The 72,089-nt window shown below is 45.8% G+C and overlaps 1 protein-coding gene across 8 annotated transcripts; it reads left to right on the forward strand.

Moving 5' to 3' along the window:
* The first annotated feature begins 6,258 nt into the window (after positions 1-6,258).
* triqk (triple QxxK/R motif containing) lies at positions 6,259-46,679 on the forward strand. 8 transcript variants are annotated; one of them, XM_055893217.1, is made up of 5 exons: positions 6,271-6,299; positions 6,717-6,779; positions 17,312-17,378; positions 35,686-35,771; positions 45,803-46,679. In XM_055893217.1, the coding sequence occupies exons 3-5, from the start codon at positions 17,318-17,320 to the stop codon at positions 45,902-45,904; spliced, it is 249 nt and encodes an 82-aa protein (XP_055749192.1). In that variant the 5' UTR covers positions 6,271-6,299; positions 6,717-6,779; positions 17,312-17,317; the 3' UTR covers positions 45,905-46,679. The 8 variants fall into 8 exon arrangements, with proteins under 8 accessions (XP_055749195.1, XP_055749192.1, XP_055749196.1 ...); XM_055893221.1 differs by having other exon boundaries at positions 6,272-6,299; positions 6,717-6,775; XM_055893223.1 differs by lacking the exon at positions 6,271-6,299 and having other exon boundaries at positions 6,601-6,779; positions 45,803-45,942; positions 45,976-46,679.
* The last annotated feature ends 25,410 nt before the right edge of the window (positions 46,680-72,089 follow it).

Here is a 72,089-nt window from a genome sequence, read left to right on the forward strand (position 1 = left end):
GCACTGGTACATTACTGCACTGGTACATTACTGCACTGGTACATTACTGCACTGGTACATTACTGCACTGGTACATTACTGCACTGGTACATTACTGCACTGGTACATTACTGCACTGGTACATGACTGCACTGGTACATGACTGCACTGGTACATTACTGCACTGGTACATTACTGCACTGGTACATTACTGCACTGGTACATTACTGCATTGGTACATGACTGCACTGGTACATTACTGCATTGGTACATGACTGCACTGGTACATTACTGCATTGGTACATGACTGCACTGGTACATTACTGTATTGGTACATTACTGCACTGGTACATTACTGCATTGGTACATTACTGCATTGGTACATGACTGTATTGGTACATTACTGCATTGGTACATGACTGTATTGGTACATTACTGCATTGGTACATGACTGCACTGGTACATTACTGCATTGGTACATTACTGTATTGGTACATGACTGTATTGGTACATTACTGCATTGGTACATTACTGCATTGGTACATGACTGTATTGGTACATGACTGTATTGGTACATTACTGCATTGGTACATTACTGCACTGGTACATTACTGTATTGGTACATTACTGCATTGGTACATGACTGCATTGGTACATTACTGCATTGGTACATGACTGCATTGGTACATGACTGTATTGGTACATGACTGTATTGGTACATTACTGCATTGGTATATGACTGTATTGGTACATGACTGTATTGGTACATTACTGCACTGGTACATGACTGTATTGGTACATGACTGCATTGGTACATGACTGTATTGGTACATGACTGTATTGGTACATTACTGCATTGGTACATGACTGCATTGGTACATTACTGCACTGGTACATGACTGTATTGGTACATGACTGTATTGGTACATGACTGTATTGGTACATTACTGTATTGGTATATGACTGTATTGGTACATGACTGCATTGGTACATGACTGTATTGGTACATGACTGCATTGGTACATGACTACATTGGTACATGACTGTATTGGTACATGACTATATTGGTATATGACTAAAAATAGCCCTAAGATCCAAATTAGAGCATGACAGACGTAGGTTTTTCATGTTGAGAAATAAGGTGTTGAAAGAAATCAGACAGGCCAAGGCAAACTTTTTTATTAACATAATTGGTGAAGCAAAGGGAAATTCTAAATTGATCTGGGAGAATCTAAAAAAGTTAACAGGGAAAGACCATAGTAACACTGCAAAAAGACTAGAAATCATGGTGAATAACAATCTAACACAGGATGCAGTCGAAATAGCAATAGCCTTCAATTCCTACTTTATTGACTCTGTCAGGGTACTGACACAGAACCCCTCCACTGGTTTATTGGGCTAAGTGCTAGTAAATGATGCTCAACCTGTCTTCATCATAAGGGAGGTTTCTGAGTCAAAGGTGGACAAGGTGATTAGCTCACTAAAGAACTCTAAAGCCAAAGATGTGTTTTTGGGCTGGACTCTACCTTTCTTAAAAACTACAAAGAGTCACTCATTGGCCCCATTACTAAGGTCACCAACACATCTATTGGTCTGGTTGTGTTTCCAAGGGTATGGAAGTCGGCCATAATAACGGCCATCTTTAAATCGGGCGGCCCTGCTGACGTGAGTAACTACAGGACCATTAGTATACTACCTGTGGTGTCAAAGGTTGTTGAAAAGTGTGTAGCAGAATAACAGATTGCCCACCTCAAAAACAGCCCCTTCACATTACACTCCGTGCAGTTTGGCTTCAGAGCGAAACACTCCACAGAAACAGCCAACTGCTTTCTTCTGGAAAATGTGAAGTCCAAGATGGACAAAAGGGGCGTTGTTGGGGCTGTGTTTCTGGACCTAAGGAAGGCTTTTGATACTGTTAACCATGAGATTCTCATCACAAAATTGTCCAAGTTCAACTTTACCCCCGATGCCTTGAGATGGATGAAATCATACCTTGAAGGCAGAACTCAGTGAGCAATGAGCTGTCGCCCACTCTTAGCTATGATGTGGGCGTGCCCCAAGGGTCAATACTGGGGCCCCTCCTGTTCAGCCTGTACATTAACGATCTGCCTTCTGTCTGTACTGGGTCTGAAGTTCAATGTATGCAGATGATACAGTGATATATGTGCAAAGAGCAAACAACAAGCTGCACAAGAACTCACTACTGAAAAGGTCCAGGTTACAAAGTGGCTCAGTGACTCACTACTGTAATGGTCCAGGTTACAAAGTGGCTCAGTGACTCACTACTGTAATGGTCCAGGTTACAAAGTGACTCACTACTGTAATGGTCCAGGTCACACAGTGGCTCAGTGACTCACTACTGTAATGGTCCAGGTTACAAAGTGACTCACTACTGTAATGGTCCAGGTCACACAGTGGCTCAGTGACTCACTACTGTAATGGTCCAGGTTACAAAGTGGCTCAGTGACTCACTACTGTAATGGTCCAGGTTACAAAGTGGCTCAGTGACTCACTACTGTAATGGTCCAGGTTACAAAGTGGCTCAGTGACTCGTGTTTGCATCTCAATGTGAAAAAAAACTCTTTGCATGTTCTTCACAAAGAGGGCAACAGATGCTACTGAGCCAGATGTCTGTGTGTCAGGGGAGAAGCTCCAGCTGGTATCTGATGTTACTGAGCCAGATGTCTGTGTGTCAGGGGAGAAGCTCCAGATGTCTGTGTATCAGGGGAGAAGCTCCAGGTGGTATCTGATTTTAAGTACCTTGGCATCATACTTGATTCCAACCTCTCTTTTAAAAAGCATGTGAAAAAGGTAATTCAGATAACCAAATTCAACCTAGCTAATTTCCGATTTATACAAAATTGTTTGACTACAGAGGTAGCAAAACTGTACTTCAAATCTATGATAGTCCCCCACTTAACATACTGCTTGACTAGTTGGGCCCAAGCTTGCTGTACAACAGTAAGACCTATTCAGTCTGTCTACAAACAGGCTCTCAAAGTGCTTGATAGGAAGCCCAATAGCCATCATCACTGTCACATCCTCAGAAAGCATGAGTTCCTGAGTTGGGAAAATCTGGTGCAATACACCGACGCATGTCTTGTATTCAAGATCCTAAATGGCCTGGCTCCCCCTCCACTCAGTATTTTTGTTAAACAGAAAACCCAAACATATGGCAGCAGATCCACAAGGTCTGCCATGAGAGGTGACTGTATAGTTCCCTTAAAGGAAAAGCACCTTTAGTAAATCTGTTTTCTCTGTGAGAGCTTCCCATGTCTGGAATACACTGCCATCAGACACACATAACTGCACCACATATCACACTTTCACAAAATGCACGAAGACATGGCTAAAGGTCAATCAGATTTGTGAACATGGTCCCTAGCTGTGTATCACCTCTTTCCATGTTGTCTGTTGTCTGTAGCTTGTGAGGTGTGGAAACACTTTGTTGCTTTTATGAATTTTGTCTTGCTGCTTTTTGTTCTGTTACTCTGTCTGTATGCTACGTGATGCTTGTTCTATGTTGCTCTGTCTGTATGCTATGTCTAGCTTGTTCTATGTTGCTCTGTCTGTATGCTATGTCTAGCTTGTTCTATGTTGCTCTGTCTGTATGCTACGTCTTGTTCTATGTTGCTCTGTCTGTATGCTACGTCTTGCTTGTTATATGTTGCTCTGTCTGTATGCTACGTCTTGCTTGTCCTATGTTTCTCTGCGTGTGCTCACTGCTCAATGATTGTCTATAGCGTAATTGTTTTTAATAACCTGCCCAGGGATTGCGGTTGAAAATTAGCCGGCTGGCTAAAACCGGCACTTTTACTGAAACGTTGATTAATGTGCAACTGTCCCTGTAAAAATAAAATAAACTGAAACTCAATGACTGTATTAAATGCTAATTAACTACTTAAAAATCATACAATGTGATTTTCTTGATTTTTGTTTTAGATTCCATCTCTCGCAGTTGAAGTGTACCTATGATAAAAAGTACAGACCTCTACATGCTTTGTAAGTAGGAAAACCTGCAAAATCGGCAGTGTGTCAAATACTTGTTCTCCCCACTGTATGTCTTCATTAAGTGTGTGTCCCAAATGGCATTCCCTATATAGTGCACTGAGCTCTGGTCAAAACTAGTGCACTATATAGGGAATAGGGTTCCATAGGGCTCTGGTCTAAAGTAGTGCACTATATAGGGAATAATGTTCCATAGGGCTCTGGTCTAAAGTAGTGCACTATATAGGGAATAGGGTGCCATAGGGCTCTGGTCTAAAGTAGTGCACTATATAGGGAATAGGGTGCCATAGGGCTCTGGTCTAAAGTAGTGCACTATATAGGGAATAGGGTTCCATAGGGCTCTGGTCTAAAGTAGTGCACTATATAGGGAATAGGGTGCCATAGGGCTCTGGTCTAAAGTAGTGCACTATATAGGGAATAGGGTGCCATAGGGCTCTGGTCTAAAGTAGTGCACTATATAGGGAATAGGGTTCCATAGGGCTCTGGTCTAAAGTAGTGCACTATATAGGGAATAGGGTTCCATAGTGCTCTTGTCTAAAGTAGTGCACTATGTTGGGAATAGGGTGCCATTTGGAAAGTCATGTATTTTCACATTTACAAATACAGACTCGTGGGAAATATATAACTACTTTAAATGACTATCTGTGTATTTCAGTAAACGGTGGGGCCCATATCGTATAACTGCTCATCAAGCAAATCCACTCAGTCCACTTCCAACTCCAAAAAGGGTTGGGTTCAACTCAATATCAGGAAGGTGTCTTTAATGTTACACAACATTAGGAACAACTTTCTAATATTGAGGAAGCCTTTTTGCCCTCAGAACAGCCTCAGTTTGTCGGGGCATGGGACTCTACAAGGTGTCGAAAGCGTTCCACAGGGATGCTGGGCCCATGTTGACTCCAACGCTTCCCACAGTTGTATCAAGATGGCTGGATGTCCTTTGGGCGGTGGACCATTCTAAGCGTGAAAACCCCTGCAGCGTTGCAGTCCTAGATACAAACCAATGCGCCTGGCACCTACTACCGTACCCCGTTCAAAGGCAATTCAATATTTTACATTTGTCCATTCACACTCTGAATGGCACACATACACAATCCATGTTTCAATTGTCTCAAGGCTTAAAAATCCTTATTTTACCCGTCTCCTCCCCTCCCTTCATCTACACTGATTGAAGAGGATTTAACAAGTGTCATGGAAAGAGCACGTGTTCCTAATGTTTTGTACACTCAGTGTACATAAAAAAATATATACAGCATGCCACTATTTAATAGCAGGTCCATTTATGTAATTTTGATGTCACAGACACATCACTTGAAAAAACAATTTTAAACCCTTTTAAAACCCATTCAAATTACAGACTATATATATATATTTTTAAATCTAGCCTCCAGACCTTCTTTCACATACAGGACAAGAACAAATAGGCCTTGTAGCATTGACACATGTCACTTGGTACAAGTAACCTACAGTAGTCCCATCTGCAGCGATGTCAAAGCGCTCGCTATTGATGTCAGCCACCACAGTAAGTAAAGCATTAGCCAAGACACATTATAAAGAGATCTATTAGTTACCGCTGTGCAGCGTGCGTAATGGCCCACCCACGGGAGAGCAGGAAATCATTTGAATCTCCACCCCAAATGGAACCCTATTCCCCATATAGTGCACTACTTATGACCAGGGCCCATATTGTATTAATATAGAATAGGGTGCCATTGGGACACAAGTTTAGACTTCAATAAGTTCCGAGCAGTGGCAAGCTTAGTCTCTGTAATCTGCACGCAGCGCCAGGCTGCAATAAGGGCCAGATGCAATTAGAAGGTTACAACAGTCAACACCGTAAACAAAGAGACATGTAAATTGCTGTTAAATCATGAAACAAAGAAGGACAGAAATATAGAGAAGGGATTTCTATTATCTGATGAGCATGTAGGTCCTACTGATATAGCTCAGTAGCTCTATACGAATTACAAATCATATCGGAATATTTCTTATTTCATTCAGTAGTTAGTTATTGAGAAGGTAGTTGTAATATTGTAATGACTAAATTGGCTAATCCAAACAAAACGTGTAATATTCAAATATCTGAACCCTATTTTAATACACTATTACCATATTTTAATGTATTTAAAAGTTCATTTTATCTTTGCAAACCTAGTTAAATTGCACAGAATCAGATGTGATGTTCTCCTAAATAAGCCACAGATACAGTCCCTTCTCCTTTAAATCGGTCTCTTCCTTCACGGTAAGGATAAGGGATTGTTGGTTGGTCAAGTGTCAGAAGACTGATCGTGCGCCTGCAGCAGACGAGTCTGGTAAGTGTGGAGAGGCTCATGTTAATATATTTATACAGAAACAGGCACTACAGATAGCCTAAAACGAGTGCCACTGTGGTTAGTAATGTCCTGCTCACTATTTATGAGTCAGTAATGTCCTGCTCACTATTTATGAGTCTATAGCTTCTTACCTAGCCGTTCCTACACAATTATGTGATGAGTGGAAGCGCATGTCGATAGTTTTTTGTTGTTGCCTGTGAGTCCCGCCTTCCACTCTACTATTGGTCAATTCTGAAAATTCTCGTCTCTGATTAGAGGGCTAAATTGTCTATCATTAGTGGTGACGTGGAATACCAGGAAATGATAATTGGGGAAGTGATGTGTTGGCATTTTAGGGAGAATTTGGTGCAAAATACAGCAACTCTGTCAATTATCTCTTACATGTGTGGACTGCAGACAGGCAACCTGAGAATGCAGAGATATCTTGAATAAGCAACATTATTTCGACTTACTGAGTAGGTAAGTGCGCAAATGTAGCATATGTATTTGGGTGTAGTCATTCGATATTGTGCACAGAACGTGCGGCTAAATTATTGAGTTCAGCCTGTCTGTTGCAGTGGAGATGCATTTTGAAGAGTTGTACAATATGTAGTTGACACTGCATAGGGACAACATAAAACTATTATTATCAACATTCTGTCATAAATGGCTGCTGTGGATTTGACGTCCTCCTTGTCCAGGTTTACATTTATAAATAGTGGTTTAAAGCATAAGGGCATAGTGCTGTTTCCTCATCTACCAATCCCACTGTACTGGACATGTGGTTTGTTTTAAAATGAATTTCCTCCTATTTCTTAGTATAGCTGGAGGTGCTAGTTGTTTTCTCTGTGACGCTCAAACATTTTTGTTTACTCAGTCTTCAAAGCAATGGGTTAGCACCTACAGGCTTCTTCAGACTAGGACCATATATATATATATATATATATATCTTTATTTTATTTCACCATTATTTAACCAGGTAGGCTAGTTGAGAACAATTTCTCATTTACAACTGCAACCTGGCCAAGACAAAGCAAAGCAGTTCGACACAAACAACAACACAGAGTTACACATGGAATAAACAAACGTACAGTCAATAACACAATAGATCTCTATAAACAAGCGTACAGTAGAAAAAGTCTATATACAGTGTGAGCAAATGAGGTAAGATAATGGAGGTAAGGCAATAAATAGGCCATGGTGGCGAAGTAATTACAATATAGCAATTAAACACTGGAATGGTAGACGTGCAAAAGATTAATGTGCAAGTAGAGATACTGGGGTGCAAAGAAGCAAGATAAATAAATACAGTATGGGGATGAGGTAGTTGGATGGGCTATTTACAGATGGGCTATGTACAGATGGGCTATGTACAGGTGCAGTGATCTGTGAGCTGCTCTGACAGCTGGTGATTTAAAGTTAATGAGCGAGATATGAGTCTCCAGCTGCAGTGATTTTTGCAGTTCGTTCCAGTCATTGGCAGCAGAGAACTGGAAGGAAAGGTGACCAAAGGAGGAATTGGCTTTGGGGGTGACCAGTGAAATATACCTGCTGGAGCGCATGCTTTGAGATGGGTTTTTAACAGTAGTCCCTATATAGTAGGTACTGAGTTTTAGGCTGCGTCCCAAATGGCACTCTACTCCCTCTATAGTGCACTAGTTTTGACAAGTAGTGCACTAAGTAGGGAGCAGGGTGCCATTTGGGATGCTACTTTAGTCTCCTTTTTCCCAGTGAGCGCTTCTTGAACATGTTGGGGGGGCAGGGTAGCCTAGTGGTTAGAGCGTTGGGCCAGTAACCGAAAGGTTGCAAGTTCAAATCCCCGAGCTGACAAGGTACAAATCTGTCGTTCTGCCCCTGAACAAGGCAGTTAACCCACTGTTCCTAGGCCGTCATTGAAAATAAGAGTTTGTTCTTAACTGACTTACATTTAACCTTTATTTAACTAGGCAAGTCGCTCTGGATAAGAGCGTCTGCTAAATGACTTAAATATAATATAAATATGTTAATTCAGTCTGAGGCCCATATGGCACCCTATTCCCTAGTGCATCATGGGGATCTGGATAGAAGTAGTGTACTATCTAGCGGGACATAGAGGGAGCCGCTCTTATTCCCTGAACACGTCTATAATCTACCTCCACTCCTCCCAAAACAGAATAATTAAATAAAACTGTTTTAAGTTATTTTTGCCAGCGTGTCACCTGTGCAGATAGAGACAACTCAAAGATCCCCTTTACTCAACACAGAAACTCAGAAAAAGGTTTTCCCTCGCCCTCCTTTAGATTTATGTTCAGATTAGCCAATCTTCCTGCTTTCAAGCAAAAACTCAAACAGGAAGTACCAGTGACACGTACGGAAGTGGTCAGATGAAGCAGATGCTAATCTACAGGACTGTTTCACTAGCACAGACTGGGACATGTTCCGGGATTCATCCAATGGCATTGAGGAGTTCACCACTTCAGTCAGCAATGTACCTCTAAGCTGAGTGCGCCTGCAGTGTCCCCGAGACTGCAGAGAGGAGGAGGAGGAGGAGGATGAACTTCACTCAGCAGTGGTCACCAACCGGTCGATCACGACTGGTCCATCTCCAAGGCATTCCTTGTCGATCGCCAAACATTTCTGTAAAAAAACAACGATAAAGCGTAGTGTTGCTCATTTTTGTTGTTGTATTATTTTCGGGCTGTTGGCGGTAAGTGTACCCGATTCCCTGTGCGCTAGTAGGCGAACTGTTGCCATTTTGAACACTCATGTGTTTTGAAGGTACAAACTCTGCTTTCCCGGCGGGCACAGAGAGCAAATCAAGTACACTATAGACCTACCGCTGACCAATCGGATGGCTCAGATGACCTCGTCTGCAGTAACGTAGCAGTCATAAAAGATTTTTAAATGTTTAAAAACATGACTAGCGAGAGACTGTCAACGAATACAGCAAAGAGCTGCTGTTTTTATGTATGTGTTCATGTTTAAGTTCCTTGTCAACACTTTGTATTCAACACTTTTTTATAAGCCATAAAATGCACGTTCTTCCTATTTGCACTCAGTGCTACAACAAGCACTGCAGCAGTAATGAGAGTGTCTATAGGCTTGTGCTGTTATTATTAGAGGCTTGGGTCTTTTTTAATATCCAGGAATATTTCACTTTCCCTGTTCATAGGAATAACAACATGAATTTGTGCATGAGGCAGATATAATGTGGTGTGACTTGAGTTTCGCCATTACCTGGAAGACTGTGTCTATGGTCAGTGGAGGAAAGGGAGAGTGGAGGGATGTAGAGAGACGGACCCTCAGTCTGCTGCTCTCTCCCTCTGCTGAGACTGACCCTCAGTCTGCTGCTCTCTCCCTCTGCTGAGACGGACCCTCAGTCTACTGCTCTCTCCCTCCGCTGAGACTGACCCTCAGTCTGCTGCTCTCTCCCTCTGCTGAGACTGACCCTCAGTCTGCTGCTCTCTCCCTCTGCTGAGACTGACCCTCAGTCTGCTGCTCTCTCCCTCCGCTGAGACTGAACATCAGTCTGCTACTCTCTCCCTCCACTGAGACTGACCATCAGTCTGCTGCTCTCTCCCTCCGCTGAGACTGACCCTCAGTCTGCTGCTCTCTCCCTCCGCTGAGACGGACCCTCAGTCTGCTGCTCTCTCCCTCCGCTGAGACAGACCCTCAGTCTGCTGCTCTCTCCCTCCGCTGAGACTGACCCTCAGTCTGCTGCTCTCTCCCTCCGCTGAGACGGACCCTCAGTCTGCTGCTCTCTCCCTCTGCTGAGACGGACCCTCAGTTTGCTGCTCTCTCCCTCCGCTGAGACAGACCCTCAGTCTGCTGCTCTCTCCCTCCGCTGAGACAGACCCTCAGTCTGCTGCTCTCTCCCTCTGCTGAGACGGACCCTCAGTCTGCTGCTCTCTCCCTCCGCTGAGACGGACCCTCGGTCTGCTGCTCTCTCCCTCCGCTGAGACGGACCCTCGGTCTGCTGCTCTCTCCCTCCGCTGAGACGGATCCTCGGTCTGCTGCTCTCTCCCTCTGCTGAGACGGATCCTCGGTCTGCTGCTCTCTCCCTCTGCTGAGACGGATCCTCAGTCTGCTGCTCTCTCCCTCTGCTGAGACCCTCAGTTTGCTGCTCTCTCCCTCCGCTGAGACGGACCATCAGTCTGCTGCTCTCTCCCTCCGCTGAGACGGACCATCAGTCTGCTGCTCTCTCCCTCCGCTGAGACTGACCCTCAGTCTGCTGCTCTCATACCTCTGCTGAGACGGACCCTCGGTCTGCTGCTCTCTCCCTCCTCTGAGACTGACCATCAGTCTGCTGCTCTCTCCCTCCGCTGAGACGGACCATCAGTCTGCTGCTCTCTCCCTCCGCTGAGACGGACCCTCTGCTGAGACTGACCCTCAGTCTGCTGCTCTCATACCTCTGCTGAGACGGACCCTCGGTCTGCTGCTCTCTCCCTCCGCTGAGACTGACCCTCAGTCTGCTGCTCTCATACCTCTGCTGAGACGGACCCTCAGTCTGCTGCTCTCTCCCTCCGCTGAGACTGACCCTCAGTCTGCTGCTCTCATACCTCTGCTGAGACGGACCCTCGGTCTGCTGCTCTCTCCCTCTGCTGAGACTGACCCTCAGTCTGCTGCTCTCTCCCTCTGCTGAGACGGACCCTCGGTCTGCTGCTCTCTCCCTCCGCTGAGACGGACCCTCGGTCTGCTGCTCTCTCCCTCTGCTGAGACGGACCCTCAGTCTGCTGCTCTCTCCCTCTGCTGAGACGGACCCTCAGTCTGCTGCTCTCTCCCTCTGCTGAGACGGACCCTCGGTCTGCTGCTCTCTCCCTCTGCTGAGACAGACCCTCAGTCTGCTGCTCTCTCCCTCCTCTGAGACTGACCCTCAGTCTGCTGCTCTCTCCCTCCTCTGAGACTGACCCTCAGTCTGCTGCTCTCTCCCTCCTCTGAGACTGACCCTCAGTCTGCTGCTCTCATACCTCTGCTGAGACAGACCCTCAGTCTGCTGCTCTCTCCCTCTGCTGAGACGGACCCTCAGTCTGCTGCTCTCTCCCTCTGCTGAGACGGACCCTCAGTCTGCTGCTCTCTCCCTCCGCTGAGACTGACCCTCAGTCTGCTGCTCTCTCCCTCCGCTGAGACGGACCCTCGGTCTGCTGCTCTCTCCCTCTGCTGAGACAGACCCTCAGTCTGCTCCTCTCTCCCTCCTCTGAGACTGACCCTCAGTCTGCTGCTCTCTCCCTCCTCTGAGACTGACCCTCAGTCTGCTGCTCTCTCCCTCCTCTGAGACTGACCCTCAGTCTGCTGCTCTCTCCCTCCTCTGAGACTGACCCTCAGTCTGCTGCTCTCATACCTCTGCTGAGACGGACCCTCAGTCTGCTGCTCTCTCCCTCTGCTGAGACGGACCCTCAGTCTGCTGCTCTCTCCCTCCGCTGAGACGGACCCTCGGTCTGCTGCTCTCTCCCTCTGCTGAGACTGACCCTCAGTCTGCAGCTCTCTCCATCCGCTGAGACTGACCCTCAGTCTGCTGCTCTCTCCCTCCGCTGAGACTGACCCTCAGTCTGCTGCTCTCATACCTCTGCTGAGACGGACCCTCGGTCTGCTGCTCTCTCCCTCCGCTGAGACGGACCCTCAGTCTGCTGCTCTCTCCCTCTGCTGAGACGGACCCTCAGTCTGCTGCTCTCTCCCTCTGCTGAGACGGACCCTCAGTCTGCTGCTCTCTCCCTCCGCTGAGACTGACCCTCAGTCTGCTGTTCTCACCCTCTGCTGAGACCCTCAGTCTGCTGCTCTCTCCCTCCGCTGAGACGGACCCTCGGTCTGCTGCTCTCTCCCTCCGCTGAGACTGACCCTCAGTCTGCTGTTCTCACCCTCTGCTGAGACCCTCAGTCTGCTGCTCTCTCCCTCCTCTGAGACTGACCCTCAGTCTGCTGCTCTCTCCCTCCTCTGAGACTGACCCTCAGTCTGCTGCTCTCTCCCTCCTCTGAGACTGACCCTCAGTCTGCTGCTCTCATACCTCTGCTGAGACAGACCCTCAGTCTGCTGCTCTCTCCCTCTGCTGAGACGGACCCTCAGTCTGCTGCTCTCTCCCTCTGCTGAGACGGACCCTCAGTCTGCTGCTCTCTCCCTCCGCTGAGACTGACCCTCAGTCTGCTGCTCTCTCCCTCCGCTGAGACGGACCCTCGGTCTGCTGCTCTCTCCCTCTGCTGAGACAGACCCTCAGTCTGCTCCTCTCTCCCTCCTCTGAGACTGACCCTCAGTCTGCTGCTCTCTCCCTCCTCTGAGACTGACCCTCAGTCTGCTGCTCTCTCCCTCCTCTGAGACTGACCCTCAGTCTGCTGCTCTCTCCCTCCTCTGAGACTGACCCTCAGTCTGCTGCTCTCATACCTCTGCTGAGACGGACCCTCAGTCTGCTGCTCTCTCCCTCTGCTGAGACGGACCCTCAGTCTGCTGCTCTCTCCCTCCGCTGAGACGGACCCTCGGTCTGCTGCTCTCTCCCTCTGCTGAGACTGACCCTCAGTCTGCAGCTCTCTCCATCCGCTGAGACTGACCCTCAGTCTGCTGCTCTCTCCCTCCGCTGAGACTGACCCTCAGTCTGCTGCTCTCATACCTCTGCTGAGACGGACCCTCGGTCTGCTGCTCTCTCCCTCCGCTGAGACGGACCCTCAGTCTGCTGCTCTCTCCCTCTGCTGAGACGGACCCTCAGTCTGCTGCTCTCTCCCTCTGCTGAGACGGACCCTCAGTCTGCTGCTCTCTCCCTCCGCTGAGACTGACCCTCAGTCTGCTGTTCTCACCCTCTGCTGAGACCCTCAGTCTGCTGCTCTCTCCCTCCGCTGAGACGGACCCTCGGTCTGCTGCTCTCTCCCTCCGCTGAGACTGACCCTCAGTCTGCTGTTCTCACCCTCTGCTGAGACCCTCAGTCTGCTGCTCTCTCCCTCCTCTGAGACTGACCCTCAGTCTGCTGCTCTCTCCCTCCTCTGAGACTGACCCTCAGTCTGCTGCTCTCTCCCTCCTCTGAGACTGACCCTCAGTCTGCTGCTCTCATACCTCTGCTGAGACAGACCCTCAGTCTGCTGCTCTCTCCCTCTGCTGAGACGGACCCTCAGTCTGCTGCTCTCTCCCTCTGCTGAGACGGACCCTCAGTCTGCTGCTCTCTCCCTCCGCTGAGACTGACCCTCAGTCTGCTGCTCTCTCCCTCCGCTGAGACGGACCCTCGGTCTGCTGCTCTCTCCCTCTGCTGAGACAGACCCTCAGTCTGCTCCTCTCTCCCTCCTCTGAGACTGACCCTCAGTCTGCTGCTCTCTCCCTCCTCTGAGACTGACCCTCAGTCTGCTGCTCTCTCCCTCCTCTGAGACTGACCCTCAGTCTGCTGCTCTCTCCCTCCTCTGAGACTGACCCTCAGTCTGCTGCTCTCATACCTCTGCTGAGACGGACCCTCAGTCTGCTGCTCTCTCCCTCTGCTGAGACGGACCCTCAGTCTGCTGCTCTCTCCCTCCGCTGAGACGGACCCTCGGTCTGCTGCTCTCTCCCTCTGCTGAGACTGACCCTCAGTCTGCAGCTCTCTCCATCCGCTGAGACGGACCCTCAGTCTGCTGCTCTCTCCCTCTGCTGAGACGGACCCTCAGTCTGCTGCTCTCTCCCTCTGCTGAGACGGACCCTCAGTCTGCTGCTCTCTCCCTCTGCTGAGACGGACCCTCAGTCTGCTGCTCTCTCCCTCCGCTGAGACTGACCCTCAGTCTGCTGTTCTCACCCTCTGCTGAGACCCTCAGTCTGCTGCTCTCTCCCTCCGCTGAGACGGACCCTCGGTCTGCTGCTCTCTCCCTCCGCTGAGACTGACCCTCAGTCTGCTGTTCTCACCCTCTGCTGAGACCCTCAGTCTGCTGCTCTCTCCCTCCGCTGAGACGGACCCTCGGTCTGCTGCTCTCTCCCTCTGCTGAGACTGATCCTCAGTCTGCTGCTCTCTCCCAAGCAACATCAGCCCTGTAAAATTTAAAAAAGTATTTAAATGTACAGATCCTTCAAAGTATTCAGACCCCTTGACTTTATCCACATTTTGTCACGTTACAGATAATCTCGATATTATTATCGATAATGGATTAAATCACATTTTCCTCAGCAATCTACACACAATACCCTATAATGACAAAGCGAAAACAGGTTTTTAGAATATTTTTGCAAATGTATTGAAAATAAAAACACCTTATACATAAGTATACATAAGTATTCATTCATTCCCTCAGGTATTAGAATAGAAATTGAGCTCAGGTACATCCTGTTTCCATTGATCATCCTTGAGATGTTTCTACAACTTGATTGGAGTCCATCTGTGGTAAATTCAATTGATTGGACATGATTTGGAAAGGCACACCTGTCTACACAGTGGCTTGCGAAAGTATTCACCCTCCCTTCCTATTTTGTTGCCTTACAACCTGGAATTAAAATAGATTTTTTTTTTGGGGGGGGGGGGTTTGTATCATTTGATTTACACAACATGCCCACCACTTTGAAGATACCATTTTTTTTTTATTATTGTTGTGAAACAAACAAGAAATAAGACAAAAAAAACTGAACTTGAGCGTGCATAACTATTCACCCTCCGAAGTCTACTTTGTAGAGCCACCTTTTGCAGCAATTACAGCTGCAAGTCTCTTGGTTTATCTCTATAAGCTTGGCACATCCAGCCACTGGGATTTTTGCCCATTCTTCAAGGAAAAACTGCTCCAGCTCCTTCAAGTTGGATGGGTTCTGCTGGTGTACAGCAATCTTTAAGTCATACCACAGATTCTCAATCGGATTGAGGTCTGTGCTTTGACTAGGCCGTTCCAAGACATTTAAATGTTTCCCCTTAAACCACTCGAGTGTTGCTTTAGCAGTATGCTTAGGGTCATTGTCCTGCTGGAAGGTGAATCTCCGTCCCAGTCTCAAATCTCTGGAAGACTGAAACAGGTTTCCCTCAAGAACTTCCCTGTATTTAGCGCCATCCTTCAATTCTGACCAGAAAATCTAAAGAAATCAGCCAAGACCTCAGAAGAAAAATGGTTGACCTCCACAAGTCTGGTTCATCCTTGGGAGCAATTTCCAAATGCCTGAAGGTACCACGTTCATCTGTACAAACAATAATACGCAAGTATAAACAACATGGGACCACACAGCCGTCATACCGCTCAGGAACGAGACGCGTTCTGTCTCCTAGAGATGAACGTACTTTGGTGTGAAAAGTTCAAATCAATCCCAGAACAACAGCAAAGGACCTTGTGAAGATCCTGGAGGAAACAGGTACAAAAGTATCTATATCCACAGTAAAACGAGTCCTATATCGACATAACCTGAAAGGCCGCTCAGCAAGGAAGAAGCCACTGCTCCAAAACCACCATAAAAAAGCCAGACTACGGTTTGCAACTGCACATGGGGACAAAGATCGTACTTTTTGGAGAAATGTCTTCTGGTCTGATGAAACAAAAATAGAACTGTTTGGCCATAATGACCATCTCTATGTTTGGAGGAAAAAGGGGGATGCTTGCAAGCCGAAGAACACCATCCCAGCTGTGATGCACGGGGGTGGCAGCATCATGTTGTGGGGTTGCTTTGCTGCAGGAGGGACTGGCTTCATGAGGCAGGAAAATTATGTGGATATATTGAAGCAACATCTCAAGACATCAGTCAGGAAGTTAAAGCTTGGTTCCAAATGGGTCTTCACATTGGACAATGACCCCAAGCATACTTCCAAATTTGTGGCAAAATGGCTTAAGGACAACAAAGTGAAGGTATTGGAGTGGCCATCGCAAACCCTTGAACTCAATCCTATAGAAATATTGTGGGCAGAACTGAAAAAGCGTTTGCGAGCAAGTAGGACTACAAACCTGACTCGGTTACACCAGCTCTGTCAGGAGGAATGGGCCAAAATTCACCCAACTCATTGTGGGAAGCTTGTGGAAGGCTACCCGACACGTTCGACCCAAGTTAAACAATTTAAAGGCAATGCTACCAAATACTTATTGAGTGTATGTAAACTTCTGACCCGCTGTTTTTCTCCTAACTGTTTTTGCTTTATCAATTTTAGAAAAGGCTGTAACATAACAAAATGTGGAAAACGTCAAGGGATCTGAATACTTTCCAAATACACTGTATCTACCCCTGCACATTGACTCTGTACTGGTACCCCTTGTATATAGCCATGTTATCCTTATTCATTGTGTATATAGATTTCTTTTATTTTTATTTTTGGGGGGCATTATCGGGAAGTAAGCATTTCATATTACACCTGTTTCTTAGACATTTAACATTTTATTTTAATAAAACTTTTACTTTCATTTTTTTTTACAATTCTAATCATTCTTTTCTCTCTTCACTGAGGATGTCTTCTGCTGCAGAACACTGAATGTTTGGAGGGTTTTAAAGGTCCAATAGTTGGATTGTTTTCAGAGAGAATAGGTCAGAGGGATTTTAGATGCCATCAGAAACACTCCTGACCTTTGTCTTTTTCCCCCCAGATCTTAGAGTAGTGCTGGGGGACATGGCCAAAATCTCATGTCCTGATTATAGCTCATTTCATATAACGATACATATCACAATATACACATATACACATTTTCTGGACCTGCCTGCAGCATATTTTGCAGGGGGACAGTTTTCTGGTCCGTGTCATACCCAAACCACGTCCATGTGACCAAAGTAGCCCCTCTTTTTAGGGAATGTCTCTGTGCTCTGTGTCACGTTCACTCTCCATGTTTGTTTGTTTGTTTGTGTTGCAAATTTCTTTCTACACAACACGTGTGGAAGAACGCAAAGCGACGTCCAATTGACAAAAAGTTTGGCGTAGAGTGTGATTTGCAACACAACGAAATAAACGGTAGAGCATAATATGAAACGATAGAAAAACGATATATATATCCCTAAAACAGAGTATTGATGTAAAACAGTACTGTGTATAGGCCTAAGAGCTTTGATACAATACCACAGTTGATTATTAAAGATTTTGTATTCCAGAAGCATGTAATATTTAGCTGTAGGCCTATTTTCTGTCCTCAGAACTCTTCTCTTCTTCTTCCCAGGTGAGGATGGGGAGGAAAGATGCAAGCGCTACAATGGCCCCGGTCGATCAGTACCGTAAACAGATCGGTGAGTTTCTTCCCCCGGCACCTTCCAACACCTTCCAGGAGCTCTGGACACTACACTGTCTGAGCAGTACACTGTGTTTTACTATATACAGGTATTGATGCGTGGACCGGTTTGGGTTTTATATTTTACCTTCTATAACGGTATTTGACTGTTTGGTTTGTTAAATGTGATACGCTGTGTGTAACGTAAATGTTTATAGTTTACTAAATGAGTCATCTCTGATCTCTCTTGCCGCTCTCTTGCCGATTTCCACACAGACCTAGCCACGCCCCCTGTCACTCAAGGAGCACGTTTGTTGTTCCTCGACCAATCAGTCTCTGGTCAATGCAGCACATGAAACAATGTTGATGACAACAATGCTGTTTTCACTTTGCTTGTTAATATAAATCCACTAGTGTTCTATAATTACACTATTAGTTTGTTTCTTACACTATTAGTTTGTTTCTTACATCTGAAACAGTTTACTATCTTAGCAAGTTGGGCCTAAATCTTTTTAGCTGCTAATGCTAATCGCTTACTAATACGTGTATTGAGTCAGAGCAAACGTAACTAGCTAAACAGCCTGATAATACCAGTGACGGTGTACACCTACATCTGCATGTTGTTTTGTGTGCAACAGTATCTTCTAAATCGGAGGAATACGCGAAGCGAGAATGTTGGCTACATGAAGTAGCTAAGACGACATTACATGTAGCCACAGATTATAGGGTTTCCTAGGAAATACTTATCAACACTTTGGTTTCTACCTTGTCACAATGGCTCCTCCCTGGCATTTTCATTTTATCTCAAGACACTGTATTCAAAGTGCACACTATTATATTCTATGGACTTAAAAAAAGTCATTCTATTTCAACAATTCACCGAAGTCAAATTGCAAAATGTTGTTAAAAATAAGGCCCATATCGTTCAGACCTACGTGACAGTTTGGAAATTATCTGAAATTAGTGCAGGAAATGACTTGAACAGTATAAAACAAATCAGAATGGAGAAAAGACCCCTTTTGAAATCACATAATGTGTCACTAATAGTGTTGCAAAGGGTCAAACTTTCCGGGAAATTTCCGGAATTTTCGATAGCAACAGCTCATGGTCCTCCTGGAATCAGAAGTGTTTTTGACTCAATGGAGGAACGTAGTCAGAGAAATGCTGATGGATGTCTTGCTCGAGCTGTGTATGCAACTGGTTCACCTCTGATGCTCACAGGCAATGTGTATTGGAAGAGATTTCTGAATGTTCTTCTCCCAGCATACACCTCTCCAACCAGACATGCTTTATCTACTCATTTACTGGATGCGGAGTTCAACAGAGTTCAAGTGAAGGTCAAGCAAATCATAGAGAAAGCAGACTGTATTGCAATCATCTCTGATGAGTTGTCGAATGTTCAGGGGCAAGGAATAATTAACTACATCATCTCCACCCCTCAACCAGTATTCTACAAGAGCACAGAGACAAGGGACAACAGACACACCGGTCTCTACATTGCAGATGAGCTGAATGCAGTCATCAATGACCTTGGACCACAGAAGGTATTTGCACTGGTGACAGACAATGCTGCGAACATGAAGGCTGCTTGGTCTAAAGTGGAGGAGTCCTAGCCTCACATCACACCCATTGGCTGTGCTGCTCATGCATTGAATCTGCTCCTCAAGGACATCATTAGCACTGAAAACAATGGAAACACTCTACAAGAGAGCCAAGGAAATGGTTAGGTATGTGAAGGGTCATCAAGTTATAGCAGCAATCTACCTCACCAAGCAAAGTGAGAAGAATAGGAGCACCACATTGAAGCTGCCCAGCAACACCCATTGGGGTGGTCTTGTCATGTTTGACAGTCTCCTGGAGGGGAAGGAGTCTCTCCAAGAAATGGCCATAACAGTCTGCCGATATGGACAGCCCCATCAAGAGGATCCTCCTGGATGATGTATTTTGGGAGAGAGTGGTAAGCAGCCTGAAACTCCTGAAACCTATAGCAGTAGCCAGTGGACGGATTGAGGGAGACAATGTCATCCTGTCTGATGTTCAGACTCTGCTTGCAGACGTAAGAGAAGAAATCCGTACTGCCCTGCCCACTTCACTGTTGCTCCAAGCAGAGGAAACTGCAGTTCTGAAATACATCAAAGTGTGAAGACTTCTGCCTGAAGCCCATACACGCCGCAGGGTGTTGGACCCCAAGTACGCTGGCAGGAGCATCCTGTCTGGTGCAGAGATCAACAAGACCTATGGTGTCATCACTACCGTGTCTCGCCACCTTGACCTGGATGAGGGCAAGGTTCTTGGCAGTCTGGCGATGTACACATCCAAGCAAGGGCTTTGGGATGGAGATGCAATATGGCAGTCGTGCCAACATATCTCATCAGCCACCTGGTGGAAGGGACTTTGTGGATCTGAGGCTCTTTCCCCTGTTGCCTCCATCATCCTCCAAATCCCACCAACATCACCCGCCTCCGGGTCCTTGTTTGGGAACACACACACCAAAGCAGGCAACAGGCTGACCAATACAAGGGTTGAAAAATTGGTGGACATCCGGGCAAATTTGAGGCTTTTTTGAGCCTGACCACGAGCCATCCTCAACCAGGTTGGAAAGTGACATTGAAGTCTGATGTTCAGGAGGTGGACATTGAGGAGGTCCAGGGAGAAGACATGGAAGCCTGAGAGGAAGACAACCCAAGCTTTAGTCTAGAAACTATAATTTTACAGATGTATGTTGAAAACGTTTTTGGGAGATGCGATGGATCATTTAATATTCCCTTTTTGTTGTTCAGTGAAATCATCCCATGTGAAGAGTCGACTCATGTAATTAAAGTTCAATTCGTAACTAAATTGTTTTTTTGTATTTCTATTGGAAGGATTTAATCATTTGCAATTGCCTACTGATAAGGTAAAAGGTTTGTTTTTGTCTACTTATATGGTAAATATATACAAATCAAAAAACATCTACATTGTAAATGGTATTAATATTAATTTGCATATATTTTTGTTAATTCCCTTATATTCCCACGGAATATTCCCCAAAGTGTGCAACCCTATTCACTACCCATAAAACAGTTTTTTTACTTAAAAACAAAACATAAAATACTGTCCAATATCCGTGGTATAATATTTCTACATATTACCCAGGCTCCCTTTCAGGGCTTGTTACCAGGGTAACAAAAAAACATTTATATCAATATTTGCGCATTAAGGCGTTTCCACCGCCATTTCTCGCATAATTAATTTTTACCGACACAAAACCATCCCACCTTGTCTAGCGTGTGTTTTGTCGACATTTAGAAAGTTTACCTAAAAAATGTTCTGTTTCCATCAGACCTGTTGCATAAAAAAATGTCAAAGTACTTTACTGGTTATAAGGATGGAAACCTGGTTACTGACTCGTATTGTCTTCTTCTGACTAGGGCTGATCCCATTTCAACAGCTTCTATCTCAGTCTTTGACGTCAACCTCCATCCCAAATGGCATTGTTGGAAAATTGCACTGTTGTGCAACCAAAGTTGTCCATGTACTGGCCTTCCATCTTGTGTAACCCAGTTTTATTGGTACATATTTGGCCCCCTCAAACTCGACTCTGGACCTCCAAGCCAGTTCCACTGTTATTATTATTATTATTATAAAAAAAGTAATTGTTCCCCTCTAATCAGGGACTGATTTAGACCTGCGACACCAGGGGGTGCAGAACAGGAAACAGGAAGCAGGCTCCAAATAAAATGTATTTGTTACATGCGCTCAATACAACTGGTGTAGACTTTACTGTGAAATCCCTAAACACACTCAGACTATATATATATATATATATATACACAAACCATATACACAGTCACTCACTGACAGTCAGTGTGGATACCATTTTTAATTGAGTATTTGGTAGTCTTATGGCTTGGGGGCTGTCTCGGAGCCTGTTGGTCTGATAGCGTACGGTACTGTTTTACTGGATGGCGTCAGTGAACCGTCTATGGCTTGGACGGCTGGAGTTCTTCGTGCCTTCCTCTTAGATCATTCACACCTAAAGCTGCTAAATAACTCTAAATCTAGCATATAGGACCTGTTTTTCAAAGGATCACTTTTACGCTCCGCCACTTCAAATCATCACACATAGAAAGGACATTTTTTCCCCCATCTTATTTAGCTAATTATTTTCTTTTTACCATCAATTAATGGCACTGGACTTATCAGCTAAATGAACAAGCCTACAGTCTATATCATGGAGAATAGCCAGATTACATAGAGTATCTAGTCTGATGAATGAACAAGTCTACAGTCTATATCATAGTCAGATAACATACAGTATCCTGTCAGCTAAATGAACAAGCCTACAGCCTATATAACATGGAGCATAGCCAGATTACATACAGTATCTAGTCTGATAAATTAACAAGTCTACAGTCTATATCATAGATAACATACAGTATCCTGTCAGCTAAATGAACAAGCCTACAGTCTATATCATAGATAACATACAGTATCTAGTCTGATGAATGAACAAGCCTACAGTCTATATCATAGATAACATACAGTATCTAGTCTGATAAATGAACAAGTCTACAGTCTATATCATAGATAACATACAGTATCTAGTCTGTTAAATGAACAAGCCTACAGTCTATATCATAGATAACATACAGTATCTAGTCTGATAAATGAACAAGTCTACAGTCTATATCATAGATAACATACAGTATCTAGTCTGATAAATGAACAAGCCTACAGTCTATATCATAGATAACATACAGTATCTAGTCTGATAAATGAACAAGTCTACAGTCTATATCATTGATAACATACAGTATCTAGTCTGATAAATGAACAAGCCTACAGTCTATATCATAGATAACATACAGTATCCTGTCAGCTAAATGAACAAGCCTACAGTCTATATCATAGATAACATACAGTATCTAGTCTGATAAATGAACAAGCCTACAGTCTATATCATAGCCAGATAACATACAGTATCTAGTCTGATAAATGAACAAGCCTACAGTCTATATCATAGATAACATACAGTATCTAGTCTGATAAATGAACAAGTCTACAGTCTATATCATAGATAACATACAGTATCTAGCCTATAACATACAGTATCTAGTCTATAACATACAGTATCTAGCCTATAACATACAGTATCTAGTCTATAACATACAGTATCTAGCCAGATAACATGTAGTATCTAGTCTGCTAAATGAACAAGCCTACAGTCTATATCATAGATAACATACAGTATCTAGTCTGATAAATGAACAAGCCTACAGTCTATATCATAGACAGGTAACATACAGTATCTAGTCTGATAAATGAACAAGTCTACAGTCTATATCATAGCCAGATAACATACAGTATCTAGTCTGATAAATGAACAAGTCTACAGTCTATATCATAGATAACATACAGTATCTAGTCTGATAAATGAACAAGCCTACAGTCTATATCATAGATAACATACAGTATCTAGTCTATAACATACAGTAGACCAACTCATATTCTGTTCGATTTGAAAAACATTTTCTTCATATTATTATGTGTTCTGTGACTAAAATAAATAATGGATTCATTGAGATGCTGTATTTATTTAAATGATTTTATCACTGGGTTTCTTCATGTAGATGTTACACACATCAGTGGCTCGTATACTTACAGGCCTGGAGAAGCTAAACATGTTTTATTGACGGTAAATAACCGGTTAGACCGGCAGGATTTTCTGCATGACAATAACCAGCTGACACTATGTGATGACCGCCACAGTCTTTATCATAACATGGGACATGAAACCGCTCTGATCTCTACATTTTATGATTGTACTGTCCTGTGTGTTTCCTACAGCACTATCTACTCTCCCGCTGTATCCTTTTCAATGGGCTGCCGAGGCCTTTTCAATGGGCTGCCGAGGCCTTTTCAATGGGCTGCCGAGGCCTTTTCAATGGGCTGCCGAGGCCTTTTCAATGGGCTGCCGAGGCCTTTTCAATGGGCTGCCGAGGCCTTTTCAATGGGCTGCCGAGGCCTTTTCAATGGGCTGCCGAGGCCTTTTCAATGGGCTGCCGAGGCCTTTTCAATGGGCTGCCGAGGCCTTTTCAATGGGCTGCCGAGGCCTTTTCAATGGGCTGCCGAGGCCTTTTCAATGGGCTGCCCGAGGCCTTTTCAATGGGCTGCCCGAGGCCTTTTCAATGGGCTGCCCGAGGCCTTTTCAATGGGCTGCCCGAGGCCTTTTCAATGGGCTGCCCGAGGCCTTTTCAATGGGCTGCCGAGGCCTTTTCAATGGGCTGCCCGAGGCCTTTTCAATGGGCTGCCGAGGCCTTTTCAATGGGCTGCCGAGGCCTTTTCAATGGGCTGCCGAGGCCCAAACCACACCCTGTTCCCTATACAGCGGTCCATAAGAGCTCCGTTTAAAAAGTAGTAGACTGTAAAGGGAGCAGGGTGCCATAGGGGACGTCTCTGCGACGTTCTCCTACTCATCAATTCAAAGATGTAACCGCAGGTCACAGACGGTTACGTCCTCCCTTTTTTATTTCCCTGTGACAAGAAAGAAACACAACCAGCGGTTCTCTAAAACTGGTTGATAAACAACAACAAGAGTATAGAAAAGAAAATCTTCCAGAATAGTATGAGGCAATTTTTAGTTTATTTTGAGAGACCTGAAAAGGGAACGCCACATGGTAATGCCGCTAAGGTAATTCATAGGCTGCAACTAAGCTGGCGCTTTATGAAGAGCGAGGCTTCTGTGATGTCAGACACTGTCAAAAACACCACTGCTGACACTGGGTTTAAATACTATTATTATGGGTTCATAATTGACTAGTCAGCTGTCATCCACCCGCCTGCCTGGCAGAGAGTATGGGAGATGAGAAGAGGATTGGACGGGAGAGGAGAGGAGGACGGGAGGGGATGAGAGGGGATGAGAGAAGAGGACGGGAGGGAATGGGAGGAGAGGAGAGGACAGGAGGGAAGATGAGGAGGATGGGAGAAGAGGACGGGAGGGAATGGGAGGAGAGGAGAGGAGAGGAGAGGACAGGAGGGAAGAGGAAGGGATGGGTGGTGTGGTCGGTTGAGTTATGATTCCAGTAGAATGATGCAACACCAGCTGTGTCTATGAAAACGCACAACGCCCTCTGTCAGACAGCCTGTCAGTTTTAGCACCCCAGGGGTCAGAGCATGGAGTTAGCACCCCAGGGGTCAGAGCATGGAGTTAGCACCCCAGGGGTCAGAGCATGGAGTTAGCACCCCAGGGGTCAGAGCATGGAGTTAGCACCCCAGGGGTCAGAGCATGGAGTTAGCACCCCAGGGGTCAGAGCATGGAGTTAGCACCCCAGGGGTCAGAGCATGGAGTTAGCACCCCAGGGGTCAGAGCATGGAGTTAGCACCCCAGGGGTCAGAGCATGGAGTTAGCACCCCAGGGGTCAGAGCATGGAGTTAGCACCCCAGGGGTCAGAGCATGGAGTTAGCACCCCAGGGGTCAGAGCATGGAGTTAGCACCCCAGGGGTCAGAGCATGGAGATCCAACATGGACTGGCTTCACCTCCCTCACCAAATTCCTTCTCCTTGATTTGCTCAGTTTGGCCGGGAGGCCAGCTCTAGGAAGAGTCTTGGTGGTTCCCAAACGTCTTCCATTTTTAAGAATGATGGAGGCCACTGTGTTCTTGGGGACCTTCAATGCTGCAGAAATGTTTTATCAGACTAGATACTGGTATCAGTCTCATAGACATAGACAGTCTCATAGACTATTAGACATGACCAGCTCTTCTACACTGGTATCAGTCCCATAGATAACTATTAGACATGACCAGCTCTTCTACACTGGTATCAGTCCCATAGATAACTATTAGACATGACCAGCTCTTCTACACTGGTATCAGTCCCATAGATAACTATTAGACATGACCAGCTCTTCTACACTGGTATCAGTCCCATAGATAACTATTAGACATGACCAGCTCTTCTACACTGGTATCAGTCCCATAGATAACTATTAGACATGACCAGCTCTTCATACTGGTATCAGTCCCATAGATAACTATTAGACATGACCAGCTCTTCTACACTGGTATCAGTCCCATAGATAACTATTAGACATGACCAGCTCTTCTACACTGGTATCAGTCCCATAGATAACTATTAGACATGACCAGCTCTTCTACACTGGTATCAGTCCCATAGATAACTATTAGACATGACCAGCTCTTCTACACTGGTATCAGTCCCATAGATAACTATTAGACATGACCAGCTCTTCTACACTGGTATCAGTCCCATAGATAACTATTAGACATGACCAGCTCTTCTACACTGGTATCAGTCCCATAGATAACTATTAGACATGACCAGCTCTTCCACACTGGTATCAGTCCCATAGATAACTATTAGACATGACCAGCTCTTCTACACTGGTATCAGTCCCATAGATAACTATTAGACATGACCAGCTCTTCTACACTGGTATCAGTCCCATAGATAACTATTAGACATTATGTTCTGACAGTCTGCCGGTAGTGAGGAATACTTCTTCCGTTCCACTGGTTGATAAGGAGCTGAGCACTTCACCGGTGGTCTTGTATCGATTCAGGAACAGTCGAGGGGTATTGCTGCAGCCTCAGGCAGTAGATTCAGGAACAGTCGAGGGGTATTGCTGCAGCCTCAGGCAGTAGATTCAGGAACAGTCGAGGGGTATTGCTGCAGCCTCAGGCAGTAGATTCAGGAACAGTCGAGGGGTATTGCTGCAGCCTCAGGCAGTAGATTCAGGAACAGTCGAGGGGTATTGCTGCAGCCTCACAGTAGATTCAGGAACAGTCGAGGGGTATTGCTGCAGGCTCAGGCAGTAGATTTAGGAACAGTCGAGGGGTATTGCTGCAGCCTCAGGCAGTAGATTCAGGAACAGTCGAGGGGTATTGCTGCAGCCTCAGGCAGTAGATTCAGGAACAGTCGAGGGGTATTGCTGCAGCCTCAGGCAGTAGATTCAGGAACAGTCGAGGGGTATTGCTGCAGCCTCAGGCAGTAGATTCAGGAACAGTCGAGGGGTATTGCTGCAGCCTCAGGCAGTAGATTCAGGAACAGTCGAGGGGTATTGCTGCAGCCTCAGGCAGTAGATTCAGGAACAGTCGAGGGGTATTGCTGCAGCCTCAGGCAGTAGATTCAGGAACAGTCGAGGGGTATTGCTGCAGCCTCAGACGATAGCTTCTCATAACCTGTAACGAAGGAAACAAAAAAGTGAAACTAACATGTCCTGGTTTCAAGATAAATGTATATTTCACATGGATTTCCCCTGAGTAAGCATGTCCTGATTTTCAGGAAACCGTTGGACATTTCACCTAGATATCCCTAATAAGATGACTGAAGTGTACAACATAGAATCTTATCAGGTTCTGATCATCTTACTATGCTTCTTCACCCGAGATTGATTAGCAATCGGGGGCCAATCAGGTCTTTATTCTCCAGGTTCCCGCTTTGTCATCAACATGTACAACCTTGCAATGAGTGACATGTATCCATTGTGGATTTTCCCTGGACTTTTACTGCTGACCTCGTTATGAGGGAAAAACTTGATAAGGATCTTCCCATTTTGACCCTAATGTGTCTGTCATATTTCTTTACCATCACCCACTGTCCTGGCACTACGTCATGTCCCCCCTCGGGAGTTATTCCCCCCTCGGGAGTTATTCCCCCCTCGGGAGTTATTCCCCCCTCGGGAGTTATTCCCCCCTCGGGAGTTATTCCCCCCTCGGGAGTTATTCCCCCCTCGGGAGTTATTCCCCCCTCGGGAGTTATTCCCCCCTCGGGAGTTATTCCCCCCTAGAGGAGTTATTCCCCCCTAGAGGAGTTATTCCCCCCTAGAGGAGTTATTCCCCCCTAGAGGAGTTATTCCCCCCTCGGGAGTTATTCCCCCCTCGGGAGTTATTCCCCCCTCGGGAGTTATTCCCCCCTCGGGAGTTATTCCCCCCTAGAGGAGTTATTCCCCCCTAGAGGAGTTATTCCCCCCTAGGGGAGTTATTCCCCCCTAGGGGAGTTATTCCCCCCTAGGGGAGTTATTCCCCCCTAGGGGAGTTATTCCCCCCTAGGGGAGTTATTCCCCCCTAGAGGAGTTATTCCCCCCTAGAGGAGTTATTCCCCCCTAGAGGAGTTATTCCCCCCTAGAGGAGTTATTCCCCCCTAGAGGAGTTGTATGCAATAGTTACACATCGTGTCACTCATAAAGTAAACGTCTGCTTTTCTCAAATCTAATCTGCCTGGTATTATCACCTTGTCCATTGTGGTAACTACCCAGCCTGCCTCCCCCCCTCCACCAGTGTTTGAACCGTCCGTGTATGAGAGAAACTCTGGGTTTTCCAACGGATGCCTCTGTAAACCCATCAGAGAGCTGATCCAAAACCAACTCTATAAACCCATCAGAGAGCTGATCCAAAACCAACTCTATAAACCCATCAGAGAGCTGATCCAAAACCAACTCTATAAACCCATCAGAGAGCTGATCCAAAACCAACTCTATAAACCCATCAGAGAGCTGATCCAAAACCAACTCTATAAACCCATCAGAGAGCTGATCCAAAACCAACTCTATAAACCCATCAGAGAGCTGATCCAAAACCAACTCTATAAACCCATCAGAGAGCTGATCCAAAACCAACTCTATAAACCCATCAGAGAGCTGATCCAAAACCAACTCTATAAACCCATCAGAGAGCTGATCCAAAACCAACTCTATAAACCCATCAGAGAGCTGATCCAAAACCAACTCTATAAACCCATCAGAGAGCTGATCCAAAACCAACTCTATAAACCCATCAGAGAGCTGATCCAAAACCAACTCTATAAACCCATCAGAGAGCTGATCCAAAACCAACTCTATAAACCCATCAGAGAGCTGATCCAAAACCAACTCTATAAACCCATCAGAGAGCTGATCCAAAACCAACTCTATAAACCCATCAGAGAGCTGATCCAAAACCAACTCTATAAACCCATCAGAGAGCTGATCCAAAACCAACTCTATAAACCCATCAGAGAGCTGATCCAAAACCAACTCTATAAACCCATCAGAGAGCTGATCCAAAACCAACTCTATAAACCCATCAGAGAGCTGATCCAAAACCAACTCTATAAACCCATCAGAGAGCTGATCCAAAACCAACTCTATAAACCCATCAGAGAGCTGATCCAAAACCAACTCTATAAACCCATCAGAGAGCTGATCCAAAACCAACTCTATAAACCCATCAGAGAGCTGATCCAAAACCAACTCTATAAACCCATCAGAGAGCTGATCCAAAACCAACTCTATAAACCCATCAGAGAGCTGATCCAAAACCAACTCTATAAACCCATCAGAGAGCTGATCCAAAACCAACTCTATAAACCCATCAGAGAGCAGATCCAAAACCAACTCTATAAACCCATCAGAGAGCTGATCCAAAACCAACTCTATAAACCCATCAGAGAGCTGATCCAAAACCAACTCTATAAACCCATCAGAGAGCTGATCCAAAACCAACTCTATAAACCCATCAGAGAGCTGATCCAAAACCAACTCTATAAACCCATCAGAGAGCTGATCCAAAACCAACTCTATAAACCCATCAGAGAGCTGATCCAAAACCAACTCTATAAACCCATCACAGAGCTGATCCAAAACCAACTCTATAAACCCATCACAGAGCTGATCCAAAACCAACTCTATAAACCCATCACAGAGCTGATCCAAAACCAACTCTATAAACCCATCACAGAGCTGATCCAAAACCAACTCTATAAACCCATCAGAGAGCTGATCCAAAACCAACTCTATAAACCCATCAGAGAGCTGATCCAAAACCAACTCTATAAACCCATCAGAGAGCTGATCCAAAACCAACTCTATAAACCCATCAGAGAGCTGATCCAAAACCAACTCTATAAACCCATCAGAGAGCTGATCCAAAACCAACTCTATAAACCCATCAGAGAGCTGATCCAAAACCAACTCTATAAACCCATCAGAGAGCTGATCCAAAACCAACTCTATAAACCCATCAGAGAGCTGATCCAAAACCAACTCTATAAACCCATCAGAGAGCTGATCCAAAACCAACTCTATAAACCCATCAGAGAGCTGATCCAAAACCAACTCTATAAACCCATCAGAGAGCTGATCCAAAACCAACTCTATAAACCCATCAGAGAGCTGATCCAAAACCAACTCTATAAACCCATCAGAGAGCTGATCCAAAACCAACTCTATAAACCCATCAGAGAGCTGATCCAAAACCAACTCTATAAACCCATCAGAGAGCTGATCCAAAACCAACTCTATAAACCCATCAGAGAGCTGATCCAAAACCAACTCTATAAACCCATCAGAGAGCTGATCCAAAACCAACTCACTACAGTCGTGTTTAAGTAATGTGGTATCTGTAGGATACATAGCTTCAACTATACCCATGTCCCATAGACCTTTACTCACTACGTTAGTAGTGTCCATAGCTTCCTGTTACACTATACCCATGTCCTATAGACCTTTAGTAGTGTCCATAGCTTCCTGTTACACTATACCCATGTCCCATAGACCTTTACTCACTACTTTAGTAGTGTCCATAGCTTCCTGTTACACTCTATCCATGTCCCATAGACCTTTACTCACTACTTTAGTAGTGTCCATAGCTTCCTGTTACACTATACCCATGTCCCATAGATCTTTACTCACTACTTTAGTAGTGTCCATAGCTTCCTGTTCAACTATACCCATGTCCCATAGATCTTTACTCACTACTTTAGTAGTGTCCATAGCTTCCTGTTACACTATACCCATGTCCCATAGATCTTTACTCACTACTTTAGTAGTGGTTTCCTGTTCAACTATACCCATGTCCCATAGATCTGTAATCACTACTTTAGTAGTGTCCATAGCTTCCTGTTCAACTATACCCATGTCCCATAGACCTTTAGTAGAGTCCATAGCTTCCTGTTACACTATACCCATGTCCCATAGACCTTTACTCACTACTTTAGTAGTGTCCATAGCTTCCTGTTACACTATACCCATGTCCTATAGACCTTTACTCACTACTTTAGTAGAGTCCATAGCTTCCTGTTCAACTATACCCATGTCCCATAGATCTGTAATCACTACTTTAGTAGTGTCCATAGCTTCCTGTTCAACTATATCCATGTCCCATAGATCTGTAATCACTACTTTAGTAGTGTCCATAGCTTCCTGTTACACTATATCCATGTCCCATAGACCTTTAGTAGTGTCCATAGCTTCCTGTTACACTATACCCATGTCCCATAGATCTTTAGTAGTGTCCATAGCTTCCTGTTACACTATACCCATGTCCCATAGATCTTTAGTAGTGTCCATAGCTTCCTGTTACACTATACCCATGTCCCATAGATCTTTAGTAGTGTCCATAGCTTCCTGTTACACTATACCCATGTCCCATAGATCTTTAGTAGTGTCTATAGTTTCCTGTTTGCCACGTCACCTTCCCTTCAGAAATGTTCAATGTAGATGTCAAGTTGAATAATAACATCAATGCCTAACATAAGTTGTTTCAAATGAGCCTATCCACACCCTTGCATCAATCTTCATTGGACCAATAGAAATGGATAATGGTTTGTTTCATATCTGTCTCTCCTCCACTCCTGTCGTTCTCATGTTCTTGCCCGTGTACTGAGGACATACGTTTTTGCGTAAAATATGGGCAATACAGTGACTTCAGCACCCATATCTACTGCACCGTTATTAACCATCTATATATCTGATTTTCATATGTACGCCAGCTGACATGGGACGGAAAGAGGGAGTCTGTTTACCTCCACAGCATCTGACAACCTCTGCTGAGATGGGGAGAGATTCTTACATTTCTGCATCAACAATGCGGCTGTTGTCTGGATTACATTTTCCCTTCTCCTCCCGGCCACTTCTTCTTCTTCTCCTCCCGGCCACTTCTTCTTCTTCTCCTCCCGGCCACTTCTTCTTCTTCTCCTCCCGGCCACTTCTTCTTCTTCTCCTCCCGGCCACTTCTTCTTCTTCTCCTCCCGGCCACTTCTTCTTCTTCTCCTCCCGGCCACTTCTTCTTCTTCTCCTCCCGGCCACTTCTTCTTCTTCTCCTCCCGGCCACTTCTTCTTCTTCTCCTCCCGGCCACTTCTTCTTCTTCTCCTCCCGGCCACTTCTTCTTCTTCTCCTCCCGGCCACTTCTTCTTCTTCTCCTCCCGGCCACTTCTTCTTCTTCTCCTCCCGGCCACTTCTTCTTCTTCTCCTCCCGGCCACTTCTTCTTCTTCTCCTCCCGGCCACTTCTTCTTCTTCTCCTCCCGGCCACTTCTTCTTCTTCTCCTCCCGGCCACTTCTTCTTCTTCTCCTCCCGGCCACTTCTTCTTCTTCTCCTCCCGGCCACTTCTTCTTCTTCTCCTCCCGGCCACTTCTTCTTCTTCTCCTCCCGGCCACTTCTTCTTCTTCTCCTCCCGGCCACTTCTTCTTCTTCTCCTCCCGGCCACTTCTTCTTCTTCTCCTCCCGGCCACTTCTTCTTATTAAATCACTTTTCCTTTTCCGACATTCTTGTTGCCAGTGACCAGAAATCCCTCAATAATTACATACACCAGGTTTCTCTTCTGCTGAATGAATAATGTTGTTTGGTTTCACTCGGGAACCTAGACATCTCTGATGACAGACGGTGTATTATGTTGTTTGACGACGACTGTTCAGTCGTGACAACCTGTCGATGACGTCGCCGTGGTTTTGTCTCCCCCCCCAGTCATTAGTTGTGGAAACAAACGTTTTTCGCAAGTCATCATGTATGGATTGCATCAGCTGATGAGTGATTGCCCCATTTTTTTTGGGGGGGGGGGGGGGTGGTAATTGAGTATGTCTTTATCTCCCCATGTCAGGTAACCCACCGTGTCTAACCACTGTCGTGGCAGAATTCTAATGGTTTCTTATGGGAACGTTGTTTGTAACTATAATCTTAAACCATGTGATGGGATGGCGTTATTAATGGGGAACCAGTTAGTTATCTCATACAATGTCTGTACGTCAGTCACTCCCTACTTTTCTCATGGGGGGAAAGGAGTTTGGCCGTGTTTGGAACCATTGTATTTCCCCTCTGAGGTTGCCCTTATCTTGACCTAGTATTTGACCTAAGGGGTTCACTGTCTGATTTTGAGTTTGTCCAGGTTTGGGAATATCTAGAAATGACAATTGATATATATGCCATTGGATGAGGTAATGTTTTGGTAGACAGTGAAGTATCAAGCATGAGATTGAAACTTTGTCTTGGGAGATCAAACTGAACGATGATTTATAGCTGATGCTGTCTAGCGATAGGATACTCCTCTTTCGGGTAAAGGATTCTTTACCTGTAAGTTGAGAGGAGGTGTATCTTGGCTATAAATGAAACTAAGAATTGTTTTGTAAGCACTCTCAGAGAATTCATTGATAGACACTGAATTGATCTGAGAGTCATTAAAGGGCTTTGGTGAAGCTTGTATATATATTAAGATGGAATTCATAATTTAACTCTGACTTGTGTGTGGTTGGCTCTCTCTCTCTCTCTCTTTATTGAGTAATACAGGAAATTACCACGACACCACCTCTGATCTAAACCGTTCTACAAATTCAACAAACGGTTCTTTCGGTTTTTGAACACATTTTGGTTATCTCCCCCCAATTGGTGGTTTCATTGGTCAGACCCTGAAGGAAAAACCGTGTGACTCTCCATCCATCGACCACATCTTGCTCTTCACCACCCACAGCTCCTCTCGAACCCTGAGTCCTGTCATATTGTGTGTGATTAAATGCCATTGTTGTCCAAAAAACCTGCCTGTACGGCAAAGCCATAAATAATTTATTTGTCATATGTTGGGTAATTATTTTAATTTGGTTCTTCATATAGGGCAGACTATATTTAACCCTGCGATTTCAGGAAGTTTACTGACTAATCTCTCTCTGCAGGCATAGTCAGAACACAATTACTGTAGTTATTTCGTCTCTACACCCATGAATACGCCACAAGACATGCCACCAGAGGTCTCTTCACAGTCCCCAAGTCCAGAACAGACTATGGAAGGTGCACTGTACTACATAGAGCCATGACTACATGGAACTCTATTCCACAGTACTACATAGAGCCATGACTACATGGAACTCTATTCCACAGTACTACATAGAGACATGACTACATGGAACTCTATTCCACAGTACTACATAGAGCCATGACTACATGGAACTCTATTCCACAGTACTACATAGAGACATGACTACATGGAACTCTATTCCACAGTACTACATAGAGCCATGACTACATGGGACTCTATTCCACAGTACTACATAGAGCCATGACTACATGGAACTCTATTCCACAGTACTACATAGAGACATGACTACATGGGACTCTATTCCACAGTACTACATAGAGCCATGACTACATGGGACTCTATTCCACAGTACTACATAGAGCCATGACTACATGGAACTCTATTCCACAGTACTACATAGAGCCATGACTACATGGAACTCTATTCCACAGTACTACATAGAGCCATGACTACATGGAACTCTATTCCACAGTACTACATAGAGACATGACTACATGGGACTCTATTCCACAGTACTACATAGAGCCATGACTACATGGGACTCTATTCCACAGTACTACATAGAGCCATGACTACATGGAACTCTATTCCACAGTACTACATAGAACCATGACTACATGGAACTCTATTCCACAGTACTACATAGAGCCATGACTACATGGAACTCTATTCCACAGTACTACATAGAGCCATGACTACATGGAACTCTATTCCACAGTACTACATAGAGCCATGACTACATGGAACTCTATTCCACAGTACTACATAGAGCCATGACTACATGGAACTCTATTCCACAGTACTACATAGAGCCATGACTACATGGAACTCTATTCCACAGTACTACATAGAGCCATGACTACATGGAACTCTATTCCACAGTACTACATAGAGCCATGACTACATGGAACTCTATTCCACAGTACTACATAGAGCCATGACTACATGGAACTCTATTCCACGGTAACGGTCTAGGAGTGGGTTTAGACGGTAACGGTCTAGGAGTGGGTTTAGACGGTAACGGTCTAGGAGTGGGTTTAGACGGTAACGGTCTAGGAGTGGGTTTAGACGGTAACGGTCTAGGAGTGGGTTTAGACGGTAACGGTCTAGGAGTGGGTTTAGACGGTAACGGTCTAGGAGTGGGTTTAGACGGTAACGGTCTAGGAGTGGGTTTAGACGGTAACGGTCTAGGAGTGGGTTTAGACGGTAACGGTCTAGGAGTGGGTTTAGACGGTAACGGTCTAGGAGTGGGTTTAGACGGTAACGGTCTAGGAGTGGGTTTAGACGGTAACGGTCTAGGAGTGGGTTTAGACGGTAACAGTCTAGGAGTGGGTTTAGACGGTAACCGTCTAGGAGTGGGTTTAGACGGTAACCGTCTAGGAGTGGGTTTAGACTCCTAGACCACTGCGCCACTCCCGGGTGGCACAGTAGTCTAGAGCACTGCATCGCAGTGCTAGCTGCGCCACCAGAGTCTCTGGGTTCGCGCCCAGGCTCTGTCGCAGGCGGCCGCGACCGGGAGGTCCGTGGGGCGACGCACAATTGGCCTAGCGTCGTCCGGGTTAGGGAGGGTTTGGCCGGTAGGGATATCCTTGTCTCAGCTTCTGGGTTGGAGGCGCGCTGTGTTAAGAAGCAGTGCAGCTTGGTTCATAAGGTGAATGCACCAATTTGTAAGTCGCTCTGGATAAGAGCGTCTGCTAAATGACTTAAATGTAATGTAAATGTAGACGGTAACGGTCTAGGAGTGGGTTTAGACGGTAACGGTCTAGGAGTGGGTTTAGACGGTAACGGTCTAGGAGTGGGTTTAGACGGTAACGGTCTAGGAGTGGGTTTAGACGGTAACGGTCTAGGAGTGGGTTTAGACGGTTACGGTCTAGGAGTGGGTTTAGACGGTAACGGTCTAGGGGTGGGTTTAGACGGTTACGGTCTAGGGGTGGGTTTAGACGGTTACGGTCCAGGGGCGGGTTTAGACGGTTACGGTCCAGGGGCGGGTTTAGACGGTTACGGTCCAGGGGCGGGTTTAGACGGTTACGGTCCAGGGGCGGGTTTAGACGGTTACGGTCCAGGGGCGGGTTTAGACGGTTACGGTCCAGGGGCGGGTTTAGACGGTTACGGTCCAGGGGCGGGTTTAGACGGTTACGGTCCAGGGGCGGGTTTAGACGGTAACGGTCCAGGAGCGGGTTTACTGGTCCTGTGTGTTGCCAGCACTCAGCCATTATATTTATTTTAATTGATTTTATATATATATATCCATTTTTATATTTCAGGTAAACAAGACTACAAGAAGACCAAGTCAGATCTGAAGTTGACGAGGTTGAGGGCCGAGGCCAAGAAGAGTGCTCCTGGAATAAGGGTCCGTATGTCTTCACCCTCCTTCATATCAACCTCTGTGTGATGAAGTGGTTTTATGCCCACTGGTCACGAACGAGCACACACCGTCTAATCTGCCATTTTAGATTTAGAGTGTGTTCTATTTCCCTTTATGCATTTAGGTCATTTTTTTTCTAGAAGCATCATCTATTAACTTCTATGTAACCGTTGGAAACAACGAGAGACCTAGGTCTCATTTGCCCTGGGAACAATACAGGAAAATGTAATTGTACACAATTTACAACACAAAATGTAATAAGTAGCCAATATTATATAAACATGACTAATATTATTTAGCTCCTTTGTTAGCAGTAAGCTGTAGTTTATAGTATAATCTGTTTAGGGTTTCTGTTAGCCGGCAATTGCCAGCTTTTGGCCCCATAAAGTAAATGAAAAGCGTTTATTTATTATCATTTTTTTTTATGACTGTGTCGTGTCTGACTATAATTAAATGTGAAGACTTATTTTATCAAATAAATTATCTGAATAATAATTATTATTATTACGTGATTAACTATTCATGTAAACTTTAATTAACTAGGAAGTCGGCACCACGAGAAAATGTTTAGTCTGTTTTTCCGAATCGACTATTTTCTTCTCGAGTCTTCTAGTAATGCATTATGACATCATCAGTCTCATTACTGAACGTCGCAAACCCTTGGATATCTGCACGAAATTATGAATCAGCAAAACACAAATTGGTTTAATAATTAATTTACTAACTTACTAATCAAATCACAGAAATACATGAAACACACCCACAATTAGTATTACGTAATACAAATATAGTCCCTAGTGGCCGAAACGGATATAACGGCTTGGTAGACAAAGAGAAGGGGGTGTGGACCGCCTCAAAAGCGGGAAACTCATAGCTGATAACTACACTCGTAGAAATTGCTAATACCTTACATGAACGACCGCTCATTCGAAAATAAATTGCAATTTACATATTTACGAGTGTCTTGTCTCTCTCTCTGTGGTCGCTGGTCCATCTGCTGGAGAGTATTGACAGAAAGGTGCGTTCCCCAGGAGTCACAGTCTATCGTAGTTGTTATAATGGATACTTCAGAGTAGCATTCAGAACTGTTCTTAGAGCGGATGCGTTTACCAGACTAAAGTATTCGAACAGCTGCGGTCTGAATAATCGTTCTTTTTAGTTTTGTAGATTTATTTTCCATTTCAACGTGGGAATGATCTCAGAGTTGTAGTGTCAACCATTTCAATTCTACCGCTTCATATCTTCGGGTCTTAGAAAGTCGACCATTTTGCAACCTTAGTTTACACCGTGGTCTGGTGTGAATTGAGTCACGGGGGATTTTATACTTGAATAGTAAAGGGGCGGGTCTCATGTTTGTGCCCATGTGGGCGTGGCTACTGACTGTGAATAAGGTACCATAAAACATTCAATTCTCATTTAGACTAAATCACATTTTGTTGTCTTTTCAAAAGTATTCTTAGACTTATTCATCCATTTTATACAGCATTCAGAAGTATACCTGACAGCTTTAAGAGATATAGTTGTGTGTTTTCTGTCCTTCATGAGATCACCAAATGAAACCTATTCACGGACCACTCCCACATTCTCAAAAATAATTACATTCTGGGGGTTAGGAGTTTTCTAAAGAGAAGCTGTTTGTTCTCCGTAGGCTCTCTCCCTCCGCTCTCTCCCTCCTCTCTCTCCCTCCGCTCTCTCTCTCCCTCCTCTCTCTCTCTCTCCCTCCGCAGGCTCTCTCTCTCCCTCCGCAGGCTCTCTCTCTCCCTCCGCAGGCTCTCTCTCTCCCTCCGCAGGCTCTCTCTCTCCCTCCGCAGGCTCTCTCTCTCCCTCCGCAGGCTCTCTCTCTCCCTCCGCAGGCTCTCTCTCTCCCTCCCTCCGCAGGCTCTCTCTCTCCCTCCCTCCGCAGGCTCTCTCTCTCCCTCCCTCCGCAGGCTCTCTCTCTCCCTCCCTCCGCAGGCTCTCTCTCTCCCTCCCTCCGCAGGCTCTCTCTCTCCCTCCCTCCGCAGGCTCTCTCTCTCCCTCCCTCCGCAGGCTCTCTCTCTCCCTCCCTCCGCAGGCTCTCTCTCTCCCTCCCTCCGCAGGCTCTCTCTCTCCCTCCCTCCGCAGGCTCTCTCTCTCCCTCCCTCCGCAGGCTCTCTCTCTCCCTCCCTCCGCAGGCTCTCTCTCTCCCTCCCTCCGCAGGCTCTCTCTCTCCCTCCCTCCGCAGGCTCTCTCTCTCCCTCCCTCCGCAGGCTCTCTCTCTCCCTCCCTCCGCAGGCTCTCTCTCTCCCTCCCTCCGCAGGCTCTCTCTCTCTCTCCCTCCGCAGGCTCTCTCTCTCTCTCCCTCCGCAGGCTCTCTCTCTCTCTCCCTCCGCAGGCTCTCTCTCTCCCTCCCTCCGCAGGCTCTCTCTCTCCCTCCCTCCGCAGGCTCTCTCTCTCCCTCCCTCCGCAGGCTCTCTCTCTCTCTCCCTCCGCAGGCTCTCTCTCTCTCTCCCTCCGCAGGCTCTCTCTCTCTCTCCCTCCGCAGGCTCTCTCTCTCTCTCCCTCCGCAGGCTCTCTCTCTCTCTCCCTCCGCAGGCTCTCTCTCTCTCTCCCTCCGCAGGCTCTCTCTCTCTCTCCCTCCGCAGGCTCTCTCTCTCTCTCCCTCCGCAGGCTCTCTCTCTCTCTCCCTCCGCAGGCTCTCTCTCTCTCTCCCTCCGCAGGCTCTCTCTCTCTCTCCCTCCGCAGGCTCTCTCTCTCTCTCCCTCCGCAGGCTCTCTCTCTCTCTCCCTCCGCAGGCTCTCTCTCTCTCTCCCTCCGCAGGCTCTCTCTCTCTCTCCCTCCGCAGGCTCTCTCTCTCTCTCCCTCCGCAGGCTCTCTCTCTCTCTCCCTCCGCAGGCTCTCTCTCTCTCTCCCTCCGCAGGCTCTCTCTCTCTCTCCCTCCGCAGGCTCTCTCTCTGTACTTCCTCCGCAGGCTCTCTCTCTCTCTCCCTCCGCAGGCTCTCTCTCTCTCTCCCTCCGCAGGCTCTCTCTCTCCCTCCCTCCGCAGGCTCTCTCTCTCCCTCCCTCCGCAGGCTCTCTCTCTCCCTCCCTCCGCAGGCTCTCTCTCTCCCTCCCTCCGCAGGCTCTCTCTCTCCCTCCCTCCGCAGGCTCTCTCTCTCCCTCCCTCCGCAGGCTCTCTCTCTCCCTCCCTCCGCAGGCTCTCTCTCTCCCTCCCTCCGCAGGCTCTCTCTCTCCCTCCCTCCGCAGGCTCTCTCTCTCCCTCCCTCCGCAGGCTCTCTCTCTCCCTCCCTCCGCAGGCTCTCTCTCTCCCTCCCTCCGCAGGCTCTCTCTCTCCCTCCCTCCGCAGGCTCTCTCTCTCTCTCCCTCCGCAGGCTCTCTCTCTCTCTCCCTCCGCAGGCTCTCTCTCTCTCTCCCTCCGCAGGCTCTCTCTCTCCCTCCCTCCGCAGGCTCTCTCTCTCCCTCCCTCCGCAGGCTCTCTCTCTCCCTCCCTCCGCAGGCTCTCTCTCTCTCTCCCTCCGCAGGCTCTCTCTCTCTCTCCCTCCGCAGGCTCTCTCTCTCTCTCCCTCCGCAGGCTCTCTCTCTCTCTCCCTCCGCAGGCTCTCTCTCTCTCTCCCTCCGCAGGCTCTCTCTCTCTCTCCCTCCGCAGGCTCTCTCTCTCTCTCCCTCCGCAGGCTCTCTCTCTCTCTCCCTCCGCAGGCTCTCTCTCTCTCTCCCTCCGCAGGCTCTCTCTCTCTCTCCCTCCGCAGGCTCTCTCTCTCTCTCCCTCCGCAGGCTCTCTCTCTCTCTCCCTCCGCAGGCTCTCTCTCTCTCTCCCTCCGCAGGCTCTCTCTCTCTCTCCCTCCGCAGGCTCTCTCTCTCTCTCCCTCCGCAGGCTCTCTCTCTCTCTCCCTCCGCAGGCTCTCTCTCTCTCTCCCTCCGCAGGCTCTCTCTCTCTCTCCCTCCGCAGGCTCTCTCTCTCTCTCCCTCCGCAGGCTCTCTCTCTGTACTTCCTCCGCAGGCTCTCTCTCTCTCTCCCTCCGCAGGCTCTCTCTCTCTCTCCCTCCGCAGGCTCTCTCTCTCTCTCCCTCCGCAGGCTCTCTCTCTCCCTCCCTCCGCAGGCTCTCTCTCTGTACTCCATGGCAGCGAAGAGAGAGTTTCTAAGCAGGAATTTATGACCGTTGTAAAACCTGATGTGGGTGAGCGAGGAGGGGGGGGGATCCACCCCAAAAGGGTGACAACTGTTGTCAAAATGACCGATAGAAGAAAAAAATCCCATTGCAAAATAATGCTTTTTATTCACTGATGAAAATACCAGTTGATGTAAGTACATTTTTTGACCACCATGCTTATCTGTGTGTAGGTTCATTTGCATAATTAAATTGGCCTTTGGTTAGTCATCACGTAGCTTATTTATCCAACACGACTTTGTCACGCTCACAGCATACACAGAGAGAGAGATTTCTCCTGTTGCTGCCGGAGTAGAACATGTGCAGCAATTCTAGATGCAGTCACCGGTTAACAGTTTTGATTTTTTTTTAAATAGCTACGATTTTTCCATTTCTCAACTGCTAATTGAAGTGCGTCTCCCATTCACAATTCAACAGTCTATCAGAGCGTCATCCACCACTACAAGGTTAGCTGGAGGCAGGATGCATTTTGAAAACGTACATAATTGTTTGAAACCTGAAAAGTTTTATTTCATATTATCAGGCTATATACAAAATCCAACCATGGAAATTCTGAGGCAATTATTTTCTAAAGACTTCGTAGGCGGCGTGTGAGTTTTAACGGGAAAACGTACCATTTTATCCTACCTTTCTGCATAACAGTTATGATTTCCATCTGCTCATTTTTGTGGAACAGTTTTCATATCAGCAATGTTCATTTCTCAAAATCATTGTCATGTTGGTTAATCATAAACATTTTAATTAAAATAATAAAAGGTAAAGTAAATTAACGTGAGATCACCCAGCCTCCGTGTGGAAGCGTTGCTCCGTTGGCGACTAAAGAAAGGAGCTCATTTCTCAAAATGCTCTGAGCAAATTTTTATTTATTTATCCATATTTGAGTTTAACCATATTATTTGTTGTAATATTTGTTCTGTCTTTTTCTGGAGGATAACATAAATTGTAACCAGCTTTACGTTGAACAAAGTTTAATTTTCAATTAATTGTAAAATGAGAAGTTGCAGTCCTGTATAAAGGCTGAGCCTTATCTACTGGCAAACCAATTCATGTATGAGTGAAGCTTTTAATGAGATGCTTAATGCTTTAATATTGTATAATTTTAGCCTCCCAAACACATTCATTATATAAATATGCATGTTTAATCCTGTCTGGTTTAGCATTCCAAATAAAATGAAATATTCTTTGCTCATATGATTTAAAAAAACGAGTTATCTAGAGTAGGCGGTGACGTTAGTGTGATAGGACCTAGGCGGTGACGTTAGGGTGATAGGACCTAGGCGGTGACGTTAGTGTGATAGGACCTAGGCGGTGACGTTAGTGGGATAGGACCTAGGCAGTGACGTTAGTGGGATAGGACCTAGGCAGTGACGTTAGTAAAGTGTGGTAGGACCTAGGCGGTGACGTTAGTGTGATAGGACCTAGGCAGTGACGTTAGTAAAGTGTGGTAGGACCTAGGCGGTGACGTTAGTGTGATAGGACCTAGGCAGTGACGTTAGTAAAGTGTGGTAGGACCTAGGCGGTGACGTTAGTGTGATAGGACCTAGGCAGTGACGTTAGTAAAGTGTGGTAGGACCTAGGCGGTGACGTTAGTGTGATAGGACCTAGGCAGTGACGTTAGTGGGATAGGACCTAGGCGGTGACGTTAGTGTGATAGGACCTAGGCGGTGACGTTAGTGTGATAGGACCTAGGCGGTGACGTTAGTGTGATAGGACCTAGGCGGTGACGTTAGTGTGATAGGACCTAGGCGGTGACGTTAGTGTGATAGGACCTAGGAGTTAATCATTCAATAAATAGACTGTCTTTTCTAGTTAACTTTGATACTATAGTTATTATAGCGATATTTGTGCATAAAGGCGTTTCCACCGCCATTTCCCGTATAATACATTTTACAGAAACATAAAGATCCCACCATGTCCAACAAACAAATTGTCTGTCCGCATTTTATAAAATCGTATTTCATGTTTCCATCAGCCCTGCTATTACTTTCCCATGTAATGCATCCACATGACATGGTTGGATGGAAACCTGGTTATTAACAAATAAAGTAAAAAATATAGTTATTATAATAATTCCAGACTCACATCAAACATCTCCAATCCAAAGTTAAATCTAGAATTGGCTTCCTATTTCGCAACAAAGCCTCCTTCACTCATGCTGCCAAACATACCCTTGTAAAACTGACCATCCTACCAATCCTCGACTTCGGGGATGTCATTTACAAAATAGCCTCCAACACTCTACTCAGCAAACTGGATGCAGTCTATCACAGTGCCATCCGTTTTGTCACCAAAGCCCCATATACTACCCACCACTGCGACCTGTACGCTCTCGTTGGCTGGCCCTCGCTTCATACTCGTCGCCAAACCCACTGGTTCCAGGTCATCTACAAAACCCTGCTAGGTAAAGTCCCCCCTTATCTCAGCTCGCTGGTCACCATAGCAGCACCTACCCGTAGCACGCGTTACAGCAGGTATATCTCTCTGGTCACCCCCAAAACCAATATAGTATTTTAACACTGCAGAAATCATGTTTTAATATTTATTTTAGAGGGGTGATCTTCCCGTTTGTCTTTGAGGCCTTGGGCAAAAAAAAAAAATATTACACTGTTAGCTGACGGTTACGGCTTTGTTGGGCCTGTTATTGTGTGAGACGATTTGAGGACCCCTTTCCGCCGTGTGTTCTGGTCTCTGCTGCAGCTGGTGTCTCCTAGGGCTCCAGCTGGCCAGGCAGCCAGGCGGGCAGACAGGCTGTCCTGGAGCCCATGTGTGTGGCAGGCGGGTAGGTCTGGGCCAGCTGCTCCATGGAGCTGGTGGATCTTGGCATGATGCAGTGGCCAGGTGGTGTGATGTTGTTCGGGGGAGCCAAGGAGCGGGAACCCACAATTCAATTCAGTTAATGCTTTATTGGAATTAATGGCTGGTTGCCACTGTTGCCAGAGCAATGCATTGTGTGTGTGAGTGCTATGGGACGATAGTCATTTTTGACAGGTTACCTTGGCATTCTTAAGCACAGGGACTATTGTTGTCTGCTTGAAACATGTAGGTATTACAGAGTGGGTCAGGGAGAAGTTTAAATTGCTCTCGCAGTGTTAATTGCCTCGAATTGAGCATAAGGCATTTTGCTCATCTGGTAGGCTCGCGTCACTGGGCAGCTCACGGCTGGGTTTCCCTTTCTACTCCATGATAGTTTTCAAGCCCTGCCACATGCGACGAGTGTCAGAGCCGGTGTCGTAGGATTCAAGCTTAGTCCTGTATTGATGCTTTGCCTGTTTGATTGTTCGGCGGAGTGTGTAGCGAGATTTCTTATAAGTGTGTCCCGCTCCTTGAAAGTGGTAACTCTAGCTTTTAGCTCAGTGTGGATGTTGCCTGTAATCCATTGCTTCTGGTTGGGATATGTACGTACGGTCACTTAGGGGATGACGTTGTTGATTCACTTATTGATGAACCCTGTGACTGAGCTGGTAAACTCCTCAATGCCATTGGATGAACCCTGTGACTGAGCTGGTAAACTCCTCAATGCCATTGGATGAACCCTGTGACTGAGCTGGTAAACTCCTCAATGCCATTGGATGAACCCTGGAACATATTTATTTCTGCTAGTGAAACAGTCCTGTAGCTTAGTATCCACTTGTAAGCAGGAATCGGGAGGATAGCTTTATGGTCAGATTTGCCAAATGCGGGAAGAGAGGGCTTTGTGGCTGTTCGTAGAGTAAAGGTGATCTAGAGGTTTATTCGATTTGTTTGCCTCTAGTTGCCAGGTGACATGCCGGTAGAAATGATAGATTTCAGTTTTCTTGCATTCTAAGAAATGTAATATTTTTCTCTGATTCATCAGCCTTGGCCTGTCATTCCTCCCTGTATCTGAAAGATGGCAGTGCTGCTACAGCATATTGAGGATTATGTAGATTTAGAGATGAGAATATCAGCATTACACTTTTGAAGGGAAGTGAGTGTGTGTGTTTGTGTGTGTTGAAAGTAACTAAGCTTTATAATTACAGATATGTGAATGTTTAGTATAAATTCACATCCTCTATTAGGACCTTGGTTTCCGTTGGTTACGTCTAAAAAGACCCATACTGGAGGTGCTGGTATCTTTATGCATATTGAAATGGTCTCACCATTTAGTAAATGTTTATGAATAACCTGCTTGAAGGAAAGGCCTACTACAAACAGCCAGCCCAGAGCAGGACCTTTTCAACTGTCTCCACACAGTATAGCAACACTTGAATCACTTCAGTTTTGATTAGAAAGTTTGGTATTGACTTCTTATGACAAAGGTTGAGAGGAGAGTGGACCCTAGTGGACCCTAGTGGACCCTAGTGCATTCTAGTGGACCCGTGTGGATTCTAGTGGACCCGTGTGGATTCTAGTGGACCCGTGTGGATTCTAGTGGACCCGTGTGGATTCTAGTGGACCCGTGTGGATTCTAGTGGACCCGTGTGGATTCTAGTGGACCCTAGTGGATTCTAGTGGACCCTAGTGGACCCGTGTGGATTCTAGTGGACCCGTGTGGATTCTAGTGGACCCGTGTGGATTCTAGTGGACCCGTGTGGATTCTAGTGGACCCGTGTGGATTCTAGTGGACCCGTGTGGACCCTAGTGGACCCTAGTGGGTTCTAGTGGACCCGTGTGGACCCTAGTGGAGCCGTGGCTGATGAGTTGTAATGAGGGGTGAAAGGTAATGAAGGAGCACTTAGAAACTCATTTGAAGTAAGAAACCAGTCAGCTCCAGCAACCATCCAATTAACAGCACAATTACACACTTCAACTCCACATTGAAATGAGGAAAATTGATTTGTGAATATTGAAAAAGTTAATCTCAATCAGTGTGGGACACAAATAATATATTATTAATGACCGCTATATAGGCCATGTTGGCTTCTGTTTGATACAGTATTAATATTGACCACTAGATTACAGTTGTGATTCAGGGTTAACAGCCCCAGGTCAATATGAGGTTGAATATCTTAAGCACCTTGCATCTCAGAGCTGCTGTTCAGCATCTCATTTTTGATGCTGTTAAAACCACAATGTTTTTAGTGATTTAATCTTAAGCGCTAATTCCTCGTGTGGAAAGTGTTTTTTTTATTTGATTCTAATATTTAGAAGTTTTTCTTAAGTCAGATTTTAATTTTAGTTTATTTCTGTCGTTTTTTTTTTTTCCTAAATGTTCTTTCCAGATGTTTGTCATCCCTCTCTTTATAGATCCACGTGGTCTTTGTGCCGTAACTTTAGGTACGATAGTTTAACTAAACTCATGAGGGGTCTATGGTCTATTTTTCTACAATCAATGGATATACACTGAGTGTGCAAAACATTAGGAACACCTTCTTAATAATGAGTTGCACCCCCTTTCGCCCTCAGAACAGCCTCAATTCGTCAGGTCATGGACGCTACAAGGTGTCGAAAGCATTTCACAGGGATGCTGACCCATGTTGACTCCAATGCTTCCCACAGTTGTGTCAAGTTGGCTGGATGTCCTTTGGGTGGTGGAACATTCTTGATACACACAGGCAACTGTTGAGCGTGAAAACCCCAGCAGCATTGCAGTTCTTGCCACACTCAAACCGGTGCGCCTGGCACCTACTACCATACCTGGTTGTAAGACACTTCAATCTTTTGTCTTGCTCATTCACCCTCTGAATGGCACACATACACAATCCATGTCTCAAGGCTTAAAAATCCTTCTTCAACCCGTCTCCTCCCCTTCATCTACACTGTTTGAAGAGGATTTAACAAATGACATCAATAAGGGATCATAGCTTTCAGCTGGATTCACCTGGTCATCCGTTGTCATGGAAACTATACTCAGTGTATATCATTATTTTTTAAATTGCAGATTGCCTCTTTTTATTAACTATATACATGTCCCTCCCCTTTCTGTGATTGCAGGATGCTTTCCTGGTCGTCTTAGCCATCCTGGTGTTCATGCTCTGTGTGTACGCGTTCTTCTACCTCAACCTGAGCACTGAACTGGACCTGGATATGGACTAGAGCAGGACAACTTAACCTCGGGGTCTTGCTGGGCTCAGGCTCTGTCAACGTGGCTCATTGTCTATTCTCAGGCTCTGTCAACATGGCATGGCTCATTGGCTATAGTCAGGCTCTGTCAACATGGCATGGCTCATTGGCTATAGTCAGGCTCTGTCAACATGGCTCATTGAATCATCTGGATGCAAATTTGACCCAATATTCTTTTTCATTTTTTTTTTTTTGCCTGATTCCATGTCGTTTTTTCCTTATTTCTGTTTTCTCCAGTTTTATTTTTTTTGGGGGGGGGGGGGCTTTTGTTCTCAAAATCACACTTTTATAGAACATTCCATTTTAGTTGTGGTTCTAAGTCCAGTCCAGATATAATTTTCGAAGCAAGTGCACACCAGCAATAGACTTGTTTGATAAGCGATGACACTGTAGCCTTCATGTGATGGCATAGTTTGCAAAACAATTGGCCACTGCATTGTTGCAAATAATCATATCATTCAGACAATTAGGAATAGTCTACTTTTTTGTAGTTAACATTTAATTGAGAAGTTATTTTGAGGGGAAGGAAAGCTTTAACATCTACCAAGAAGACGGTTGACATTGCATTAGCATCATCGCTAACAGCTACACAGAGCGGTAGAGAAATGCGCGAACACAGACAGAGAGGCAGTCCTGTTGCCTCTTCAGAAATATAAATCACTGATACATTTTATTCATGTCTTTTATAGTAATGTTGAGAATATTAATGAATGTTATAAGTTCAATAAATTTTGGAATATTGTTTTAATTCTGTTTTTAATATATCTGGATTGTGTCTGCTGTTCTCTGCAAAACACAGCTTGTATACATACATCATGTCCTCTGGATCACCATCTGAAGAGTCTTCCTGATTTTACCGAGGAGACTTCCCAACCTTTTACCTGGCACTAACAGAAGGAGAAACACGGATATTATCTTCTACGTGACACTAAAGACCATCTGCCTTTTGTAGGAGACGATGATGATGATGATGATGATGATGAATATTATGCATCAATCAACTGAAGTTCTAAATTGCCTTGGAGACCTTGTCTTGATGGTTCCAATACCCTGCCACTCTTCTTCGCCTTGGAGACCTTATCTTGATGGTTCCAATACCCTGCCACTCTTCTTCGCCTTGGAGACCTTATCTTGATGGTTCCAATACCCTGCCACTCTTCTTCGCCTTGGAGACCTTATCTTGATGGTTCCAATACCCTGCCACTCTTCTTCGCCTTGGAGACCTTATCTTGATGGTTCCAATACCCTGCCACTCTTCTTCGCCTTGGAGACCTTATCTTGATGGTTCCAATACCCTGCCACTCTTCTTCGCTTTTTTTCCATTATTATACATGTATTTTTATACAGATTTCTTGGTTTCATTGGTTCCCTTTTCTTGTTTGGCTGTAATACCATCTGAATAGTAATGTCACCTTCAGAAACTATTAACACCCCTTTGACTTTTCCTGCATTTTGTTGTTACAAAGTGTCCTTTTTTATGTATGTTTTTCACCTTTATTTAACCAGGTAGGCAAGTTGAGAACAAGTTCCCATTTACAATTGCGACCTGGCCAAGATAAAGCAAAGCAGTGCGACACAGAGTTACACGTGGATTAAAACAAACATACAGCCGATAATACAGTAGAAAAATAAGTCTATATATAATGTGAGCAAATGAGGTGAGATAAGGGAGGTGAAGGCAAAAAAAAAAAGGTCACTCAGTGGCAACTAGCTAGCTGTAGTGATCAGCTTCGGGGCTGGGTCACTCACTCGGTGGCAGCTAGCTAGCTGTGATGATCAGCTTCGGGATTGGGACACTCGGTGGCAGCTAGCTAGCTGTGATGATCAGCTTCGGGGCTGGGACACTCGGTGGCAGCTAGCTAGCTGTGATGATCAGCTTTGGGGCTGGGTCACTCGGTGGCAGCTAGCTAGCTGTGATGATCAGCTTCAGGGCTGGGTCACTCACTCGGTGGCAGCTAGCTAGCTGTGATGATCAGCTTCGGGGCTGGGACACTCGGTGGCAGCTAGCTAGCTGTGATGATCAGTTTCGGGGCTGGGTCACTCGGTGGTAGCTAGCTAGCTGTGATGATCAGCTTCTGGGCTGGGACACTCGGTGGCAGATAGCTAGCTTTGATGATCAGCTTTCGGGCTGGGTCACTCCGTGGCAGCTAGCTAGCTGTGATAATCAGCTTCGGGGCTGGGCCACTCGGTGGCAGCTAGCTAGCTGTGATGATCAGCTTTGGGGCTGGGTCACTCCGTGGCAGCTAGCTAGCTGTGATGATCAGCTTCGGGGCTGGGTCACTCGGTGGCAGCTAGCTAGCTGTGATGATCAGCTTCGGGGCTGGGACACTCGGTGGCAGCTAGCTAGCTGTGATGATCAGCTTCGGGGCTGGGTCACTCGGTGGTAGCTAGCTAGCTGTGATGATCAGCTTCTGGGCTGGGACACTCGGTGGCAGCTAGCTAGCTGTGATGATCAGCTTCGGGGCTGGGTCACTCGGCGGCAGCTAGCTAGCTGTGATGATCAGCTTCGGGGCTGGGTCACTCACTCGGTGGCAGCTAGCTAGCTGTGATGATCAGCTTCGGGGCTGGGACACTCGGTGGCAGCTAGCTAGCTGTGATAATCAGTTTCGGGGCTGGGTCACTCGGTGGTAGCTAGCTAGCTGTGATGATCAGCTTCGGGGCTGGGACACTCGGTGGCAGATAGCTAGCTTTGGGGCTGGGTCACTCCGTGGCAGCTATCTAGCTGTGATGATCAGCTTTGGGGCTGATGCAGAAGCTAAAGGCCGCTAGCAGTGGCTAACAATGACTAAATAGGTAGTAGCTGGTTAGCTACTGATGGAGGTTCTGGCTATAAGGTCTAAAGAAAATAGCAGATCCGTATCATATTGGGTGAGGCAGGTTACCGGAAGGTATATTTATTTTAAAAATGGATAAGAGATTGAAAATAAATTGAAATATATACAAAAAAGACGAAAAATACACGAGAGGACGACAAACCACATCTGCACCGCTACGCCATCTTGTCCACTTGGTAAGCAACTCCAGTGTAGATTTGGCCTTATGTTTTAGGTTATTGTCCTGCTGAAAGGTGAATTCATCTCCCAGTGTCTGGTGGAAAGCAGACTGAACACGGTTTTCCTTCTCCTCCAGCAGCTGAATCAGGTAGGATGCCTGTATCTTTGTAGTGACTGGGTGTAACTAATAACTTCACCACGCTCAAAGGGATATTCAATATCTATTTATTTTTGGTACCCATCTACCAATAGGTGCCCTTCTTTGCGAGGCATTGAATAAACCTCCCTGGTCTGTGGTTGAATCTGTTAAATGAAAAGCACTGCTTGACTGGGGGACCTTACAATGATCTGTATGTGTGGGGTACAGAGATGAGGTAGTCAATAAAAATCATGTTAAACACTATTATTGCACACTTAGTTCATGCAATTGTTTTATGTGACTTGTTAAGGACATGTTTACTCCTAAACTTAGTCCTGCAATAACAAAGGGATTGAATACTTAATGATTCAAGACATTTCAGCTTTTCATTTTTTTAAATTAATATGTAAAAATATCAGACATTCCACTTTGACAGTACGGGGTATTGTAATATTATATTATTATAGGCCAGTGGCAAAATCTAAATTGAATACATTTTAAATTCAGTTTGTAACTCAACAAAATGTGTAAAAAGTTAAGGAGTGTGAATATTTTCTGAAGGTCAATTGAAACTAGATTTGTGTCCCACATGCCTCCTTATATAGTGCGCTACTTTAGACCAGAGCCTTATGGGGAATAGGGTGCCATTGGGAAGCATCAAGAATGTGGACTGACTGCTACCTAATCATATTCCTGTCACTTCTCCTCTCTGCCCAAAGACGTCAGGATTTGCTCTGTCCTTAAGACTGCGGAGGCATGTTGCTAACTAATGTCGTGACTTAACTTTAACATTTAATCTGAAGACTTATCAATTTACCTAACTGTTTAATTGTTACCCGATTTTGAATTAATTATGTAACAATGAACTCATTACGATCTGGGGCACCACGAGAGGGATTCTTTAAAGAGTTACCATATCCAGAATTAAATGCTAAAAGGTCTTTACCTATTACATCTATAAACACTCAACTTATTAAAACCTCGTATCATATCATCATTCTGAACAGTCGTAACCTCCTTGCATCTGCAACAAAAAGCTGATTTTATGATTCAGTACTACACAAATTGGTTTATTTATTTACTAGCTAATTAGATGGGAACACAGGATAAACATACACACTTTGCATCGGTTATTGACTAGAGACTTAATGAAAACGGGGTACCTAGTGGAATGACAACAACATGGCTGCATGTTAAAGGAGAGAGAGGGAGACAGAGACACTTAACATTGGTACATTCAGAAACGACTCTCACCTACAGTAACCACACGAACCGCCGCCCGCTTTGAGTAAGATCATAAATACACTGCTCAAAAAAAATAAAGGGAACACTTAAACAACACAATGTAACTCCAAGTCAATCACACTTCTGTGAAAATCAAACTGTCCACTTAGGAAGCAACACTGATTGACAATAAATTTCACATGCTGTTGTGCAAATGGAATAGACAAAAGGTGGAAATTATAGGCAATTAGCAAGACACCCCCAAAAAAGGAGTGATTCTGCAGGTGGTGACCACAGACCACTTCTCAGTTCCTATGCTTCCTGGCTGATGTTTTGGTCACTTTTGAATGCTGTCGGTGCTCTCACTCTAGTGGTAGCATGAGACGGAGTCTACAACCCACACAAGTGGCTCAGGTAGTGCAGTTCATCCAGGATGGCACATCAATGGGAGCTGTGGCAAAAAGGTTTGCTGTGTCTGTCAGCGTAGTGTCCAGAGCATGGAGGCGCTACCAGGAGACAGGCCAGTACATCAGGAGACGTGGAGGAGGCCGTAGGAGGGCAACAACCCAGCAGCAGGACCGCTACCTCCGCCTTTGTGTAAGGAGGTGCACTGCCAGCGTCCTGCAAAATGACCTCCAGCAGGCCACACTTGCCTCTAAAGAAATGTGTATTTAATGTTCAAGCATTCTTATTGGTTAGTTCAACTCTGATGACAATAGGGTGTGTTGTGATTGGCCCCGCTTGCAGATAGGGGGAGATCGCGAACGTCAGGTCTTCCCAGTAGGAAAATGTGATGCAAGGGGTAGGTCACGTTCGGAATACTGTTTTCTATTTTCTATTTTTTTCTATTTTACAATGTGTACAAGTTTGCTGTACGTTACTGATTTATACATGTGTGGGTATATGGTACCTGTTAGAGATTGAGGGGCTTTCTGGGATGTGCTTTGGCATATGATTGTTGTAAATAAGTGTGTTAGCTAGCATACACCGATGTCATGGTTACATAAGCCACGGCTAACACGGTTGTCTTCATGCTACAGATGTTGCCATCGACAGCCATCAACACTGTTAAGCCCTGCACAACTAACGTGCTATTTCCCATTTAACAACAGAAATAAATGATTGAACTGGGACCACTGGCCGAAGTGATTTATTTTGAGAAAACACAACGCATGGAGAGTACATATACATCTGTTGCACATGTAAGGCTCTGATTGTTCGAAATGGTTCTGACAAGTCTTTTACTGTTATTCTCTGTAGTTATCCGGTATCCTGTGAATTGTGTAGTCCTGAACAGAACTAGAGTTGACTTTCCTTCCATTCGCTCTTGATGATAGCCAGCCATGTCGATGGTTCCCAGTGGGGTGATGAGAGTAGCGTAATATGATATAATACGATAATATTGTCCGAGAGGTGAGTTTATCGTCTCCACCTCGTGTTGACATTCAGAGTTCAAACCACTTTAAATATGCAGCTGCAGCTCTACATCTTTCTGGTCTGGTATGTTAATTATTAACCCATCATTTATACAGTTTGCAGGAAACGGGCGGTTCCGGCAGGCTGACAGGCTCTATGACGTCACTCGGGGGGGGCGGTAACTACTTGAGTTATAAAAACAATTATCTTATAGCTTCTCAAATCACATTCCTCTCTTAATTAACAAAAACACTTTCATAATTGTTCATATTACCAGCACAATGCATAGTCACAGGACACTTCATACATGTAGTGAGTATACTTTCCGGTATTTTCTTGATAACATTTTGAATGACATCACAAAATAACAAACAAAACAACATTTGTTCAATAGATCGCCTCTGACCTTTCCCTGTTCGAAATATTGTTTCGCGTTTGGAAAACTTCGTTTCAGTTGGAAAAGTCTGTTGAATCTTGACAGACCTGAATCTTGTCCTTTGATTTAGTTATTTCCTACTTCCTCTGTGGTTGAGAGGGGGAATGATTGAAGTTATTCATTGTAAAACCTAATCTGACCTATTTGGATTCTCGTGGACAGTCATGACACTAATCATATTCCAATTACCTCTCCTCACTGCCCAAGAACGTCGTTAGGATTTGCTATGTCTTTAAGACTGTGGAGTCATGCTGCTACGTTTTCTCAACTCAGGACCTGCATTCCTGAGCACAAATGTCTCCTTACACACACACACACACCTACCTCTGCTTTACAGATCCCAGAGATTAGCGTATGCGATTAAACAGAAAGCTTTCCACTGATTGACTGAATGTGTATGCTGAATACCAAAAGACACATCATGGATTTCCCAAAAGGCACCATATTTCCTGCATAGTGCACTACTTCCCATAGGGCTCTGGTCAAACGTAGTGCACCACTCCCCGTGAGACTCTGGTCAAACGTAGTGCACCACTTTCTGTGGGACTCAGGTCAAACGTAGTGCACCACTGCCTGTGGGACTCAGGTCAAACGTAGTGCACCACTTCCTGTGGGACTGTGGTCAAACGTAGCATACTATAAAGGGAATAGGGTGCCATTTGAGACGCAGACCACACCTCATCCTCACCGGCTTTCATTGCAGAAACTATTAGCATTCCAAAAATGCAAATACTCATTTGGTTCTAATTTGATAATGAAAGTCAATGCATAAAAGATGTAGAGACCTAGTTCGTATGACTACAGAATCCATGTAGAGACCTAGATCGTATGACTACAGGATCCATGTAGAGACCTAGATCGTATGACTACAGGATCCATGTAGAGACCTAGGTCGTATGACTACAGGATCCATGTAGAGATCTAGATTGTATGACTACAGGATCCATGTAGAGACCTAGATCGTATGACTACAGGATCCATGTAGAGACCTAGATCGTATGACTACAGGATCCATGTAGAGATCTAGATCGTGTGACTACAGGATCCATGTAGAGACCTAGGCAGAGTTGCAAAGAAAAAGCCATTTCTCAGACTGGCCGATAAAAAGAAAAGGTTAAGATTGGCAAAAGAACACAGACACTGGACAGAGGAACTCTGCCTAGAAGGCCAGCATCCCGGAGTTGCCTCTTCACTGTTGACGTTGAGGCTGGACAGAGGAATTCTGCCTAGAAGGCCAGCATCCCGGAGTCGCCTCTTCACTGTTGACGTTGAGGCTGGACAGAGGAATTCTGCCTAGAAGGCCAGCATCCCGGAGTCGCCTCTTCACTGTTGACGTTGAGGCTGGACAGAGGAGCTCTGCCTAGAAGGCCAGCATCCCGGAGTCGCCTCTTCACTGTTGACGTTGAGGCTGGACAGAGGAACTATGGCTAGAAGGCCAGCCTCCCGGAGTCGCCTCTTCACTGTTGACGTTGAGACTGGACAGAGGAACTCTGCCTAGAAGGCCAGCATCCCGGAGTCGCCTCTTCACTGTTGACGTTGAGACTGGACAGAGGAACTCTGCCTAGAAGGCCAGCATCCCGGAGTCGCCTCTTCACTGTTGACGTTGAGACTGGACAGAGGAACTCTTCCTAGAAGGCCAGCATCCCGGAGTCGCCTCTTCACTGTTGACGTTGAGACTGGACAGAGGAACTCTGCCTAGAAGGCCAGCATCCCGGAGTCGCCTCTTCACTGTTGACGTTGAGACTGGACAGAGGAACTCTGCCTAGAAGGCCAGCTTCCCGGAGTCGCCTCTTCACTGTTGACGTTGAGACTGGTGTTTTGCGGGTATTATATAATGAAGCTGCCAGTTGAGGACTTGATGACATGACATGACATAATTTTCTGGAATTTCCCAAGCTGTTTAAAGGCACAGTCAACTTAGTGTATTTAAACTTCTGACCCACTGGAATTGTGATACAGTGAATTATACGTAAAATAATCTGTCTGTTAACAATTGTTGGAAAAATTACTTGTGTCATGCACAAAGTAGATGTCCTAGCCGACTTGCCAAAACTATAGTTTGTTAACAAGACATTTGTGGAGTGATTGAAAAACAAGTTTTAATGACTCCAACCTAAGTGTACGTCAACTTTTGACTTCAACAGTATGTATATATCACACACACATTACGGTAACACACACACTACTGTAACACACACTATTGTAATACACACACATTACTTTAACTCACACTACCATAACACACAAACTTACGTGACACACACACTACTGTATAACACACACACAACTGTATAACACACACACTATTGTAACACACACACACTATTGTAACACACACACTATTGTAACACACACACACTACTGTAACACACACTATTGTAACACACACACTATTGTAACACACACACTACTGTAACACACACACTACTGTAACACACACACTACTGTAACACACACACTACTGTAACACACACACACTATTGTAACACACACACTATTGTAACACACACACTATTGTAACACACACACTATTGTAACACACACACACTACTGTAACACACACTATTGTAACACACACACTACTGTAACACACACACTACTGTAACACACACACTACTGTAACACACACACTACTGTAACACACACACACTATTGTAACACACACACTATTGTAACACACACACTATTGTAACACACACACTACTGTAACACACACACTACTGTAACACACACACTACTGTAACACACACACTACTGTAACACACACACTACTGTAACACACACACTATTGTAACACACACACACTACTGTAACACACACTACTGTATATCACACACACTATTGTAACACACACTACTGTATATCACACTATTGTAACACACACACTACTGTATAAAACACACTACTGTAACACACACACTATTGTAACACACACACTATTGTAACACACACACTATTGTAACACACACACTATTGTAACACACACACTATTGTAACACACACACTATTGTAACACACACACTATTGTAACACACACACTACTGTATAAAACACACTACTGTAACACACACTATTGTAACACACACACTACTGTAACACACACACTATTGTAACACACACACTATTGTAACACACACACTACTGTAACACACACACTACTGTAACACACACTATTGTAACACACACACTACTGTAACACACACACTACTGTAACACACACACTACTGTAACACACACTATTGTAACACACACACTACTGTAACACACACACTACTGTAACACACACACTACTGTAACACACACACACTATTGTAACACACACACTATTGTAACACACACACTACTGTAACACACACACTACTGTAACACACACACTACTGTAACACACACACTACTCTAACACACACACTACTGTAACACACACACTACTGTAACACACACACTACTGTAACACACACTATTGTAACACACTACCATAACACACACTATTGTAACACACACTATTGTAACACACACACTATTGTAACACACACTACTGTAACCCATTAGGCAGTTTCTATAATGTAGATTATAAGAACATAGAATAAATGTCTGGAGCAGAACTACAATGGATGGTGTTGGTGGAGTCTTTCATATAATCCTGTATAACACACCAGTCACTTCCTGTGTCTGTGTCTAGTACAACTGAGCCACACGTGGTCCCGTGTGGCTCAGTTGGTAGAGCATGGCGCTTGCAACGCCAGGGTTGTGGGTTCAATTCCCACGGGGGGACCAGGGTTCAATTCCCATGGGGGGACCAGGATGAATATGTATGAACTTTCCAATTTGTAAGTCGCTCTGGATAAGAGCGTCTGCTAAATGACTTAAATGTAAATGTAATGTACTTCCTAAGTTCCAGGGAACAGCTGGGAGGTGTTCACACATCACCTCCTTCATTATCAGCCACAGCTGGCCCTATAGTCTGCTAACAGGAGGAGGCGACTAATAACCTTCCTGGTTGCACTCTCCCTGTACATTGATGAACACTCAATGGTCTTTTTCCTAAGGAATGAGTCCCAAGTGGCACCCTATTCCCTATATAGTGCACTACTTTAGACCAGAGCCCTATGGAACCCTATTCCCTATATAGTGCACTACTTTAGACCAGAGCCCTATGGCACCCTATTCCCTATATAGTACACTACTTTAGACCAGAGCCCTATGGAACCCTATTCCCTATATAGTGCACTACTTTAGACAAGAGCCCTATGGAACCCTATTCCCTATGTAGTACACTACTTTAGGTCTTTTTCCTAAGGAATGATTCCCAAAGGGCACCCTATTCCCTACATAGTGCACTACTTTTTGGTCAGAGCCCTATTGACCCCGGGTAATTGTAGTGCACTAAAAAGGGGAAAACGGTTCCATTTAGGACACGGCCTAAATGTATTATATTAAGAGTATATTATATTATATTCCCGTACCACGCGAGCCACTAAGTTTCCCACCTTATATATTATCGCCGTGGAGTTCGGCAGGTAAACAATGAAGCCTGTATTTAAACAAAGTACACGAGAGCAACCTTACGTTACTCATTTGTATAAAAGCTTAGGAGTATTACGAATGACTCACATTTACAGAAGAATTGATTATGAAGGTAAATGGCTTATGTTTTTACAGCTTGCTAGAGGTGAGTTAGGATGGTGAACACTTTTTGTATTTTTATGATGGTGAATTTTGAAATTACCTTTCACATCCTCCTGTACCTTTCACATCCTCCTGTACCTTTCATATTCTCCTGTACCTTTCACATCCCCCTGTACCTTTCACATCCCCCTGTACCTTTCACATCCCCCTGTACCTTTCACATCCTCCTGTACCTTTCACATCCTCCTGTACCTTTCACATCCTCCTGTACCTTTCACATCCTCCTGTACCTTTCACATCCTCCTGTACCTTTCACATCCCCCTGTACCTTTCACATCCCCCTGTACCTTTCACATCCCCCTGTACCTTTCACATCCCCCTGTACCTTTCACATCCCCCTGTACCTTTCACATCCCCCTGTACCTTTCACATCCCCCTGTACCTTTCACATCCCCCTGTACCTTTCACATCCCCCTGTACCTTTCACATCCTCCTGTACCTTTCACATCCTCCTGTACCTTTCACATCCTCCTGTACCTTTCACATTCTCCTGTACCTTTCACATTCTCCTGTACCTTTCACATCCTCCTGTACCTTTCACATCCTCCTGTACCTTTCACATCCTCCTGTACCTTTCACATCCTCCTGTACCTTTCACATCCCCCTGTACCTTTCACATCCCCCTGTACCTTTCACATCCTCCTGTACCTTTCACATGTCCCTGTACCTTTCACATCCCCCTGTACCTTTCACATCCCCCTGTACCTTTCACATCCCCCTGTACCTTTCACATCCCCTTGTACCTTTCACATCCCCCTGTACCTTTCACATCCCCCTGTACCTTTCACATCCCCCTGTACCTTTCACATCCTCCTGTACCTTTCACATCCTCCTGTACCTTTCACATCCCCCTGTACCTTTCACATCTTCCTGTACCTTTCACATCCAGTGTTCGAATTAATAAACGTACGTAACTTCAACACTGTCTGCATCTGGGTCTTACCTTCAACCCTGATACTTCGGTAGGGTCGGGTTGGTGACATCCAATCACTCTTTAGGGTCAGGTTGGTTAAGTCCAATCCCTCTGTAGTAGGGTCAGGTTGGTGACGTCCAATCTCTCTTTAGTAGGGTCGGGTTGGTTAAGTCCATTCCCTCTTTAGTAGGGTCAGGTTGGTGAAGTCCAATCCCTCTGTAGTAGGGTCGGGTTGGTGAAGTCCAATCCCTCTTTAGTAGGGTCGGGTTGGTGACGTCCAATCCCTCTGTAGTAGGGTCAGGTTGGTGACGTCCAATCACTCTTTAGTAGGGACGGGTTGGTAAAGTCCAATCCCTCTTTAGTAGGGTCGGGTTGGTGAAGTCCAACCACTCTTTAGTAGGGTCGGGTTGGTGAAGTCCAATCACTCTTTAGTAGGGTCGGGTTGGTGAAGTCCAATCACTCTTTAGTAGGGTCGGGTTGGTGAAGTCCAATCACTCTTTAGTAGGGTCGGGTTGGTGAAGTCCAATCACTCTTTAGGGTCGGGTTGGTGAAGTCCAATCCCTCTTTAGTAGGGTCAGGAGGGAAAACATGTCAAAGAAATGTGTGTATATAATTATGATTGAAAGTGGAGTGGTAGTGTGTGTGTGTGTGTGTGTGTGTGTGTGTGTGTGTGTGTGTGTGTGTGTGTGTGTGTGTGTGTGTGTGTGTGTGTGTCTAAAAGTGCACATCTGTCATCTCATCTACACCGTGCCCCATCAGCTCCTTCAGGACGTGCGAGAACAAAGGCTTTCCATTACCACTGGTGCAATGCCACGTCCCAAATGAATCCCCTCTTCCCTGGTCATGAGATGTGCACTATGTAAGGAATAGGCTGCTTTTTGGGACGCGGTCTGTCTCTGCCTGCAGGGAGATTTCACATCATAATTATCTGAATGATGAGATTCTGTGGTGCAGAAGGCCTGTCTGATCTCTTTCGCTCTGCTACCCCTCCACCTCTCTCTTGAAAACTTCTTCCTGAATTACTACTCATCACGACTAACACGATTTACACCAAACCTACTGGTTTTACTAGGGAATTACTGCTACTAACACGATTTACACCAAACCTACTGGTTTAACTAGGGAATTACTGCTACTAACACGATTTACACCAAACTGTGAAGGTTTTCTTCCAGGGGTAAAGGAGAGGACCAAAATGCAGCGTAGCCAGTGCTCAACATGTTTAATTAAACAATAACCATGAACACTTAACAAATAACAAAATAACAAACCGTGAAAACCGAGACAGTCCTATCTGGTGCAGAACAAACACTGAGACAGGAAACAAACACCCACAAAACACCAGTGAAACCCTGGCTGCCTTAGTATGACTCTCAATCAGAGACCAACGATACACACCTGTCTCTAATTGAGAATCATACCAGGCCGAACACAAAACTCCACATAGAAATAGAAAACATAGACTGCCCACCCAACACTCACGCCCTGACGAATAAAGACATATAAAACAAGAGAAAACAGGTCAGGAACGTGACACAAACCTACTGGTTTTACTAGTGAATTACTGCTCCTAACACGATTTACACCAAACCTACTGGTTTTACTAGGGAATTACTGCTACTAACACGATTTACACCAAACACTTGACACTTTTTGGTCAATCCCTTTGAGGCCTCGTCCTCATTCAGCTTTGATTTAACTCTCCAGATCTTCTTCTTTGCTTCTCCACCACGTCACCTTTTAGGAAAATAAAGACAAACACAAGAGACTACCATATATATGCTGACAGAGGTCACATAAGACAACACAGAAAACGGTCAGTGTTAATCTCACCAACAATATCCTCCAGTCTTCTCACGCCGAGGGTCTCCTTGGCAACAGGTCAAAAGAGGGTAAGTAGACCAATATGAACATACTGTACATTTGCATACGTACTTATTACCACGACAACAGAGGCCGCATAGCTACATTTCAACGGGGCTAGCAAACAGCTAGTTTCTAAACACAATACGTCTTCATGACAACAGCTAACGGCTAACACCGTTTTGGCTAGCGATCTTTTTGATGTGGTAAAAAGTGAAATAAACAGCTAAAACAACGACATGACAGTGTTCATAAAGGGAAGTGAAACTTCCAGATGGAGCCAGTGTAAAGGCGATGAAAGACAGGATGACAAAGGGATGGAAGATGGCTACATTTAGGATTGTCAAAAACAGTAGCTAGCTAGAAAACAACCAACTACTTCCTGGTTTGTATTTATTTTTCTGCGGTTGTGAAAATCTGGTGCAGTAAAGCTGTAGTGTTGTGACTGTTTATTTACTACCAACATCAAGTAGTCAACATCTCTACCTGATTACTACAGGCAACTACTGTTTTCATACTGAACACTATAAAACTCTACCAGATTACTACAGGAAACTACTGTTTTCATACTGAACACTATAAAACTCTACCAGATTACTACAGGAAACTACTGTTTTCATACTGAACAATATAAAACTCTACAGGAAACTCTACTGTTTTCATACTGAACACTATAAAACTCTACAGGAAACTCTACTGTTTTCATACTGAACACTATAAAACTCTACCAGATTACTACAGGAAACTACTGTTTTCATACTGAACACTATAAAACTCTACCAGGTTACTACAGGAAACTCTACTGTTTTCATACTGAACACTATAAAACTCTACCAGGTTACTACAGGAAACTACTGTTTTCATATTGAACACTATAAAACTATTCCTGAATACTACAGGAAACTCTACTGTTTTCATATTGAACACTATAAAACTATTCCTGAATACTACAGGAAACTCTACTGTTTTCATATTGAACACTATAAAACTATTCCTGAATACTACAGGAAACTCTACTGTTTTCATATTGAACACTATAAAACTCTACCAGATTACTACAGGAAACTCTACTGTTTTCATATTGAACACTATAAAACTCTACCAGGTTACTACAGGAAACTCTAATGTTTTCATACTGAACACTATAAAACTCTACCAGGTTACTACAGGAAACTCTACTGTTTTCATACTGAACACTATAAAACTCTACCAGGTTACTACAGGAAACTACTGTTTTCATATTGAACACTATAAAACTATTCCTGAATACTACAGGAAACTCTACTGTTTTCATATTGAACACTATAAAACTATTCCTGAATACTACAGGAAACTCTACTGTTTTCATATTGAACACTATAAAACTATTCCTGAATACTACAGGAAACTCTACTGTTTTCATATTGAACACTATAAAACTATTCCTGAATACTACAGGAAACTCTACTGTTTTCATATTGAACACTATAAAACTATTCCTGAATACTACAGGAAACTCTACTGTTTTCATACTGAACACTATAAAACTCTACCAGATTACTACAGGAAACTACTGTTTTCATACTGAACACTATAAAACTATTCCTGAATACTACAGGAAACTCTACTGTTTTCATATTGAACACTATAAAACTCTACCAGGTTACTACAGGAAACTCTACTGTTTTCATACTGAACACTTTAAAACTCTACAGGAAACTCTACTGTTTTCATATTGAACACTATAAAACTCTACCAGGTTACTACAGGAAACTCTACTGTTTTCATATTGAACACTATAAAACTCTACCAGGTTACTACAGGAAACTCTAATGTTTTCATACTGAACACTATAAAACTCTACAGGAAACTCTAATGTTTTCATACTGAACACTATAAAACTATTCCTGAATACTACAGGAAACACTACTGTTTTCATACTGAACACAATAAAACTCTATTTGTGTTTTGTAGTGTTCACGACACAATCCCTACATATTCCCTACATATTCACTGCGTAGTCAGTACATTGTCTGTACACAGTCACTACATAGTCACTATATAGTCACTACATAGTCACCATATAGTCACTACATAGTCTGTACATTGTCACTACATAGTCGTTACATAGTCTTTACATAGTCACTACATAGTCACTACATAGTTTCTACATAGTCTCTACATAGTCACTACATAGTCACTACGCAGTCACTACGTAGTCTGAACATAGTCACTACATAGTCACTGCATAATCTCTACATATTCTGTACATAGTCTCTACATAGTCTCTACATAGTCTCTACATAGTCTCTACATAGTCTCTACATAGTCTGTAGTCTGTCTCTGATCATGTTGATGTTATGTGTTATTCAGTGAAAGGCCCTGTTTTATGATCATGTTGATTGATTGGTTGTTAGTGAGTGAAAGGCCCTGTTTTATGATCATGTTGATTGATTGGTTGTTATTGAGTGAAAGGCCCTGTTTTATGATCATGTTGATTGATTGGTTGTTAGTGAGTGAAACTGTTTTGTCAAATCAATGCTTCAAGAAAACAAGATGTCGTAAAAATCGAATCAAATTTTTATTGGTCACATACACCTGGTTAAACAGATGTTAATGCGAGTGTAGCGAAATGCTTGTGCTTCTAGTTCCGACAATGCAGTAATAACCAACGAGTAATCTAAGTTCCCCCAATAACTACCTAATACACACAAATCTAAAGGGGTGAAGGAGAATATGTACATATACATATAGGGCCGGTGTAGGCAAGGCGCAATAGGTGCTATAAAATACATATTATATGAGTAATGTACGATATGTAACATTATTAAAGTGGAATTGTTTTTAGAGTGGCATTGTTTAAAGTGACTAGTGATCCATCTGTTAAAGTGGCCAGTGATTGGGTGTCCACGTAGGCAGCAGCCTCTCTGAGTTAGTGGGGGCTGTTTAACAGTCTGATGGCCTTGAGATAGAAGCTGTTTTTCAGTCTCTCGGTCCCTGCTTTGATGCACCTGTACTGACCTCGCCTTCTGGATGATAGCGGGGTGAACAGGCAGTGGCTCGGGTGGTTGTTGTCCTTGATGATCTTTATGGCCTTCCTGTGACATCGGGTGCTGTAGGTGTCCTGGAGGGCAGGTAGTTTGCCCCCGGTGATGCGTTGTGCAGACCTCGCTACCCTCTGGAGAGCCTTGCGGTTATGGGCGGTGCAGTTGCCGTACCAGGCGGTGATACAGCCCGACAGGATGCTCTCGATTGTGCATCTGTAGAAGTTTGTCAGTTTTTGGTGACAAGCCAAATTTCTTCAGCCTCCTGAGGTTGAAGAGGCGCTGCTGCGCCTTCTTCACAACGCTGTCTGTGTGGGTGGACCATTTCAATTTGTCGTTGATGTGTACGCCGAGGAACTTAAAACTTTCCACCTTCTCCACTACTGTCCCATCGATGTGGATAGGGGGGTGCTCCCTCTGCTGTTTCCTGAAGTCCACAATCATCTCCTTTGTTTTGTTGACGTTGAGCGTGAGGTTATTTTCCTGACACCACACTCCGAGGGCACTCACCTCCTCCCTGTAGGCCGTCTCGTTGTTGTTGTTGTTGTTGACACTGTAGTGTCGTCTGCAAACTTGATGATTGAGTTGGAGGCGTGCATGGCCACGCAGTCATGGGTGAACAGGGAGTACAGGAGGGGGCTGAGAATGCACCCTTGTGGGGCCCCAGTGTTGAGGGTCAGCGAAGTGGAGATGTTGTTTCCTATCTTCACCACCTGGGGGCGGCCCGTCAGAAAGTCCAGGACCCAGTTGCACAGGGCGGGGTTCAGACCCAGGGTCTCAAGCTTAATGACGAGTTTGGAGGGTACTATGGTGTTAAATGCTGAGCTGTAGTCAAAGAACAGCATTCTCACATAGGTATTCCTCTTGTCCAGATGGGATAGGGCAGTGTGATGGCGATTGCATCGTCTGTGGACCTATTGTTGCGGTATGCAAACTGAAGTGGGTCTAGGGTGGCAGGTAAAGTGGAGGTTATATGATCCTTGACTTGTCTCTCAAAGCACTTCATGATGACAGAAGTGAGTGCTAAGGGGCCTTTGTCATTTAGTTCAGTTACCTTTGCTTTCTTGGGTACAGGAACAATGGTGGACATCTTGAAGCAAGTGGGGACAACAGACTGGAATAGGGAGAGATTGAATATGTCCGGAAACACACCAGGCAGCTAGTTATGCTGTCTGGGCCGGCAGCCTAGTGAGGGTTAAAACGTTTAAATGTTTTAAAGAGAGCGGGGGAGGGGGGCGCAGTCCTTGTTAGCGGGACGCGACAGTGGCACTGTATTATCCTCAAAGCGGGCAAAGAAGGTGTTTAGTTTGTCTGGAAGTGTGACCTTGGTGTCCGTGACGTGGCTGATTGTCTGTAGACCACATACGTCTCGTGAGCTGTGGAATTGCGACTCCACTTTGTCTCTATACCGACGTTTTGCCTGTTTGATTTGCCTTATGGAGGGAATAACTAAACTATTTATATTCAGCCATATCCCCAGATCTCTTTCCATGGTTAAATGCGATGGTTCACGCTTTCAGTTTTGCGCGAAAAACCGCCATCCATCCACATTTTCAAGTTAGGGTAGGTTTTAATAGTCACAGTGGGTTCCACATCTCCTATACACTTCCTGATAAATTCACTCACTGAGTCAGCGTATGTTGTTCTCTGAGGTTGACCGGAGGGAATTGGGACCGTTTGGGGACACAAACCCTAATGCATTACTTTTCATCTGGGCCCCTGATCGTAGTGCACAACAGAGTGAATAGGGACCGTATGGGGACACAGCCCCTCATGTATGATGGAGTACTCAGAACTCAATACATGTTATTATGAGAATTTGGTAGTGTGAGATATTGAGGCAGAATTATTAAACCCAGGGTACACACACTGAAATCCCTGCAGATCTGTAGAATCAATAGTGCTGAGGCCTCAAGGAGGCTTCTGGCTTCCAATACCAGCGACACGTCACTAATGGGAATAACAGACCACTGAAAGAGTTCATTAGGTTGAATACGATGAGATGTTGTCTGCCCGACCAAGTGACACGTTTAGCCTGGTTGGTGTGTGCATTTGTGCGTACCTTCGTCCATGCTTGTCTGTGTGCCCCCCACCCTCCTCCCTCCAGTACACTTCTCACACAGCCCAGCATGGCAGATGGCTGATCCTGCTTGCCAGGAAAAGCATGTGAATTAAAGGTTATACCCACCAGGTTTGAAGGGCTGCCAGCTCCGGCTCAGTCCCGGCTCAGCTCCGCCTCAGATCCGGCTCAGCTCCGGCTCAGATCCGACTCAGCTCCGCCTCAGATCCGGCTCAGCTCCGCCTCAGATCCGACTCAGCTCCGCCTCAGATCCGACTCAGCTCCGCCTCAGATCCGACTCAGCTCCGCCTCAGCTCCCGCTCAGCTCCGCCTCAGATCCGACTCAGCTCCGCCTCAGCTCCAACTCAGATCCGGCTCAGATCCGGCTCAGCTCCCGCTCAGCTCCGCCTCAGCTCCGACTCAGCTCCGCCTCAGATCCGGCTCAGCTCCGCCTCAGATCCGACTCAGCTCCGCCTCAGCTCCCGCTCAGCTCCGCCTCAGATCCGACTCAGCTCCGACTCAGCTCCGCCTCAGCTCCAACTCAGATCCGGCTCAGCTCCGCCTCAGCTCCGACTCAGTGTGCCAGGGGGGTGGAGGGTGTGTGTGTGTGTGTGTGGTCTGAGCTGCTCTACTACAAAATCCTGAATGTTCGCTACGTTTGAAAAATGCCTGATATATTTCCTCCTCTATAACTCTCTGGTGACATGAAGAAAACTCCCTGTAATTCAGCTAGACTCCTAGCTAGAGTCCTGGATCACCAGGGTTGTAATTCAGGTCGACTCCTAGCTAGAGTCCTGGACCTCCAGGGTTGTAATTCAGGTAGTGTCCTGGACCTCCAGGGTTGTAATTCAGGTAGGGTCCTGGACCTCCAGGGTTGTAATTCAGGTCGACTCCTAGCTAGAGTCCTGGACCTCCAGGGTTGTAAATCAGGTCGACTCCTAGCTAGAACCCTGGACCACCAGGGTTGTAATTCAGGTAGACTCCTAGCTAGAGTCCTGGACCACCAGGGTTGTAATTCAGGTTGACTCCTAGCTGGAGTCCTGGACCACCAGGGTTGTAATTCAGGTCGACTCCTAGCTGGAGTCCTGGACCACCAGGGTTGTAATTCAGGTTGACTCCTAGCTAGAGTCCTGGACCACCAGGGTTGTAATTCAGGTCGACTCCTAGCTAGAGTCCTGGACCACCAGGGTGGTAATTCAGGTTGACTCCTAGCTAGAGTCCTGGACCACCAGGGTTGTAATTCAGGTCGACTCCTAGCTAGAGTCCTGGACCACCAGGGTTGTAATTCAGGTCGACTCCTAGCTAGAGTCCTGGACCTCCAGGGTTGTAAATCAGGTCGACTCCTAGCTAGAACCCTGGACCACCAGGGTTGTAATTCAGGTAGACTCCTAGCTAGAGTCCTGGACCACCAGGGTTGTAATTCAGGTCTCCTAGCTTGAGTCCTGGACCACCAGGGTTGTAATTCAGGTCTCCTAGCTAGAGTCCTGGACCACCAGGGTTGTAATTCAGGTAGACTCCTAGCTAGAGTCCTGGACGACCAGGGTTGTAATTCAGGTCTCCTAGCTAGAGTCCTGGACGACCAGGGTTGTAATTCAGGTCTCCTAGCTAGAGTCCTGGACCACCAGGGTTGTAATTCAGGTCTCCTAGCTAGAGTCCTGGACCACCAGGGTTGTAATTCAGGTTGACTCCTAGCTAGAGTCCTGGACCACCAGGGTTGTAATTCAGGTAGACTCCTAGCTAGAGTCCTGGACCACCAGGGTTGTAATTCAGGTCGACTCCTAGCTAGAGTCCTGGACCACCAGCGTTGTAATTCAGGTCGACTCCTAGCTAGAGTCCTGGACCACCAGGGTTGTAATTCAGGTCTCCTAGCTAGAGTCCTGGACCACCAGGGTTGTAATTCAGGTAGACTCCTAGCTAGAGTCCTGGACCACCAGGGTTGTAATTCAGGTAGACTCCTAGCTAGAGTCCTGGACCACCAGGGTTGTAATTCAGGTCAACTAGCTAGAGTCCTGGACCACCAGGGTTGTAATTCAGGTCGACTCCTAGCTAGAGTCCTGGACCACCAGGGTTGTAATTCAGGTCTCCTAGCTAGAGTCCTGGACCACCAGGGTTGTAATTCAGGTAGACTCCTAGCTAGAGTCCTGGACCACCAGGGTTGTAATTCAGGTAGACTCCTAGCTAGAGTCCTGGACCACCAGGGTTGTAATTCAGGTCAACTAGCTAGAGTCCTGGACCACCAGGGTTGTAATTCAGGTCGACTCCTAGCTAGAGTCCTGGACCACCAGGGTTGTAATTCAGGTCTCCTAGCTAGAGTCCTGGACGACCAGGGTTGTAATTCAGGTCGACTCCTAGCTAGAGTCCTGGACGACCAGGGTTGTAATTCAGGTCGACTCCTAGCTAGAGTCCTGGACCACCAGGGTTTTAATTCAGCTAGACTCCTAGCTAGAGTCCTGGACCACCAGGGTTGTAATTCAGGTAGTGTCCTGGACCTCCAGGGTTGTAATTCAGGTAGACTCCTAGCTAGAGTCCTGGACGACCAGGGTTGTAATTCAGGTAGACTCCTAGCTAGAGTCCTGGACCACCAGGGTTGTAATTCAGGTAGAGTCCTGGACCTCCAGGGTTGTAATTCAGGTAGATTCCTAGCTAGAGTCCTGGACCACCAGGGTTGTAATTCAGGTTGACTCCTAGCTAGAACCCTGGACCACCAGGGTTGTAATTCAGGTAGACTCCTAGCTAGAGTCCTGGACCACCAGGGTTGTAATTCAGGTTGACTCCTAGCTAGAGTCCTCGACCACCAGGGTTGTAATTCAGGTAGACTCCTAGCTAGAGTCCTGGACGACCAGGGTTGTAATTCAGGTTGACTCCTAGCTAGAGTCCTGGACCACCAGGGTTGTAATTCAGATACTCCTAGCTAGAGTCCTGGTCCACCAGGGTTGTAATTCAGGTCGACTCCTAGCTAGAGTCCTGGACCACCAGGGTTGTAATTCAGGTCGACTCCTAGCTAGAGTCCTGGACCACCAGGGTTGTAATTCAGGTCGACTCCTAGCTAGAGTCCTGGACCTCCAGGGTTGTAATTCAGGTCGACTCCTAGCTAGAGTCCTGGACCTCCAGGGTTGTAATTCAGGTCGACTCCTAGCTAGAGTCCTGGACCACCAGGGTTGTAATTCAGGTTGACTCCTAGCTGGAGTCCTGGACCACCAGGGTTGTAATTCAGGTCGACTCCTAGCTGGAGTCCTGGACCACCAGGGTTGTAATTCAGGTTGACTCCTAGCTAGAGTCCTGGACCACCAGGGTTGTAATTCAGGTCGACTCCTAGCTAGAGTCCTGGACCACCAGGGTGGTAATTCAGGTTGACTCCTAGCTAGAGTCCTGGACCACCAGGGTTGTAATTCAGGTCGACTCCTAGCTAGAGTCCTGGACCACCAGGGTTGTAATTCAGGTCGACTCCTAGCTAGAGTCCTGGACCTCCAGGGTTGTAAATCAGGTCGACTCCTAGCTAGAACCCTGGACCACCAGGGTTGTAATTCAGGTAGACTCCTAGCTAGAGTCCTGGACCACCAGGGTTGTAATTCAGGTCTCCTAGCTTGAGTCCTGGACCACCAGGGTTGTAATTCAGGTCTCCTAGCTAGAGTCCTGGACCACCAGGGTTGTAATTCAGGTAGACTCCTAGCTAGAGTCCTGGACGACCAGGGTTGTAATTCAGGTCTCCTAGCTAGAGTCCTGGACGACCAGGGTTGTAATTCAGGTCTCCTAGCTAGAGTCCTGGACCACCAGGGTTGTAATTCAGGTCTCCTAGCTAGAGTCCTGGACCACCAGGGTTGTAATTCAGGTTGACTCCTAGCTAGAGTCCTGGACCACCAGGGTTGTAATTCAGGTAGACTCCTAGCTAGAGTCCTGGACCACCAGGGTTGTAATTCAGGTCGACTCCTAGCTAGAGTCCTGGACCACCAGGGTTGTAATTCAGGTCGACTCCTAGCTAGAGTCCTGGACCACCAGGGTTGTAATTCAGGTCTCCTAGCTAGAGTCCTGGACCACCAGGGTTGTAATTCAGGTAGACTCCTAGCTAGAGTCCTGGACCACCAGGGTTGTAATTCAGGTAGACTCCTAGCTAGAGTCCTGGACCACCAGGGTTGTAATTCAGGTCAACTAGCTAGAGTCCTGGACCACCAGGGTTGTAATTCAGGTCGACTCCTAGCTAGAGTCCTGGACCACCAGGGTTGTAATTCAGGTCTCCTAGCTAGAGTCCTGGACCACCAGGGTTGTAATTCAGGTAGACTCCTAGCTAGAGTCCTGGACCACCAGGGTTGTAATTCAGGTAGACTCCTAGCTAGAGTCCTGGACCACCAGGGTTGTAATTCAGGTCAACTAGCTAGAGTCCTGGACCACCAGGGTTGTAATTCAGGTCGACTCCTAGCTAGAGTCCTGGACCACCAGGGTTGTAATTCAGGTCTCCTAGCTAGAGTCCTGGACGACCAGGGTTGTAATTCAGGTCGACTCCTAGCTAGAGTCCTGGACGACCAGGGTTGTAATTCAGGTCGACTCCTAGCTAGAGTCCTGGACCACCAGGGTTTTAATTCAGCTAGACTCCTAGCTAGAGTCCTGGACCACCAGGGTTGTAATTCAGGTAGTGTCCTGGACCTCCAGGGTTGTAATTCAGGTAGACTCCTAGCTAGAGTCCTGGACGACCAGGGTTGTAATTCAGGTAGACTCCTAGCTAGAGTCCTGGACCACCAGGGTTGTAATTCAGGTAGAGTCCTGGACCTCCAGGGTTGTAATTCAGGTAGATTCCTAGCTAGAGTCCTGGACCACCAGGGTTGTAATTCAGGTTGACTCCTAGCTAGAACCCTGGACCACCAGGGTTGTAATTCAGGTAGACTCCTAGCTAGAGTCCTGGACCACCAGGGTTGTAATTCAGGTTGACTCCTAGCTAGAGTCCTCGACCACCAGGGTTGTAATTCAGGTAGACTCCTAGCTAGAGTCCTGGACGACCAGGGTTGTAATTCAGGTTGACTCCTAGCTAGAGTCCTGGACCACCAGGGTTGTAATTCAGATACTCCTAGCTAGAGTCCTGGTCCACCAGGGTTGTAATTCAGGTCGACTCCTAGCTAGAGTCCTGGACCACCAGGGTTGTAATTCAGGTCGACTCCTAGCTAGAGTCCTGGACCACCAGGGTTGTAATTCAGGTCGACTCCTAGCTAGAGTCCTGGACCTCCAGGGTTGTAATTCAGGTCGACTCCTAGCTAGAGTCCTGGACCTCCAGGGTTGTAATTCAGGTAGACTCCTAGCTAGAGTCCTGGACCTCCAGGGTTGTAATTCAGGTAGACTCCTAGCTAGAGTCCTGGACCACCAGAGTTGTAATTCAGGTCGACTCCTAGCTAGAGTCCTGGACCACCAGGGTTGTAATTCAGGTCGACTCCTAGCTAGAGTCCTGGACCACCAGGGTTGTAATTCAGGTTGACTCCTAGCTAGAGTCCTGGACCTCCAGGGTTGTAATTCAGGTAGACTCCTAGCTAGAGTCCTGGACCACCAGGGTTGTAATTCAGGTTGACTCCTAGCTAGAGTCCTGGACCTCCAGGGTTGTAATTCAGGTAGTGTCCTGGACCACCCGGGTTGTAATTCAGGTTGACTCCTAGCTAGAGTCCTGGACCACCAGGGTTGTAATTCAGGTTGACTCCTAGCTAGAGTCCTGGACCACCAGGGTTGTAATTCAGGTTGACTCCTAGCTGGAGTCCTGGACCACCAGGGTTGTAATTCAGGTAGACTCCTAGCTAGAACCCTGGACCACCAGGGTTGTAATTCAGGTAGACTCCTAGCTAGAGTCCTGGACCACCAGGGTTGTAATTCAGGTTGACTCCTAGCTAGAACCCTGGACCACCAGGGTTGTAATTCAGGTAGTGTCCTGGACCACCAGGGTTGTAATGTAATGTAATGTAATGAATGAGAGAACAGCAGTGTGATTCACATACAGTACATGCTTTATGTAGAGATCAATAATACGTGATATCCGTATCGCCGTTGACTACACCACTCCTCCTGTAGACTACACCATTCCTCCTGTAGACTACACCACTGCTGTCCTCCTGTAGACTACACCACTGCTGTCCTCCTGTAGACTACACCACTCCTCCTGTTGACTACACCATTCCTCCTGTAGACTACACCTCTCCTCCTGTAGACTACACCACAGCTGTCCTCCTGTAGACTACACCACAGCTGTCCTCCTGTAGACTACACCACAGCTGTCCTCCTGTAGACTACACCACTGCTGTCCTCCTGTAGACTACACCACAGCTGTCCTCCTGTAGACTACACCACAGCTGTCCTCCTGTAGACTACACCACTCCTCCTGTAGACTACACAACTCCTCCTGTAGACAACACCACTGCTGTCCTCCTGTAGACTACACCACAGCTGTCCTCCTGTAGACTACACCACAGCTGTCCTCCTGTAGACTACACCACTGCTGTCCTCCTGTAGACTACACCACAGCTGTCCTCCTGTAGACTACACCACAGCTGTCCTCCTGTAGACTACAGCACTCCTCCTGTAGAGTACACCACTCCTCCTGTAGACTACACCACTGCTGTCCTCCTGTAGACTACACAACTCCTCCTGTAGACTACACCACAGCTGTCCTCCTGTAGACTACACCACTCCTCCTGTAGACTACACCACTCCTCCTGTAGACTACACCACAGCTGTCCTCCTGTAGACTACACCACTCCTCCTGTAGACTACACCACTCCTCCTGTAGACTACACCACTGCTGTCCTCCTGTAGACTACACCACTGCTGTCCTCCTGTAGACTACACCACAGCTGTCCTCCTGTAGACTACACCACAGCTGTCCTCCTGTAGACTACACCACTCCTCCTGTAGACTACACAACTCCTCCTGTAGACTACACCACAGCTGTCCTCCTGTAGACTACACCACAGCTGTCCTCCTGTAGACTACACCACTGCTGTCCTCCTGTAGACTACACCACAGCTGTCCTCCTGTAGACTACACCACTGCTGTCCTCCTGTAGACTACACCACAGCTGTCCTCCTGTAGACTACACCACAGCTGTCCTCCTGTAGACTACACCACAGCTGTCCTCCTGTAGACTACACCACTCCTCCTGTAGACTACACAACTCCTCCTGTAGACTACACCACTGCTGTCCTCCTGTAGACTACACCACAGCTGTCCTCCTGTAGACTACACCACTCCTCCTGTAGACTACACCACTCCTCCTGTAGACTACACCACTGCTGTCCTCCTGTAGACTACACCACTGCTGTCCTCCTGTAGACTACACCACTGCTGTCCTCCTGTAGACTACACCACTGCCTTCCTCCTGTAGACTACACCACTGCTGTCCTCCTGTAGACTACACCATTCCTCCTGTAGACTACACCACT

Source organism: Salvelinus fontinalis, chromosome 32 (genome assembly GCF_029448725.1).
Source record: "Salvelinus fontinalis isolate EN_2023a chromosome 32, ASM2944872v1, whole genome shotgun sequence".
Lineage (NCBI taxonomy): Eukaryota > Metazoa > Chordata > Actinopteri > Salmoniformes > Salmonidae > Salvelinus > Salvelinus fontinalis.

Bases quoted from the DNA above. Each gene is read 5' to 3' on its own strand.
- triqk (XM_055893220.1), top strand. From the start codon at position 17,318: ATGGGGAGGAAAGATGCAAGCGCTACAATGGCCCCGGTCGATCAGTAC. The intron at 17,379-35,685 runs GTGAGTTTCTTC...TTTATATTTCAG, and splicing joins TCAGTACCGTAAACAGATCG to GTAAACAAGACTACAAGAAG. The intron at 35,772-45,802 runs GTCCGTATGTCT...CTGTGATTGCAG, and splicing joins AGAGTGCTCCTGGAATAAGG to GATGCTTTCCTGGTCGTCTT.